The sequence below is a fragment of the Macaca mulatta genome, chromosome 5, assembly GCF_049350105.2.
Source record: "Macaca mulatta isolate MMU2019108-1 chromosome 5, T2T-MMU8v2.0, whole genome shotgun sequence".
Classification (NCBI taxonomy): domain Eukaryota; kingdom Metazoa; phylum Chordata; class Mammalia; order Primates; family Cercopithecidae; genus Macaca; species Macaca mulatta.
In genome coordinates, this window is record NC_133410.1 from 185,688,338 (window position 1) to 185,749,285 (window position 60,948).

The 60,948-nt window shown below is 37.7% G+C and overlaps 1 long non-coding RNA gene across 2 annotated transcripts; it reads right to left on the bottom strand.

The window, feature by feature from the left end:
* Positions 1-31,401: 31,401 nt before the first annotated feature.
* On the bottom strand, positions 31,402-57,661 carry LOC114678442 (uncharacterized). 2 transcript variants are annotated; one of them, XR_013417591.1, is made up of 4 exons: positions 57,303-57,661; positions 42,129-42,571; positions 40,501-40,639; positions 31,402-34,676 (listed from the first exon to the last, which is right to left on the bottom strand). It is a non-coding gene; the product is annotated as an uncharacterized LOC114678442 (long non-coding RNA). The 2 variants fall into 2 exon arrangements; XR_013417592.1 differs by lacking the exon at positions 42,129-42,571 and having other exon boundaries at positions 57,303-57,651.
* Positions 57,662-60,948: the final 3,287 nt, after the last annotated feature.

A 60,948-nucleotide genomic window follows, 5' to 3' on the forward strand; every position in this document is an offset into this window, starting at 1 on the left:
TTATTTCAACAGACGCAAACCTTCAGAGAGGAAGTGAAAAATCCCTGTTTTCCTACACTTGCTCAAAAATGTTGTACTGTTAAGAATGAGGAATCAAAAAACTGGAAATATCAGTCCTAAATCAACATGTCCTGTGTTCTGTGATAGTGGTTCCTGTCTGAGAGTTTTAAGGGGATGTGAACAGGAGAGGTTTGAAAACGGAAGCTACTTACCAAGCTTTATTACCCTTATCTTCACAAATTAGCAGAAACTTGTTTTTGTGGGCTGCTTGTAATTGTCAATTTATTATCAAGTCAATGTGGGATGCTTTGTGATGTAATTTAGAGCAGAGAAAAGTAAGAACTAACAATTGCATAGAATGGGGACCTCAGCCACTTTTTATCATTCAACCTCTCCATCTATGTGATCAGACAAACTCCTTGACAAGGGAATTAACAGACACTGAGAAAGATTTTTTTGTGCCTCCTGGCAGAGTAAAAATCCAACTTGGAGTAGTAAAAAAGCCTGTATACTCCATGCCTGAAGTTATGAAGATCTGGAAACTGCAGATGGGTCTGAGGGGACAATGAAATAAAGATTCTTTCACAGGAGCACTGGAGAAGCAAAGATCCTAGGAAGATAGCTATGCTAACTTGTCTAGAGAGGATAAAGAGCAACTGTATACTTCTGCCTCCCACCCCAGCCTTAAGAGACTTAGAGGATTCAGGAACAAGACAACTAAAAAGGGGGCATGTCACCTGATTTTCCGACACCCTCTTTAAACTAAAAATAAAATCCCAAGCCCCCAATTCACTGAACAGACCCCCTCTTGGCCAAGGAGACCCAAGAGAAATCTGAAAAACTGAGTTCTTGGCCATCACGGGAAGATTGAACACGCCTTGTTACATGCCATCCCTGTTAGAGTTTAGACAAAATTGAATAGCATTAGTGTTAAAACAGAGATCATAAGGCTGACAAAACAGACTCTTTGTGAAAGTAAGATGCCAGCTTATAAACAAGAGCCAGGGCCATGCAAGGCAAGGGTTAAGTCATGCCTATAGGTCACTGATTTTACTACATGACATCCTAACCTTAAATTAAAACCTTCTGGCTGGGAGCGGTGGCTCACGCCTATAATCCCAGCACTTTGGGAGGCCGAGGCAGGTGTATCATGAGGTCAAGAGATTGAGACCATCCTGACCAACATGATGAAACCCTGTCTCTACCAAAAATATAAAAAATTAGCTGGGTGTGGTGGGGCACTTGTAATCTCAGCTACTCGGGAGGCTGAGGCAACAGAATTGCTTGAACCCAGGAGGTGGAGGTTGCAGTGAGCCAAGATTGTGCCACTGCACTCAAGCCTGGGCGACAGAGTGAGACTCCCTCTCAAAAAAAAAAAAAAAAAAAAAAAAAACAACCTTCCTTTCTGCTGATTATAAGTTTTAAACAGAGGTTTACTTCTTTAACCAATTGCAAATAAGAGAATCTCTGAATCCACTTATCACCTGTAAGCCCCTCATTTCAAGATATCTTGCCTTCTCAGGTCAAACCAACATATACTTTCCATGTGTTGATTTATGTCTTTGCCTATAATAACTCTTCTCCCTTTAAAATTCATAGAACCAAACTAGAATCCAACTGCCTAAGGCACACTTTCTCAGGACCTCTTGAGACCATTTTCCCTGGGCATGGTCACTCATGTTGGGTCAGAATAAACCTCTTTAAAACATTTTACAGAGTTTGATGGGTTTTTTTTGTTGTTGTTAATCCCCCACTCCCTCTTTTTCCCTTGCAAACTTCAAATGCTTTCTGACTTAGGAAAATTAACAAGACTCTTGAAACAAATATTTAATCTTTGTGTGGCTGAGGCAAACAAAGTGATATCCAAGACAGAGAGAGGAAGGTAATGGCTTTTCCCTCTGATAATAGGAAGTGTGAGGAAAGGCATTAATGAGAAAAAGCAGATCCAGCAGAGAAACCATGGGCTCTATCACCCTGACCACTCTCCCAACTGAAGAGCTTGATTTATATCCTCAGGGACTGGGGAAAAGGAAGAAGAAGAAGAAGAAGAAGAAGAAGAAGAAGAAGAAGAAGAAGAAGAAGAAGAAGAAGAAGAAGAAGGAGGAGGAGGAGGAGGCGGCGGAGGAGGAGGAGGGAGGAGGAGGAGGAGAAGAGGAAGAAGAGAAGAAGAAGAAGAAGAAGAAGAAGAAGAGGAAGAAGAAAGAAGAGGAGGAAGAGGAGGTAGAAGATGCCACCTATTATTCAAGTTATATAATAATGACCCAGTGACATGAAATTAAATTGTTACCAAATGCCAGGGGTTTGGTCTAGATCCCATTGCTCACCACACAGAATGCCAATCCCTGAGACAAGAAGTATTGACAGGAAAGAAGACTTCATTTGTGGGCTGCAGTCAAGAAGAACAGGAGATAAGTCTCAAATCCATTTCCTTGACCCACTAAAATTTGGGGTTTACATAGCAGGGAAGGGATGTCACTACATGCAGGAATACCTGAATGAGGGAGGGGTAAGGGAGCAATCATGATGGATGAGAGATTCTGGGATCTCATGGCCTAGATATGGTAATCTGGTGAGTTTCAGTCCCTTGCCTGAGGGTCAGTTTCCTGAGGAAACCACTCAGATGAGAAACATTTACGTTTCAAGTTTTAAGAGTGGGAGGGTTAATTTCTACCTTTATTCAAAAATGCATAAATATTTCAAAGGGACAACTGGGCCTTTCAAAAAGACTGGAGCAATTTAATCAATTCGCTCAACAATTCTAATCTACCCCAGCAGCAACAGTCTAGAATAGGAATGAGCAAACTGTAGCCCACAGAGAGTTTGGGTGGGCAAACTGCATCAAACACAAAATCTTTATTTCAGTACTAAAGATCAGATTCCTGTTGCTTCATAAAAGTGCAAAAATATTAACCATTAATTTTTAATTAAAGCCATGTGAATGTTCTCACCAACACTGTTCTAGTCAATCACATAGGCTGTACATGTTTTAAAAATATGTATTCTCTTATGGGACCGCATAAAATTATTTTTATTTTGAGAGTAGAAATTTTGTTTCATAATTTTTTTTATTTGTCCTGAATTAGCATTTATTAAAAAGAGAGAAAAAGTTGCTCAGCTTCTACGTACCACCCTCAAATAAAAGGAATCAGGGCTCCTTGGATAAGTGGCAGATTCCATTGTTGGACGGGGGAAATACAAGTTGAGTCTGAGTCATCTTCTGGTGTCAGAAATAAGGAAGTGCTCAAAAAAGTATAGAAGCTGTCCAAGGAAGAGGAGCTAACCAGAAAGAACTCCAATGGCCAAGGTAGGAACAACCTGAGAAACAAATAGATGATATTATTGAGTTAGTACTTGTAGAATATAATAAATATCCATGGGTCCATATTGATATAAATGCATAATTGAGTGAAAAATAAGTGAGGAGAAGGGATAACTCTTCCTCATAGAAAAAAAATCAACTAACAAGTGTAGAAGTGGGGAAGTACTAAATCACTATTGGGCAAACATGACAGTAATAATTGTTGGAGACAAGAGCCACTAACAAATGCTGCAAAATGGTAGGCAAAGATTTGAGGAGAAACAGGGTATTACAATAGTCTCATAAATCTTCCCCCAAATTGTGATCAATTATGAAGATAAAATAGCAATTTTATAGTGGATAAGCCCAGCACATACTATCCTATTTATGTGATTATAGTTGGCATTACCAGTAATAAGATATCAAGGTCATGTACCCCCTGAGAAGGACCCAGTGTCACTTCCTTGTCATTTTTGGTAAAAATATAACAAAAATCTAGTCATGAGAAAACATCAGATAAACATGAGAGATATTTTACAAAATAACTCAAACTCACTCTCTCTCACTAAAAGGGTCAAGGTCACAAGACAAAGATACAATGACAAACTGTCACAGATTAGAGGAAACTAAGGCGATATCATAACTAAGTGCAATGGAGGAACATGGATTAAATTCAGAAGAAAAAGAACATTAGGGGAAATACTGGTAAAATTCTGATAAGATCTATTGTTCAAAAATGGGTATCAATCTTAATGTCTTGGTTTTTCATCATTGTACAATGACTATGTCAGTTGCTCACATTCGGGAAATATGAGAACTCTGCACAATTTGCACTTTTTCTGTACGTCTAAAATTATTTCAAAATAAAAAGGGATTTGTTTTTGTTTTGTTTTGTTTTTGTTTTAATGGTGCTCATCACTTGTTTAGCATTGATAGCCAATCTATATGAAGGGAATTTACAGTGATGAAAATTTCTTCTATTAAGTACTGTGGAGAGAACAGATAAATGAAAAGCACTTCAAAAAGTGATTTAGCAAAACAATGAATAATGCAAATTGTATGTATGGGTCGACAGCTGAAGTGCTTCAAGAATGATCTTAACAGAAGAATAAATGTTGATCATTTTACTGGAACAGTAGACACAAAACCATCCATGTGCATATAACGATAAAATAATTAATAAAGGTAGCTAATGTTTATTGAATCTTACTTGCGAGGCACATAAAATCTCCCGACAAGCTGATGAGTTAAATATATTTTTTGGCCTCTTCACACGTCAAATAGCTTCCCCAAGGTTACACAGATAATAAGAGGCTGAGCTGTGATTTTAACTCAGGCTGATGAAGCTCCAATCCAATGCACTTGACCACTAGGCTACATGATATACTTTTGATCTCTGAGCTTTAAGTTTATTCTGTGGCAGAAATGCTAGGTTTGCATTTTACCACTTTCTATTGCTACTAATGAAAAGCAGTAGGCATCCATGACTAGAGAAAGAGCTCCTGTTAGTGATTGTAAAACAGTTTTTTCTCTTTGAAAAGCAGAAGATGATCACAACCTTGAATTCACAGTTAGCACTCTCTAACCCTTTCAGCTACATTGATCAGATAACTCTAATGTCACAGATGTGCTGTGACAGCAGCTTCATCCAACTGAGCAATAGGCCCTCTCCACAAGTGAAGCTCAGTCTAATATTAGAGGGTGCCATGCTTGACCAATCAATACAAGCAGAGGAATAAGTCCTAGCCAATTTAGTGGCCATTCAGCTGACTGTAGTTTGCCTTTTGTAATTTTGTTATTTTGGGCTTTGTTTTATGTATATAAAAACTTTAAAATGGCCCTAATTTTCCAGTCCCTGGAATTTCAAAAAGAGCATGTGAAGGTTTCCAAAAATGCAGCCTATAATTGCAGTCGTAGTGTTGTGCTTTAACATACAAGCACATTCATTAATGAGAAATTTGAAGGAAATAAATGTCTGGTCCTCATCTCTACAGAAACAGCACACAAAAGTTATAATAAATGCAATATTTAATATAAAATAATTATATCTTGTTCTACTGCTATTATCAACATTAGTCTTCTCCATAGGTAAATTTGCAAAATATGCCATTAATCTGTTGAATAATAATATCTTTTTAAATCTAAACATCTGAATTTTTCCCAAATTCATAAAATGAAAAATCAGAGGGGTTTTCCAGTCTGTAAAATGTGGGAGAAAGAAGAAATTAACACGAGTGCTTAGCCACAAGCCCTCTGAACATTCCTAACCCACTGGACTAGAAAATCTTGAGAGGGCTGACTTCTAAGATATGCAGTACCTAGTGGTGAGGGCCAACCCGGAGAAGTCATAAGAATGCTAAGCCAAGTGTTAATTCCCTAATCAACCCACTATTTCAAGCTCTGGTAGAGGGAATAGAGAAGGGTCATTTCTGACCATTGAGGGACTTTTTTCTAGTAGTTTCTGCCAAAGCTCGAAATAGCAGTCACATGATTTCTGGTCAAAATGATGAACTTGTGTGAACCTCAAAAACATTGCAAGTTCATCTCAGTTTGGTGATCTAACTGTAAATAGTTATTAAATAAGAAAATAATTTTAAGTCCATGGAAAAACACAACTCATTCATGTTTCATTTCTCTTTCATAAAAAATGTGATATACGAAAAACTGAGGGTCTGCTTTAATTTGACAAGAATATATTTTCTTTAGCTTTGATTTGATCTGTTCTAAAGATCTGTATACCTAGGACTCAAGAATCTCTGATTCAATGCTAATTAGCTGAATGCTACAGGCAAGGCGTTTAACATCTTTGGCCTTTGGTCAGTGTCTGCAAAATGAGAGTGTGTAAATAAATTCTAATGCACAGTTTAGTCACCAAAAAAGTTCTAAATTTAAATTTTGTATTTGCAGAAAATAGACATCGACATTTTAGTGTTGATGGGGATGAGTTCTTTTAAAATTTTATAAGTTATGAACTACAGCTTTGTTTTTGTTTTTTCTTAAGTGGTTAGAAAAAGAATTTTACAGGTGACTTAAAGTGGTGTCAGTTAGTTCATCCACATCAATAACTGCTGAAAGAAAAGCAGCTTTCAATATTAAGTTGAAAATTGGAAGCTGTAGGTCATATTGACTGCTTTACTTTTCTCTAATGATTCTGTTTTGTACTATGTTGTATGTATAAAAAGACCTTTTTCTAAAAGTCTCTCTTGAGTACTAAACACACGGTTGTTGAAGCTTTATCATGAGGCTCTCAAGAAAAAGAGGGTAGAGGAAGTATTTTATTTATAATTGAATCACAAAAGGTTATGCACATTTGTAAGGGATGCCTTCTAAAAATCTGTTTTGCTCTTAATGTTTATTAAACTCATCCACACATAAAACTCCTTGCTCTTCTATCTTATCTGTCTCTATTTCTTCCTATAATTCCCTATCCTAATGGCTATGAAAATACGGGCACATGACTGGAAATAAATCTTTAAATAAAGAAAGAAAAGTCATTCAAAGGAGAATGGAGATTAATAGACAGCATAGTTGGTTTCCTGCTTGTAACAGCCTCAGCAAATTTCTTTTTCCTCCTATTCTCTCCTGAAAAATGGAACCACAGAAGACCACTGAGGCTCAGTGAACATTCTTTATGTTTTTTCATGTAAAATAAGTAAGAAACTTTTTGATGCCCATTAGCTTTAATAGAGGGCAGAACTTTACTTCTACCGATCATAATTCTTTTACTTTTAAGTGAGAATTCGGACTGACTATACCATATGTGAACACTGACACAGATACTGCCAGATGGCAACCACATCAAGGTTCACTGTAGTCATTGTGGTTCTGAAAAGTCCGTTGGAGTGATGGCCATGCCCACTTTGATATCTAAATGTACTTCCAAATTCAATCAATGTAGGCCGGGCGTGGTGACTCACACCTGTAATCCTAGCACTTTGGGAGGCTGAGGTGGGTAGATTACTTGATGTCAGGAGTTCAAGACCAGCCTAGCCAACATGGTGAAACCCCATCTCTACTAAATATACAAAAATATTAGCCGGGTGTGGTGGTGCACATGTGTGGTCCCAGCTACTTGGGAGGCTGAGGCAGGAGAATTGCTTGAACCCAGGAGGTGGAGGTTGTCGTAAGCCGAGATCGCACCACTGTACTCCAGCCTGGGCAATAGAGTGAGACTCCATCTCAAAACACACACACACATACACACAAACACTAAATCAATCTATAACTAGATGTATGCTTTTCCCTACAAAATAGCTCATGTCTTTTGACTCCCCCAATAATGTTGATTCCACTACTACTCTTCAAATCAACCAGGTGGTTAAACATTGAGTCATCTTTGATTTCTGCCTTTCCCCAACATCTCAAAGCACTGCTCATCAAGCCCTGTGTCTTTCCTCATGATATCTTTATCTCTTCACCATATTTCTTCTTCTCCAGCCACTGTGTGAATTCAAAACCAAATCACCACTGAGTTCCTGGCACACTGATTTATTTACCTATTCATGTAGGAATGCCAGTAAAAAGTAAGCAGTCAGAGCAAAATAAGAAAAAATGTAAAGACTACGTTATTTGCAGAGATATAAAGAGAGGTAGGGGGAGGGACCGAGATTTTTAAATGATGGACGTAGAGATTAAATAGAGGTAGGGATGGGTTAGGGACACAGATACGGTGCAGATACAGATTTCGGTGGAGAGATTTTCAACAACTTGGTACCTACAAAATCGTAGCAGTATACTTGATAACAGACATCTTTATTTTTTCAAAGGAAACATGAATAAGTAAGCTTGAAGATTCCTGGAAAAGGGATATTCAGATTTAAATAAGATCCCAAGGTCTTCTGGAAGGGAAAAGATCAAAACTCAACATCTCCCAAAAGTTTTTATGCAAATTGGGATGGACAGAGAAGGCCCAACCAGGACCCAGTGGCGAAGAAGCAATAAAGAAAGCAAAGGGCAACAAATTCCTAAGATAAAATCCCTGTGAGAATCGGAGTCAGGTAACAGTGGTGGTCCCTGAACCTGGATGTGGCTATTATGAGAAGCTATCTGTCTGAGTCTATGGCACATCCACTCTGGCCCCAACTCAGACCTGTGAGCTGCAGATTTTAACCACAGAAAGTTGGTAGTCATGGGGCCAGAAAATGTACCCCAAAGTGAAGGCCTCAGAAGCAAAGTTTCTCTTTGACTCTCTTCTGCCCTCCTGTGTCACTCTCATTCTGCTCTGAGGCAAGGCACAGAAAATAGAAGTTCTCTTCCCCAGGGTAGATCATACAAAACAGAACCCTTTTTCCCCAAAGGCAGCCATAAAGTGAAAAATAGTACTCTAATTTTCCTCACCTTTCTGTGTCACAGCTGGCGATAATGAAATTCTCAGCCTGGGCAACATATCAAGAACCCACCTCAACAAAAAATAGAAAATAAAAATAAATTAGGCAGGTGTGGTGGTGCGTGCCTGTAGTCCTGGCTATTCACGAGGCAGAGGCAGGAGGATGGCTTAAGCCCAGGAGTTCAAGGCTGCAGTGAGCAATGATTATTCCATTGCTCTCTCATCTGGGTGACAGAGCAAGACCCTTTCTCTAAAAAACAAACAAAAAAAAGCCTATAATCCCAGCACTTTGGGAGACCAAGCTGGACAGATCACCTGAGGTAAGGAGTTCAAGACCAACCTGGCCAACATGGTGAAACCTCATCTCTACTAAAAATACAAAAATTAGCTGGGTGTGGTGGTGAACATCTGTAATCCCAGTTGCTTGGAAGGCTGAGGCAAGAGAGTCATTTGAACCTGGGAGGCGGAGGTTGCAGTGAGCCGAGATTGTGCCTCTACACTCCAGCCTGGGTGATAGAACAAGATGCCGTCTCAAAAAAAAAAAAAAAGAAGAAAGAAAGAAAGAAAGAAAGAAAGAAAGAAAGAAAGAAAGAAAGAAAGAAAGAAAGAAAGAAAGAAAGAAAGAAAGAAAGAAAGAAAGAAAGAAAGAAAGAAAGAAAGAAAGAAAGAAAGAAAGAAAGAAAGAAAGAAAGAAAGAAAAGAAAGAAAAGAAAGAAAAGAAAGAAAAGTTATTTGACCTACTTTGTCGATTATGAGTCATAAAACCCCATTCCAGAAGAGTCAAGCCCCAAAAGTCCAGGAAGAATCCAAACCGATGGGCCTTGCTGGGTTTCCCCCTCATTCCACTGCTGTAAGATTAGACCCTTTTTGGCTGGACACAGTGATTCACGCCTGCAATCCCAGCACTTTTGGAGTCTGAGGAGGGAGGATCACCTGAGGTCAGGAGTTTGAGACCAGCCTGGCCAACATGGTGAGACTCCACCTCTACAAACAAAAAACAAAAAAACCAATAAAAACAAAAATTAGGTGGGTGTAGTGGCACGCACCTGTAGTCCCAGCTACTCAGGAGGCTGAGGCAGGAGAATTGCTTGAACCTGAAAGGCAGAGGTTGCAGTGAGCACTCTAGCCTGGGCAAGAGAGCGAGACTCCATCTCAAAAAAAAAAAAAAGATTAGACTCTTTTTGTTCAATTGTATTTCTGCAAAGTTGTCTCTGCTTCATAGAATCTAAGCATCAAATCACATCAGATAGCTTCTAGTATCTTTTGAGTCTTCAATCTGAAAGCTCCCCTGTCACATAAAACTATGATGAAATAAATGTGTTATGCTTTTCTCTTAATTGTCTTTTTTTATAGGGATGTCAGCACCACCTTTGTGATGAGGAGGAAAGGGATCACCCTTATCTGCTTCTACATTCTCCTCATGAGCAACTCAAATTACAGTTTGATTAAAAACTAAACGTTGGGAACTCATCTATCTGGCACGGAGGGACAATACCTGCAAATGAACACCAGGAAAGAAGCATTCTTCTTCCCCTCTGAGAATTCACAGCCGGGGCTGAAGTAGAAGGATGTTCCAGTAGATGCCAGAATGTTCATTTCAGTGGCTACACAGGCCTCATTTGCCGCAGGGTCCACATCAGACCTGCGAGTGCTGGCAGCACAGGAAAAGTGGCAGCTGCATTGAAAGTAAGCCCCACTTCGCGAACAAAGGTTTCCTTCCCGTGCCCTTTCCTTTTCCCTTTTCCTTTCCTTATCTCTCCTTTCCTTTTCTCTCATTCATAACACAATAGTAATCAAGACTGCTTGCAGACCGAGTAAGTCTTGGGGTAAGAAATCGACAGATTTCCTGTTAATGGAAGGAAAAGGAGATCAGGGAGAGAGAATGCTAACTTTGTATTTGAGAAGTCTACCTGAGTCAACTTTCACACCCAAAACGTTAAAAATGGGCCATTTGACATAAAGAAAATGTAAAAACCCTCCTGGGAAAATGGTGGCAATTTGCACATTGCAAATAATGCAACTTTTAATGCTGAAGTAACGAAGATGTTCTATCGAGTCTGAAGACTTGATTCTATTCTTACACATGACAAACTCTAACGGATGACCTGAAAGCTTTGATATTTAACCTATGGTTCTCATTTAAAACAGAAAAAAGTCATTACTGGATAATCAGTCAGACTGTTTTTTTATATGCCTTGATCAAGAAAAGTTAGATGTTGTCAGTGCCTTTGAAAGTTCTGCTAGAAAGCAAGATGTTCCCAGCAGTTTTACTTGAGCAAATGGCTTCTGTTTAGCCTAACGGTTTCTTAGGTTTCACTTTTAAATCCTCTGTTAAACAAAGCAAGTCACTGTCATTCAAACTTTCCCCAAGTTGTGTGGGGCTCTACTGCTGTTGTTTAACGAAATTCAGAGGCTACTGTATTTAGATCGCAGGGAAGGTAGGTCAGGCAGAGCAGTTAACTTGGCTGACAAAGTTGATGGGTCAAAAATGTTTTATGTTTTAAATGTTTCTTCTTTCTCACTAAAAAAACTCGGTGTAAAAATGTTTTGCTTATAGTGCTCTTCTACTCATTTTGCATAAACATTTGTATATTTTAATTCTGTTCTAAAATTCTAATTTCTTCTATAAATTAATCAAATATGAAATCTAAGCCAGCAAAGTATGTTAGAGGAACAGTGAGTCAAGTTTTATAAAAGTTAGGCAGATATGAAAGAGAGCTTTAATAATGTATGATATTTGGAGGGAATGGAGTAGGAAACAGTAACAGCAACCACTTCTCTTAAGGGTATTTATTAATCGTTATTATTATTAAATAAACACATTATTGTATGTTCTGTGTGCAGTTCTTTCTTGATGGGAATACTGACAATACCTATATTATTATGAAATTAATATATTAATTTATTAATATTAATAAATTCACACACCGTGACCCTGAAGTATGAAAGATCACAAGATATGTGACAAAAAATGCATTCAGCAAGGACTGGTAAAATGCTGGAAACCCCAAGGGACGTGAGTTGTATTTCATGGAACTGAGTCTAGGATTTGGAAATTATTTTGCAATTATTTATTGTTGGTCTCAGGAGTGTATGTTTCATGTATTTCTTCCTTTTTACCCAGAATGTAATTTTGCTTGGTGGTGACCATGTGAGAAAAATAGCACTGTGGGAAGCGTTCTTGTGCAGTTTTCATTGTAATCTGATCAATACAATAAACAGTTTGAAAGCTATTCATCATACAAAAATAAACAACTATTAGGTAGCTGTTGGTCCAATGATCATAAATGTGAACAATTTACACAGGAAAGAAAGTACACTAACAGAGGAAAAAAAAAAAAAAAGCCATAGACTAATAACAAATAATCTCCTAAGAAAATGTTTTATTTGAGATCCCTCCCCCAACACACCTCTGTTACTCCTAGAAAATTCTAGGAGTACCTGTAGCAGTACCTCTGTTACTCCTAGAAAATTCTTTCTCGTTGTGTAAGTCTCAGCTCTCCTGTCAGCAACCCCAGGAGCCTTTGCTCATCAAACTGCTCATCACTCACAAGCTGAATTCAATCTCTCTCCTCCATACTCACATCCTACAGTATGTACATTTCTGTCATTAAAGCATCAGGAAAAATGGCAATGAACCAATCTTCATGAATGACTTACAAACAAATTAAAACCTGGATTAATCATGGGGAAAAATCAGGTAAAAATTAAAGCAGGATTATACTTGGGTTTTCACTGGCAGGGTGTTCTAGGATGGAATTATGTGTCGGTCACCAATAAGTAGCTCTGGCATGTTCACCCCGTGCCTGTCACCTGAATGTTGTTCGCCCCAGACTCACATTTATCATTTTCATGCTTTGATATCAGAAACTGGGAAGTCATATTTGACTCTTATTTTTTTCTTGCTCTATCTCATTCAAGCATCACTTCTAATTTGACTTCTCTACTATTTCTTACAAGTGTTTCTGCTTTTCTCTATCTCCTGCCACTTGACTGGCTCACGCTCCGTTATATTTTACTTCAATGGCCTCCTCTGATTCTATCTAGCACCTTATCTTCCCTAATTCATTTTGAAACACTCAAACATCTCCCCAATGTAATACAAATGTACAGCCGGGAGCGGTGGCTCACGCCTGTAATCCCAACACTTTGGGAGGCCGAGGCGGGTGGATCACGAGGTCCGGAGATCGAGACCATCCTGGCTAACACGGTGAAACCCCGTCTCTACTAAAAATATAAAAAATTAGCCGGCCGTGGTGGCGGCGACTGTAGTCCCAGCTACTCGGGAGGCTGAGGCAGGAGAATGGCGTGAACGCAGGAGGCGGAGCTTGGAGTGAGCTGAGATCGCGCCACTGCACTCCAGCCTGGGCGACAGAGCGAGACTCCGCCTCAAAATAATAATAATAAATAAAAACTTAAAAAAATACAAATGGGCAAACGTCAGCATACCCTTGTTTAAGACACCGAAACGACACATATATAACACTTCCGTGATCTGGCCCATGTCGTTGTCTCTTGCTACTCTGTCTCAGACGTTAATTTATCAACTTAATAAGTTAAAAAATTTTAAAAAGTTAATTTATCAACTCAAAAATACAAGTTAAAAAAAAAAATATGTGCCAGGCATTGGGCCATACATTAGAGCATCTTCAGAATTTAACATAGTGTTTTCAACATAAGAAGAACTCAATACATATTCTACCCCCTAAATATTTCTTGAAGGGGCTGTTTCCATTCCATGCACACTGATGCCAGGCAGCCCAAGTCAGGGTCTTACTGGGATACTCAACAACTTCCTAGTTCTAACAGCTGACTCTGATCTAATCTCTACCTCCTATGGCCAGAGGGATCTTTTAAAATTAAAATTCTGCTCATGTCATTTCCAAACCTAAAATTTTGCAAAGGGTCCCCAATGCATCTATGACAAATTATAAAATCCTAACCTGATTCATAAGTCTTTACATGTACCTTCCTTCAGGCTTACTCTCAGTTTCTCTTTCTCCCTCTCTACATCCCTGCTATCCTGGAATAACGGATATTCCATTGCTTCTCTTTCTTCTTTTCTTTATTAAATCCTACTTATCCATCAGGTCTCAATTTAAACACCAATTTCTTTGTGTGACAGTCCCTGGCCCTCTTGACTAGGTTAAATTATTTCTCCCTGCATTACCACAGCATCGCTTCGTAGAGCTCATCACACTTGTAATTACTTGCTTAATGTCTGTAACTTCCTCAGAGATGCTTTCCCTAATCCCCTTGATAAGGGGAAGTGTAGGTAATAAGCACTCTCAGAGGTCACTGTATTTCTCCCTAGCATACATCACAGCTCAATAATTGTTTTGTTGAGTTGAATTTCAGATATATCTCCAGTCCTCAAGGAACTTTGAGGCTTGGCTGTAGCAGTACCTCTGTTACTCCTAGAAAATTCTTTCTCGTTGTGTAAGTCTCAGCTCTCCTGTCAGCAACCCTAGGAGCCTTTGCTCATCAAACTGCTCAGTACTCCCAAGCTGAATCCAGTCTCTCTCCTCCATAGTCACATCCTGCAGTATGTACATTTCTGTCATTGCACTTGCCAGAATCTACTATAGTTATCTGTTTATGGGTCTGTCTTCTTGGAAAGCAGTCTCCTTGAGATAAGGGATGATATCTTATGTTTTACATTCCATACACAATAAATATTTATTGAATGAATGCATGAGTGAGTACATGTAAAATAGGAATTAGATGACCTCTTGCTGCCAAGTAATATGCACCTTCTAATAGGAATGAGGACCATCCCCACGGCAGTGCTGTGTGGAATGATGGACAGGGCCTTCATGGACCCACCCTAGCTTTGACATTGTGTGGATATAACCCTGACTAGACTGAAATTGTTTTTGAGTCCCTTATAAAATGAGTTACCAAAAGAGCATTTAAACTGAATTATAAAATATAAATAAAATTATACTAATCATAAATCTGTACAATGAGAATTATATTCCCCAGAGATATACATAAATACATACCAATATGGATATGGAAACAGATATACATATAGGTATAGGTATAGTGGTGGTAGAATCATAACCCCCAAAGATGGGGGTTCACATCCTAGTCTCTTGTGCTTTATATGGCAAAAGGGACCTGCAGACATGATTGTAGTGACGATTGTTTTGCAGATATGGTTATGGTAAGGATCATGAGATGGGTAGGCTATCCTGGGTTTTCTAGGTGGGCCCAATATAATCACAAGGGGCCCTATGAACAAGAGGCAAGAATGTCAGGGTCGGGGAGAGATCTGAGGATTCTACACTGCTAGCTTTAAAGGTGGAGGAAGGGGCCAGGAGCAAAGGAAGGCAAGTGGCTTCTATAAACGTCAAAACACAATGGAATAGATTTTCCCTGATAACCTCCAGAAAGAACACAACCTTGTGAATACCTTCATTTTGGCCCAGTGAGACTTCTGACCTATAGAACTGTAAGATGATAAAGTTGTGTTGTTTTAAGCTGGTAAGTTTGTAGTAATTTGTTACAGCAGCAACAGGAAGCACATACATACATGTATATGTCAATGCATGTGTATTTGTATATGTGTATATAGTGCATATTTGCTAGTACTCCAGTACCATTGCCTTTACTTTGTTTAAGAATCTGGAGGCACCAGGCACAGTGGCTCATACCTGTAATCCCAGTAGTTTAGGAAGCAGAGGCAGAAGGATCGCTTGAGCCAAGGAGTTCAAGACCAACCTAGGCAATAGAGTGTGAGACTCCATCTCTACAAAAAATAAAAAATTAACCAGGTGTAGTGGTGTGTACCTTTAGTCCCAGCTACTCAGGAGGCTGAGGGGGGAGGATCACTTGAACCCAGGATGTCAAGCCTGCAGTTAGCTATGGTTGTGTCACTGCACTCTAGTTTGGGTGACGGAGTGAGACCCTGTCTCAAAAAAATAATAAGATCTAGAGAAAGAGACAGATAACAACAGTACATGTGTCATCACATACTTAGACATGTGGTAGGTGCTAAGAAAAACCACAGTGACCAATGTGAATATTGAACATCCACCATGCTTTCCTTGTCAAGAGAATTAGGAATTACATTTGCATGTACACACACTTTTCCCACTAGTCCAAAGTTATAGATGCAGAGCTGGTCATGAGGTTGATTTTGTATCATTTATACACATTCAGTAAATAATTGTTTGAAGAGAAGTGAGAGCACAGGAATTTTTGAATATGCTACTTTACTTGCAAATATATTTTACTTACGTTCACATTGCCAAGGCAGAACTAGAGAGTCTTCAATCATGTTTCTAAAAGAAACTACTGCTGGGGGCAGTGGCTCATGCCTGTAATATCAGCACTTTGAGAGGCCAAGATGGGCGAATCACATGAGGCCAGGAGTTCGAGACCTGCCTGGCCAACACAGTGAAACCCTGCTCCTACTAAAAATACAAAAATATTGGCCGGGCATGGTGGCATGTGCCTGTAGTCCCAACTACTTGGGAGGCTGAGGCACAAGAACTGCTTGAACCCAGGAGGTGGAGGTTGCAATGAGCCAAGATCACACCACTGTATTCCAGCCTGAGAGACACAGGGAGAATCTGACTCAAAAAATAAATAAATAAATAAATAAATAATAAAGAAAAGAAAAGAAACTCATGGAGATTATAAAAATAAACGTTTGAGCCTAGTAGAATCTTAAGAGAGTTTATCAATTTGGAATATTTCAATATCTATTATGAGATATCCTCCAAGTCTCCATATATTGCTCTATGTCCGAATATTATGCTAATGAGCACAATTAATCTCCTTTCCATCTAAGAAATTTTATTTTTAACTCGTTAAAATATTTGTGGTTATTCCTCATAGAAGAATTAAACATAAACTCCTTTATATATTTTAAGGTAACATTGTTTCAAAAACAGTAATAGTTACATAGGTAAGTATTTCTTCATTATATCTAAAATATCATGACTGCTTTTGTTGTGAGAAATAAAACCATCCCCCTTGCTGACAACGAGTCACATTTCTTCCAGGGAAAAACTACCCACAACCCTGCAGAATTGCACAGTGTGTGTTAAATATAACACAGATCATTAACTCAGAGTACTGACAGTCATTTGTTGGCATTCTCAAATAAAAACTGTAGCATATTGACGAGTTAATGGGTGCAGCACACCAACATGGCACATGTATGCATATGTAACAAACCTGCACGTTGCACACATGTACCCTAGAACTTAAAGCATAATTAAAAAAAAAAAAAAACTGTAGCATAACTCTCACAATCCCAACCATCTGCACTATTTTATAATGTGTTGCGAGTTCTTGTTGTTTTTATTGGCATAATTAATTACTTGTTGTATAACAGGAAATGTGCAGGAAACACACATGGACCATTCCTCAGAACTTGCATCACACATTACTTTTTAATACACTCATTCAGGAGATATGTAGTGAAGACCACAGAAGACAGATACTAGAAGAGGTTGTTTTTTGTTTTTTGTTTTTTTCCACAGTTTGCTCAAAAAAGAAACTATGAGCAATTGAAATGATGGTCTTTTAATATATGTTAACATTGTGGGTCAGAAAGTCTGAGGCTAATCTTTTATGCCCTGCAAGGGTTTTGTGATTAAAGGAGAAATAACTACTTGATATTTTTTCTGGTCTTGTAAGATTGGATTTATATTCCCAAATAATATCTAGGAAGAAACAGCCTTTAAAGGATTTAATCTAGAGAAATAAATCAAAGAACTGAAGTTCAACTTAAATAGTTGATTGAATTTGAGATATCTAAGTCTAATCTTAATTCTGGTGTAGATCTCTTAAGGAAAAGACCAAATCAGTAATTCTTAAATGTTACACAATATCTATGTTTAATGACTATGTTCACTAGAATATTCACCCAAATTTTCTAAAACGATCTGAGAGTTACGTTCTTACATCTTACCAGGAATTCCAGGTACAGAGAATACTTGTTGGAATTGAGTTATGGATTTAAACTGAAATTAACTTCAGTTATTTATGAACCTACAGAGCATTCATTCATCCTATGTGGGACTGACTCCTGATTTTTGGAAGCGTCCTTCTGTTTTAATTACCTCTTATTTAGAAAACAGTAGTTGATTTGATCAATTCATAGTCAATCCACACATCTCTATACATAACTTAAATAAATATCATCAAATCTTTTAAAACACCCTCAGCTCAATACTATGAAATGAGAAATGATTTTTTAAACTCTGAGCAGGCAGGTGGCACTTTTTGTTCATAAAGAAGAAGCCCGTGTGGTAAAGTGAAGGGCAAATAAAATGTGATGACTGTTGCTCAACAGATAACTTGGAAGCACAAGTAAATCAAATGTTAGAACTTGTATTTCCAACTTTGAATGTTTTCTTAAGTAAAACATTAGCAGAATTATCAACAACATCTACACACTCTTGGGTATTTCCACCCAGATAAATCCTGCAACTCACAGCCACTCAGCAGTGACTTGAAGCAGCAGAGCTACTCTTAACATTTACACTTGCTTGACTAGAAGATGTTGAAATACTCACAAGATATTCTCATAATATTTAAAACAAATTTTTAAAAATATAACTTTCTATAGCAGCAGAATATATTATTCAAAGATGTTATATTCTATTAAATTATTTCCTAAATATTAATAGATGATATGCAAAAATGCATTCTGTGTCAAATATGCCTGGGAAAATCTTCATATAAAATACTGATTTTTTTTTTTTACTGCAGGACTTATTAGAGTCTTGAAATGTTAATGAGTATAGTGAATTTCCAAGAAAAGAAAAGATATAACATGCAGTGCTTCATCAGCTAGGACAGTCAGCCCTAGTTCTCTTGACTCTATAATCCTGCCTTCTGCATCAGATAAAGGGCTCCACGTTGAAATCATATTGCTTCCAAGTACAGCCAAATATTCTAAAACGATCTGAGGGTTACATTCTTACATCTTACCAGGAATTTTAGGTACAGAGAATACTTGTTGGAATTGAGTTATGGATTTAAACTGAAATTAACTTCAGTTATTTATGGACCTACAGAGCATTCATTCATCCTATGTGGGACTGAATCCTGATTTTTGGAAGCGTCCTTCTGTTTTAATTACCTCTTATGCGCCCCATCGGGGAGGGAGGGGTTCCTGTGCTATGGTTATGGGGAGGGCCAAACACACAACAGCTAACACTAGTTGGACAAACTCAACAATTGTGCATGGGTCCTCTGAGCTCACAGCCTGTGAAGCAGGGCACTCCCTTCCATGCAGGACCACATGGGGGTGGAGCTTGAGAGCAGAGGGAACAGCAAGGGACTGGCGGAGGCAGATTTTGCAGTATCAAGATGAGGTGCCCCTTGGTTTCCACAGGAGAATGCGATTGGCTTGTTTGAATAATTTTGCAGGCTGGCAAAGAACTGAAACCCACTACTCAAGGATAAGCAGGAGCTGTGTCTGGGCCCTTTGGTAAGAAGGGTTGCTTGGCTAAGACCTTATCTGCAGAGCAGAGTCAGAAAGGAAACTTGCAGTTAGGCTCTTCAAGGCCCACCTGGCAACACACGTCAAGGCAACACCTGGGCCTTCCACCACACCCCCTTTCATCCACACCTGGTGCAGGTGGTTCGGTAAGGCTTATCCAACCCCTAGAACCAGACAGGGGTGGGTGGCCTTCGTGTAAATGCATCACAGCTGCCACCCACAGAGATTAGTTCAGGAATAAATTTGTCAGCAAATTCATGCCAATGAAAGTCAAACTGAGAATTTTGTAAGGGGATTTTGTAAGAATAGGAAGGAGATGTGCTATTTTCTGATGAAGCAACTGCTCTCGGTGAGAGTGATGTGAGCCTGGTGTTCTGAAAGACCTGATGCAGAGCCTGAGAACGAAGCCACCACGTGAAAAGCAGCGCCTAGAAATGGACATGGAAATAGAACAAGGTCAGCTGACCTTGCTAAATCTGTATCCAGTCATCCCTGAAACCTTTACATCTGGACTTTCCAGGCATGTAAAACATTCCTTTTCCATTTCTGATTAAGCTGATTTGAGTGGAATTTTGTCACTTACCATTTTAGTAGTCCTTACTGATATATGAACTAAACTGAGTTAATGCCTGTACACCTATAATGAATGGTTTTGCATGAGGACCACTTCGCCATGTTCCCTCTGGAAATATTTTAGAGAAACTCTTCAATTTCCTCACTCATAATCTGAACTAAATTATGGTTCCCTTTCCAGGTCACCTCATTAGCTATCTCTTTGAGTAATATTATTGTTATAAAAGCTAAAGCAGCATTACCACTACTACAAAATAAACAATCTCTGATGGCCACATGCACAAAAAAATAAGAACATGATGAGAAAGAAATGAAGGATAACTACCCTAACGTGAGTCCCTTTTAGAAGATAGTAGTTGATTTGATCAATTCATAATCAATCCACTAATCTCTCTATATAACTTAAATAAATATCATCAAATCTTTTAAAACACCCTCAGCTCAATACTATGAAATGAGAAATGATTTTTTAAACTCTGAGCAGGCAGGTGGCACTTTTTGTTCATAAAGAAGAAGCCCGTGTGGTAAAGTGAAGGACAAATAAAATGTGATGACTGTTGCTCAACAGATAACTTGGAAGCACAAGTAAATCAAATGTTAGAACTTGTATTTCCAACTTTGAATGTTTTCTTAAGTAAAACATTAGCAGAATTATCAACAACATCTACACACTCTTGGGTATTTCCACCCAGATAAATCCTGCAACTCACAGCCACTCAGCAGTGACTCGAAGCAGCAGAGCTACTCTTAACATTTACACTTGCTTGATGAGAAGATGTTGAAATACTCACAAGTTACACTTACTAAATCAAAGAAATGGCAGTGCTCACTGGCTACCTCCAAATGTTGACAAGGGACACAGAGGTAAATGTGGCAGATGCTTTCAAAATGCTAAGCTGTACATGAAAAGAAAATGAAGCCAGGTTTCTAGTGTTTCTTTATGCATCTTGATCTACATTGGCTTATCTATCAGAAATACAGTTTATAAATATAAAAGAAAAAATATGCTGTCAAAAAGCAATTAATTGAGATTAATCTGAATTTAGAAAGTAACAGTATCAGATGACAAGGAGCCTTAAGGCCTGACTTAGTCATTCCTTAATATTTTACTCTGGTGATTATGAGCACTGAGTCAGTAACTTATGAAATATATTGATCTGCTAATTTTATCATTTCCTTGATGAATGTGAGAGAATTTCAAAGGAAGGTTATAAAGGCACTCACATATACTTTGTCAGTGTACCAGAAGGTTTGCAATAAATGCAGTGTATAGCCAGGTGCAGTGGCTCATGCCTGTAATCCCAGCACTTTGGGAGGCCAAGGCAGGAGGATCGCTTGAGCTCAGGAGTTTGAGACCAACCTGAGCAACATAGCAAGACCTCATCTCTACTAAAATGTTTTTAAAACAATGTTTAAGGTAGCCAGGCACTGTGGTATGAACCTGTAGTCCTAGCTACTCACAGGCTAAGGTGCGACGATCATTTGTACCTGGAGGTCAAGGCTGCAGTGAGCTGTGATGGTGCCACTGCAGTCTAGTCTGGGTAAAAGAGCAAGGCCCTGCCTCAAAAAATAAAAATAAAATAAAAATTAAAAATATATACATATATATATACACACACACACAGCAAATATAACATATAACTTTTAAAATACATTTTAAGTATTAGAAGCCTAATTTATTAATAGCACTATAGAGAAAGGAGTGAAATTTTTTAAGTACTGTTTATAGGTGCAAACTATGTTATTAATGTAATCTGAAAGCTATAAAATGGGAGAATGAATGGGAAATATTCAAAATGTACCTTCAAAATACATTCAAAATACATTCAAAATGTATCTTCATTTCTCTCCCTTCATTCATCTGAGTTCACAGAGGCTGGAGCCTATACAGGCTTGGAGTGAAGAACTGTGATGAGGAAATCCCTGTTGATTCCCTTTAACATTCATTTACAACCAAAAGTCTCTGAACAGTTATTTTCTTTTTCTTCACAGAATGAGAGTTTCATAATATATAAAGCCCTTTTTTCTTTCTCTCTCTCTTTCTTTCTTTCTTTCTTTTTTTCTTTCTTTCTTTCTTTTCTTTCTGTCTTTCTTTTTTTTTAATGGAGTAAAAGTGCTAGCCCATGATGTTAGCCAGTAATTCAGTCGGTATGTTTGAAAAAAATCCTCTGACTTCACAAACTTTTAAACCAATACTTATAAGGTAATATGTAAAGTGAAAATGCGCCTGTTGCATGAAAGCTAACTGCATTGTCTCCAGTATAGAGCTGATTGGAAGGTACTGTTTATTGGCTGAATTGTTACATTATATTAAAACCTATACTGCAAAAGAATCACCATTTAATAGTAACACTACATTCTTTCAATTGCTCTAGAAACAATTCAACTTTATATTTTTGTTACAGATAAGATGTTTGCAGTCAATTTTTATATCATTATTGCTGCTGGATTAACTCTTATATTTTTCTCAAGTAAGGCTATGGTAAACCGGGGATCAGATCCAGCAGTCTTTCTGTGTTTAAATCTAGAACAGTATTACTGGGATACAAATGAACGCCTTCCACCTAGCTTAATTATGTTTGAGCTGCAAAGGAATGCATATGCTGTATCTATGAATTTGCAAATACAAAGCAGGGGCTCCCTCTGCATAGCCATCTCTGCACTGCTTTTGTCTCTTGGATTTTTTGATATAGATAATAAAGCCTGATCCTCTTTAAAATCAAGAGAAGATAATTGGAACGTGAGGCTAACCACATGTAATGCAATGATATTATTTCCTAACTACTCATAACTTTGAAATAATAGTAATAGCAGTAATAAATGTGTTTTTATGAAACAATCTATTAGGCTACAATTTAAAAGTTATAAAAATATAAAATATTATAATTGCAAGTGAAAATTATAGCAAAGTTCCTAAACTGAGGACACATTGAAAATATCACCAACTAAGCAATCTTTTTTTCCTGACTTTTTTGTTGTTGTTGTTGTTGGAAACAACGTGCTGCTCAACCTCATGGACTCAAGCAATCCTACCTCAGCCTCACAAGTAGCTGGGATTAAAGGCACAAGCCACTGCCCCTGGCTAATTTGTGTGTGTGTGTGTGATTTTTTTGTAGAGACAGAGTCTTGCTACGTTGCCTAGACTGGTCTCAAACTTCTGGCATCAAGCAAAACTCCCTCCTCGGCCTCCTGAAGTACTGGAATGACAGGTTTGGGCCACCATGCCTGGCCAGTTATGAAATCTCCTTGTTACATTTGGGCCATTGAAGAGATAAAATGCAGAAAGAATTCTGAATGTGTGTCCTAAGAATGAGAAGACTATGTATTAATTACATCAGATCCTACTGTCAGCACCAAACAGCTGACTTCTGCACATGAATCAACCAATAGCCTAGCTCTGCCCGTGGTCATCCTCAACTCCAGTGACAGGTATTTTGTCTTAATTTCTACAACCCATCCCAGGATTCTGCCTCCAAGCTGCTGCATCAAATCTCTCCTGAGTTTCTAGCCCACCTCCCTGCCCTGTGGACGTCAACCTCAAGACTGCAGTATCAGTTCTCAACCCAGTTTCCAGCCTGCTGGTCCACCGTACAAATTTCAAACTTGTAATACTCCACAATCACAGAAGCCAGGTCCTTAAGGGGTGTGTGTGTGTGTGTGTGTGTGTGTGTGTGTGAGATGTGTGTTAATCTCCTCAGGCTGCCAATAAAAATACCATAGATTGGGTGGCTTAAATAATCAAAATTTATTTTCACATAACTTTGGAGACTGGGAGGTCCAATATCAAAGCTCTGGAAGAGGTCAGTTCTTGGTAGGGTTCTCTTCCTGGCTTGCACGTGGCACCTTCTCACTGTCTCATCACAAGGAGGGGAGAGAGCAACCTCTCTGGTGTTCCGTCTTGGAAGAGCACTTAATCCCATCAAGAGGGCTCCACCTTCATGACCTCATCTCAACCTAATAACCTACAAAGGACCCATCTACAAATACCACCACACAGAAGGTTAGGGCGTCAATATCCGAATCGAGGGAAGTGGGCACAGTCTAGTCCATAGCACACCGTCTCTCTCTCCACCTCTCTGTCTGGATGAAAGGTAGGTAGACAGATACACCAATATGCTATGGTTTTTGTTTCTCTGGAGAACCCTGACCCCTACATCTCGCACACTTTATCCTCTCTGAAATCCAAACTCCATAATAGCATCCTCTGACCAAATCAGTGCTTCAAAGTCATTCACCTTTTTTTTTTTTTTTTTTTTTTTTTTGAGACGGAGTCTTGCCCTGTAGCCCAGGTTGGAGTGCAGTGGCACCATCTCAGCTCACTGCAACCTTCACCTCCCGGGTTCAAGCAGGTCTCCTGACTCAACCTCCCAAGAAACTGAGATTACAGTCGTGTGCCACCATACCCGGCTGATTTTTTGTATTTTTAGTAGAGATGGGGTTTCACCTTGTTAGCAAAGATGGTCTCAGTCTCCTGACCTCGTGATCCACCCGCCTCAGCCTCCCAAAGTTTTGGGATTCCAGGCGTGAGCCACCGCGCCCGGCCTCATTCACGTTCTTACTGCCATTCCAGCTGCTCTTCATCTTCAGCGAGACCTCCAATCCTTAGGCCACTTTACTTTTTGCAAAATGATCAAATGCCATCCAGCTTCAGTCCACCTTCAGCTGGGTACTCAATGCTGACATTGTCACTTTCTCAGAAGTTACTCCAGATTTTCACCTCAGTCTGCAAATCACTAAAGTCATCAATGGCTTTCATTTTGCCCAACTGATCACTACTTTCCTCTTCTCATTTTAAGATTTTTGTGCCTTTTTACTCTATTGATTACCCTGTGTCCCTTCACATTACATTTGCAATAAATATATTTTAAACAATATGTGAAGATTACTTTTACTACAATATATGTGCTACAAGAATGCCATGGCACTCCATGGCCACTTATCTTACTTGGCACTCCAGCGACTACCACAGTTTCTGGTCAGTTGCAGATGGTTAATAAAATCTTGTTGAACGAATAAGCCCTCTCATGAGGAAACATTCTACATAGACTGACAATGACAGTCAAATGACAGGGTGAGAGAAAGGGGTTTTTATTAATTTATTAATGTAGAAAGTGGAGGAAATGCTGAGGCCAAAGTATTTACTTAAGGGTAATTCTGCCTCCTTTTATCTTCAATGAGTGGCAGCAAAGAGTTCATTCAGCCTTTACAAATGATGAAGTAGAGATGCCAAACCTCCGTTCCATCCTACAAATTGAGGGAAGGATCCATAAACTTTTATGTAGAATGAATCTTGTAGTAAAAGTAACCATCTCGTGTTTTTGAAAATCCATTCTCAGCATACAAGGTGTCTAGAGACACAGCCCACTTAGGGGGAAGACTTGACAGGAAACAGCAGATTTCAATTGTAGTTCTGATTCTGGCTAATTTGTTGTGCTTTCTAAGAGAAGTTCATTAACTTTCTTAGAATTCAGTTTCATTACTTGTGAAAAGATTGGATTTGATTATTTCCAAGGTCTCTTTGAGCTCTAAATTTCTATGCTAGTCTGATGAGATTTAAATTTTTAAAACTCTTACTTGTTACTCATTCTTTAAAAATGTAAAAATTATCATACAGCACTTTTTCTTGCCAAAAAAAGTTTCTTTGTCAGCATTTCAAGATGCTTGCTTATACATAAACCTTTATACATCCTAATGCAAAACACTGCTAATTTTTCAGTTACTTAAATCTTTCTAGTCTTCATAAAGACTAGGCTGTATTATTTATTATTTTAGTGGGACTAGTGATGAATAATGTAAACTAAGTCTTTAGAGTTGGGATGAATTTTACCTAAGTTTTTCTTCTTAAATTGGATGTTACAGGGATTTATGCTAGATTATTATATGAAACTAAAACAATGCAAATACAGGTATATAACATCTATTAGCACCTTGTATTTATAAAAAACATATTGGCTGGGCACAGTGGCTCACGCCTGTAATCCCAGCACTTTGGGAGGCCAAGGCGGGTGGATCACAAGGTCAGGAGATCAAGACCATCCTGGCTAAGACAGTGAAACTCCATCTCTACTAAAAATACAAAAAATTAGCTGGGCGTGGTGGCGGGCACCTGTAGTCCCAGCTACTCAGGAGGCTGAGGCAGGAGAATCGCTTGAACCCGGGAGGCAGAGGTTGCAGTGAGCCAAGATCATGCCACTGCACTTCAGCCTGGGTGACAGAGCAAGACTCCGTCTCAAAAAACAAAAAACAAAACTGAAAACAACAAACAAACAAAAAAAACCTTATTTTTAGAGTAATGTCCATTCACTCTACTATTTTAATCTTCTAAATTGAGGATTAACATTACCACCAACATTAATACATGGTGCATTTCAGCACTGCGTTTCCTTTCAGATCTAAAAGTTGCACACTATAAAAAACAATCCCAATACAAAAAAGGAATTCTAAACCTTCGTAGACAGACAGTTATTATAAGCAATATTTAATAGAGTCATATTATACAAGTATGTTGAAATTAAATTTTTAAAAGTCAGAACAAAATATGGAATGTCACATAAATTAATTTCATAATCTTGATTCAACTCTCTTAGTCTCTTTTCCCCCATTTGTCAAATAAAAGGGCTTAGATTCATTGATTTGAGAAAAAAATATTTTGCAACTCCATGAGGAGAGGAGAGTAATGAATAAATGACCTGGAATTTAAGCTAGACCTGAAATGCATAGGGTCATCACAGGAGAAGACAGAGAAACAGGACTCCCAGGCAGAAAGTCCAGCTCAGATGTGTCTTGAATAGTTTCTTCACTACCCAACCCACAGAGCATTGACCAGGCCTTCAGCAAGGTAGCTTGACAAGTCCCTGTGTTCATATTTTGCAGAGAGCATTGCCTAAAAAGAGCCACATATTTTGGTAGTGGTGTCTCCATCAACCCACAGGGATGCCCCAGGGACAAGTCAGGGAAATAAATACGCCAATTTCAGTCATGGGCACAGACAGGGTGGAGAAGGGGAGAAAAGAGACCTGGGGGGACAACAGGAGACAGCATCACAGAACAGGGTGAAAATGCAAAATTAGCCATGTTTGTTTAGGATGTGCAAAAAAATAAACAAAAAGCATTGCTTGAAAAGTAAAAGCAGGCTGGGCGCGGTGGCTCACGCCTGTAATCCCAGCACTTTGGGAGGCAGAGGCAGGTGGATCACGAGGTCAGGAGATCGAGACCATCCTGGCTAACACGGTGAAATCCCGTCTCTACTAAAAATACAAAAAATTATCCGGGCATGGTGGCGGGCGCCTGTAGTTCCAGCTACTCGGGAGGCTGAGGCAGGAGAATGGCGTGAACCCGGGAGGCCAAGCTTGCAGTGAGCTGAGATAACGCCACTGCATTCCAGCCTGGGCGACAGAGTGAGACTCCATCTCAAAGAAAAAAAAGTAAAAGCAATAGTCATTCATCAACAACTGGCAGCATCTTGGTGTACAACTCCCCACTGCTAAATCTGTATGGCAAAAAAAAAGCCCAAAAAACAAAAACTGGTAGAACCAAAATAAACTCTATAGAAATGAAAAGTGGAAAATTAAAGAAAATTGAAAACTGGCATAATTGAAATAAGAATAGGTAAAAATCCTGAAAATAAAAAATATAATCAATGAAAAGTTTAAATCTGAATAGCCTAGACAAACTATTATATTTTTTATAAGTTGAAAGAAAGTAATAAGAAATTCACAGAGATTGATTCACAGAGAGAAAAACCGATTATGATCATGTGAGAAGAGTTAAGAGGCCCAAAAGATGGATTATAAAGAAATGGCATGTATCTAATTACATATGCTGAAGAAGAGAGTAAAGAGAATGGTTAAGACCTAACTTTTCAAGAGGTAAAATAACTCAGGATGTTACAGAATCTACAGAAAAAAACAGGAGTCCTCAGATTCAAAGTACAGTGTGAACAATGTTCACACTCAATAATCAGTTATAGTTCCATGAAACAGGAACAATTAGAAAATGGAATTTGTAAAAATAGCCTTTAAAGTGGTATTAAAAAGTCAAGTGTGTGGAAATAAATCTAATGAATGTATAAGGACTGCATGAGAAAATCTATAATGCATTACTACTGAGAGAAATCAAAGAGGACCTAAATAAAAGGAAGAGCATGGCATTGTATCATTTCTATTGCCACAATAATGTTGCATCAGAAACCGCCAAAAGCTTTGTGGCTTCAAAGGGCATGCGTTCATTTAGCTAAGTTCCCACACTGGTTATTTAGTCAGATGAGATCTTCTGGGCCAGACGGAAGTCACCTGCATATCTGAGGTTGACTGGCTGTAAACTAGGGTAGGGATTCACATACTTGGCGGTCAGGAGGCTGCCTGTTGGGATGACTTAGTTCTGCTCTGGGAGTTTTTTGTATCTCTTCACTGAACTAGCTTGAGCATGTTCTAATCATAAAGGGAAAGGAACAACAAGGAAAACAGAAATGCAGAAGTGCTTTTCAATCTTCGGCAGCAAGTTTGCTAATATCGCAGTAAATGAAGCTATTTACCACTCTAACTCTTGAAAGGATGGCAAAGAGTGTGACTGCAGGGGGAAGCAAGGAGTTGGTGCCATTAATGTCATCAACCTACCACAACCATGATCGTGGACAAGAGGACTCAAATTATAAAGGATGTCAGTTCCCCCAATGCCACGGTGTTCTAGGATCATCTTTTATTTCCCCTGCCACAGTCCCAGACCAGCCACTTCAACAACGAACCCTGAGAATGGATTTGTAAAATTATTTTGCAGTATCCATTGCATGCCTACTTTACGAAGAGTGGAATATGTAAGTGTACACGTAATGTTTGACCTCACCAAAAAAGCCTCAACAAATTTCAAAGAATCAGTGTCAAAGAAAACATGTTGACTAACAAAAATCAATACAGTATTGTGCTTTTGAAAAGTAAAATTTTTTTCCAGCGATACTTAATAAGGAGAAATAGACCAAGTTATTATTATCAATAAAAGGAAATATAACTACAGATACAGTAAGATTTTTTTAATGTAAGTGAATGCTACGAACACCTTTATGGAAATGTATTTGAGAACCTAAAAACAGTTATAATTTTCCAGAAAATATATAAATGACTGGGTTTTTTTTTTCTGTATGAAATTGAAAAGGTGAATGTACAATAGTCATTAACAACACTGAAAATAATCAAAACTTTTGCCTTGTTCCCCCCTAAAATCATAAATAATTTATAATCTATACCAACTGTTCTAGGGAATCAAAAAAGATGAAAGATCCTTCACAAATACTATTTGGCCAATATTAACTTGATATGCAAATTACACAAAGATAACACAAAAACAGCAAATATTTTAGACAAACTGCTTTGTGACCATAAATGGAGAAATTCTAAATAAAATATTAGTAAACTAAATTCAATACAGTATATTTTTATTTTTAAAAAATCCATGATTACTAATAGGCTATACACAATCAGATTTGACAATAAGATAAAAGATTAACATATGACTCAGTAACATCCTAATAACAAACTAATAGAAACATAATTTGAAAAATAAGATTATATTAACCATAACAGTCAATACATCAGAGTATCTAATAGAGGAACACCAAATACATATTTTGGCGAAAGGCCAAGGGCCCAAGTGTTAAAATCAATACGTGACCACAGTTGAGATAAAGCCAAATATGATTACCATGATGAACTTCTAGAATGCAATCTGAATAAATCCAAAACCTCACAAAAAATATAAATTTCATTATAACTTTATTATTTAAAATGTTTTTATCCAGGTAATAACACGGATGAAAAAACTGTAAAAAATAATTTGTAAAATATTTGTTGTCAAATTTATTTTTTATTTCATACTCTAAGAAAAATTATTTCTTCACACTTTCAGCTGCTCTGTTAGGTTGCTTGTACAATTGTAGTTTAAGGGGAAACATTCAGGTCCTAAAGGTGGTTAAGTATCTAAAAATTAGAGTTCCTAGGTTCATTCCTTCAATTTTTTAAATACTATGCACTAAACAATTGCACAAAGATTAAAATTATTATTTAATCTCTAGCATTCTGTCTTATAGTATTTAAATTGTGTGAACATTTGTTTGTTCAAAAGTATTGATATTAATTATTTAATAGCTAACATGCTTTCTGTTAATATTCTAACTTTATTTTCAAATTCTAATTTAATTTTCAAATATATTTTTCTACGTATCTATTTGAAAGTTTATAATAGCTTATTCATGACACTAACATTTTACAGTCATTATTAATTGCTATAGCATTGTACTCTTGCAATAATTTAAAAACATTTTACTTCAAAATAACACAGCATTTTACCACAAAAAGAACATGAGAATTTTTACTCTGAGTAACATCTAGAATGTTTACATATACTTGAAAATGAATATTCAGATATTCACAATAAATACATAACATGTCTTCTTTGTACTACTGATGTGTAACTTTATATATGAAAGAAACCTTTGAGATCACAGAATTATTGATCGTACTCAAGTTCAAGTATGGAAGAAATTATATCGAAGGTGGCTTTAAGGTATTTTGTCTTCTAAAAACCAAGGTTGAAGCCACCCTGAATAGCTGGTTTGGCCAAATATCAAAGCCAAACAAAATATCCAAGCAACTCTAATAACTAGAAATAAATTTAACAGGAATTGTCATCATAACTTGTTGAGTTATGAGGTAATTAAGGATATGAATAGATAGAAATAAATCTTGCTCATGGATGAAAAGTTATAATATTATGAAAATATAATTCTTTCCAAATTAATTCATAATTTCAATCCGATTTCAAGCAAAATTCTAATGAAGGTTTTCATAGAACTTGACAATCTTATCCCAAAATTTACATGGGAGAGCAAGAGGGAAAAATAAGGTTAAAAAAACATAAGAAAGACCACAATGGGAGGCCATCTTGAGGAAAGAAAATCTTTTTCTCATTTGGAACGATGGTACCACATGAGTTTGCCATCATTCTATGGGTTTTGTCCTAACAGATATCAAGCCTTAGTAGACAAAGATAAATTAGACCAATGAAATGGAATGCAGGAGGAAACTTGATGTAGGACAGAGGAGGCATGAAAAATAAGTGAAGACTAGGTTTTCCAATAAATGTTATCAGGAGAATATAGTAAAAGTATGTAATGAAAATAAAATTAAGGTTTTGTACATGATAAAATATAAATAGAAACTACAAATAGAATGGATCTACAATCAATTCTAAGTGAATTCAACACCTAATCTACAAAGCCTTGAAAAGAAAATATAGTGGAATATCTTTATGACTGCAAGGTTGAGAAAGATTTCTTAAATAGGATCCAAAAAGCTCAAAACATTGAAGAGAAGGTTGATGAATTTAAATACATGAAATTTTTAACTCTTCAAGTTGATACCATTCACAAGTAAAAAGACTAGCCACCAATTGGAGAAGTTATTGGCAATTCATGTAACTAACAAAAGAATTAGATACAATAATATATAAAGAATTCCTACTAATTAATAAGAAAATAGGCAGAAAAAATTTTAAAAGGATATAAATAATTCAGTGATGAAACCAAGTGTTCAATAAGTGTATGAAAAGATAGTCAATTTCATTTCTAAGTAGGGAAATGAAAAAGAAAGCAATAGTGAAAAACATATCCATCAGATTAATAAAACTTAAAAATATTTTATAATATCATTGACAAGGTTGTGGAAAAATAGAAAACTTACACACATTGATGAAAAGATAAATTTATTTAAAATACCCTGGAGGGCAATAGGGCAATGTCCCATTGAAGCTGTAGATACGCACAACATTTAAATTTCCAGGTGCATACTCTTCTAGAGAAACGGAGCACACATGAGTAAGCAGACAGATGGAGGGATATTAACATATCATGTTTATAATAGTGAAACATTGGACACAGGCCTAACAGCTCATCAAAAATAAAAAAGAATGGAAAATGAACTGTGGTATATTCCATCAATAGCATAGTATACAGCACTTAAAAGGAATGAATCAGAGATCTACGCATTAACATGGTGAAAACCCAAACATAGAATACTGAACAAATAAACATAAATTAAATAATATGCATACTCTCATTTTATTTTTATAAACACTGAAAATAGACAAAAATGTTACATTATATTTTTGGATCAATTATAGAGTAACAGTATAAATGCATATGTGAAATTAATAAACACTCTAATGATATAAATATATCAGGATATGAATGGAGGGAAGGGAGGTAACCAGGGAAGAGTAGCCAAGGTACTACAATTCTTTCTGTAATATTTTATAGCTTTAGGCTAAGCACAGTGGCTCATACCTGTAATACCAGCACTTTGGGAGGCTGAGGCAGGTGGCTCACTTTGAGCCCAGGAGTTTGAGACCAGCCCGGGAAACAGAGTGAAACCCCGTCTTTATAAAAAATACGAAACATTAGCCTGGCATGGTGGTGTGCACCTGTAGTCCCAGCTAGTTGGGAGGCTGAAGTGGAAGGATCACTTGAGCCTGGGACATCAAAGCTGTAGTGAGCAGTGGTCACAGCACTGCATTCCAGCAGGGTGACAGAGTGAACACTGTCTCAAAAAAAAAAAAAAAAGAGTTGTTACAGTAAACACTACATGGTTTCCCTCCTACATGTCTGTAAAACGCCGCCTTTGATTAATAAGCAAGGATACATAGGAGTAACACTTAGCTCATTTAAACCAATCAGTAAACTAAGAGATGAAGTCATTTCTATTTTGTTGCGTTCAGAAAATAATTTTCCTACCAAAAATAAGACTTGTCTAAAACAATAATAACCTGGACAAAATGTGACTGATGGCTTAATGAATCTAATAGCAACGATTAGAGATTCCTTTGAAATTGATAAATTATCAAATTCATGTATAATGCTTCTAAATTTATGTTTAGGTAAAAATTATAAGACTTGTTTTAGAGAAAACCGAGGGTTAAAATTGAGTTATTCTATTAAAACATGTTATTTAAAAAAATAACTTGTAATCATTTAAATAGTTGAAACACAATGATTTTAATTTACAAAATTATTTATCTTGTAAGTAACTATGATTATTTTCCCTAGACTTCCAGCTGCACTTTCAACTACGAGTTCAGATATTAGCTAGTGCCAACATTTCATATTTATAAAATCGCATGCACCCTGTTGCCATTTAGCGTAGTGAATACCCATTTGTAAACAAAGTGGTGATACATTATGATAGCCAAAGGGCAAAGCTTTACCTGAACAGAGATTCATCATTTTTTAATGCAGCACAGCTTGATACTTGCGATATCATCAAGCACTCTGAAAGGTTCTTGTCAGAGATTGATGACCTAAACAATTACTGAAACTTAATAACAGCGTTAACAACTGCAGGTCGATCTCACACACCACAAAATAGTGCTTGTGTTTTTCTCCATGCTTCTTTTTAGCCAAGTTATATTAATATTTTGACCAGAGAAAATGTTGGACAAAGTTACAGTTTTTTATTATTCCATATTAATAATCATAGAGGGCATAGAGATTGCTGTATTAGCAGCACCACAGCAAAAATAATTCACTTGCAAAGCAACTATAAAACATTATGCAACAATTCGTTAATGGGTTTATCAAGATAGCTTTACATTGACTCTCTGACACATGGAAAGCACTAAATGGAAATCTAGAGAGAAAATAATATGATGCTGGCCAGTATGTTTTAATGTTAATTATGTCCAAAAAGTTTATGTAGTATTTTATTCATGCCACTGGTAACATATGCCTATGAGATAACTGTATCAAAAAAGATGATTTTCTGGTTGTCTTTTCTTTTTCTTTTTCCAGAAAATGCTTTGTTTCCTATTATGAATTTGATAGTTTGATGAAAGCATATTTTGTTGGAAGGTACTTCTACTTGAACTAAAAAAAAAGTCCATGATTTCAATAATGTCACTGAGAAGTATTAGAAGTAACGGTGTGACTCCTATGAACCAAGCATTATTAGCTAAAGACACAACTTCTGCAATACTCCAAAAGCAACTGAACTGTAACCACCATGGTTGATTCACACTCAGTTCATAACTTATTGTTTTTATCCTTTTTCAGAGCTCTGTGCATGTACATAAAATTTAAGAGCACAATGGAATAAAATACAAATCACTGAGTGACTATTTAAAATTTAAATTTTGTTGTGAGCATTATCAACAAAGGCGGGCCATTAAAAAGATTATTTCTTTACTGGTGAATTAATGATTGAAGGACAACCAGTGGAAACTATTCTGCAGACAGGCCAATAATGAAAATATAGCTAAAGCAGTAAAGCTTGCCAACTACTGATGAGACTCAGGAGAAATTTCTTAACAGATGTTTCCCTGAGCAAATATATACTTTGCCTACTCTGATTATGGTGGCCTTGAGAATTCGTGATTTGATTCAACACTCAGCTACTCTTCAGCAGCCTCATAAAAATATGACTCGTACAAAGGATATATTCTATATTTTCCTTTCCTAAGAACCAATATCTAACATATTTACAGTTTTCAGTCCCATATGGTGAAGCAGTGGTCCAACAGCACTGTTTACAACACTATAATTAAGCTGTGTCAGCATTTTATTATGAAAGGAAGGAGGCAAAGCCTTTTTGGATTTTTTTGTGTGTTTTCATTTTATAAGCTTCCCTTAGTTGAGTGCCCACTGACTGCAAGCCTGCTTTGACCTTTCATTTGCTTCCTGCTAAGATTTTTTTTTTTTTTTTTTTTTTTGAGATGGAGTCTCACTCTGTCTCTCAGGCTGGAGAGTGGTGGTGCGATCCCGGCTCACTGCAAACTCTGCCTCCTGGTTCAAGCGATTCTCCCACCTCAGCCTCCTGAGTAGCTGGGTCTACAGGCGCCCACCACCATGCCCAGCTAAATTTTGTACTTTTAGTAGAGATGGGGTTTCACCACGTTGGTCAGCCTGGTCTCGAACTCCTGACCTCAGGTGATTCACCCAAAGTGCTGGGATTACAGGCGTGAGCCACTTGTACCTGGCCGAAAGAGGGGGAAAAAAAAGCAAAACAAAACAAACAGGAAATTGTTACTGATAGATACTTTAATCTTGCAGATTCATGTCTAATCATTATTATATTCTGAAGACTTCTTTCTTTTTTTTTCTTTTTGAGACGAAGTCTTACTCTGTTTCCCAGGCTAGAGTGCAGTGGCGCAATCTTGGCTCCATGCAACCTCCGCCTCCCAAGTTCAAGCAATCCTCCTGCCTCAGCCTCCCAAGTAGCTGGGATTACAGGTGTGCACCACCATGCCCGGCTAATTTTTTGTATTTTTAATAGAGACGGCATCTCACCATGTTGGCCAGCCTGGTCTCTAACGCTGGACCTCAGGTGATCCACCTGCCTCAGCCTCCCAAAGTACTGGGATTACAGGCATGAGCCACTGAGCCCGGCCAAGACTTCTTTCTAGAAGGAACGTGAGCAGGAAAATATTGGAGAGGTTTGTGATAGCAATAAATGTATACAGAGAAGAGTGAGGGAGTCACCATTGCTGAGTCTCATTATAATGCCTGTCTTGGGCATCTCTGCATTTTTACTAATATCTATTTGTATGTATTAAAGCCCTAGTAGTTTTAATCCTTTGTTTCTAAAAATCTTTCTCATTGCATACAAAATTGTCTAATTTTGTATGCAATGAGAAATATTAAAATATGCACTTACTAGTTGTGGGACTTTGGGCAATTTGTTTATTTGTGCCTCCACCTCAAATTCCCTGAGTATTGAATGTAGATAGGAAGAATATCTACTTCATCAGACTGCATGGAAATTAATCCTGCACGTGTTCATGCTCAGTGCCTGGCATATGATTTTCACCCATATCCTCTCCATCCTTACCTACTACGACTCCATTGTAGTTACCAGCAAGGTCTCCCCATTCTGCAGTTTTCTGGCTTAAAGTGCAGGTATTGAACTCTATCCAAAGCCAATCCTTGATAAACATTCTAAACTGTTCTTTTTTCTTTGTGTTCTAACACAAACTACAAATTAACCAAAGCAATGGTTAATTCGATTAATACATTATCCTCTAAGATTAATCATTAATAGGCCGGGCGCGGTGGCTCAAGCCTGTAATCCCAGCACTTTGGGAGGCCGAGACGGGCGGATCACGAGGTCAGGAGATCGAGACCATCCTGGCTAACACAGTGAAACCCCGTCTCTACTAAAAAAAAAAAAAAAATACAAAAAACTAGCCGGGCGAGGTGGCGGGCGCCTGTAGTCGCAGCTACTCGGGAGGCTGAGACAGGAGAATGGCGTAGACCCGGGAGGCGGAGCTTGCAGTGAGCTGAGATCCGGCCACTGCACTCCAGCCTGGGCGACAGAGCGAGACTCCGTCTCCAAAAAAAAAAAAAAAAAAAAAAAAAAAAAAAAAAAAAAGATTAATCATTAATAAATTATCCTCTAGGCTCTGCGAAGGGAAAAGACCATGTCTATTTTACTGACATAGCGCCTCATGCCTGGCATAGAGGTATGTGTTTCATAAAATATTAGTCTTTAGAGCTATCGAATAGATTTTTTTCATTTGTATCCTCAAATTTAACAGGCAACAGATTCAATAACATAACGTTTAGAAAACTAGCATTAGTGCATTCTAATCTCAGAATCTAACTATTTCAGTGTGTCCTGATAAGCAAGAACATTCAGATCTTTCAAGTCAAGGATTTGCCTCTTACTAAGAGATAATTCACAGGTGCCATCCTCCCTTGCCAATTGTAACATTCTCAGCCGTGGAAAGCTGCCAGAGTCATTAACCGGCTCTGCATTATGCTATTTCTCTTGCTGTCTACCCTGTCACCTCCATGCTTTCTTCCGTCTTTCCTCGCCTTCAGACCCCCCTCACACATATGCTATCAGTAACCGGTGCCTCGTCTTCCTCCCGCAGCCTAACAGGCTGCTATTCTGCTATTGCCCTCCTGGGAGCGCTGCTGGACCGTGAGCCCGCTCTGGATGTTTCCAGCCGAGTTCCTGCCAATCTCCAACCAGCCCAGGAAGAGAAATAACGCACTCTGTTAGAGCAACGGTGTCTGCTTTTAGCCGGTGCTATAGGCCATGGATTTGACTTCTGATTCCAAACGACAGCTTGTTTATGTGAGATACAAATGTTGGGCACCCTAAAAGTAGCTAAGTTCTTTTTTCTAGGTGGTAGTTTTGCAAAGCACATGCATTATCAATGCAAACCTATTAGTCTTAGCTCTTCATTATACAGGACGACGTAAGCCTCATTTTTGACTAAATTTTATTAAAACACTGGTGCTTTTTTTGCCTTTTAATTCATAATATTTTAAATACAGATGAAATAGTAACCAGTTTGTTAATTCTATCATAGAATTATGTATTAACAACAGTTTGCCTCTGCATTTCACTGCATTAGTAGTCCTCATAGTAAATATTGTCCTAAATATCTAAATATGTGTCTTTTAACATTTACATAGCCAATGAGCGTTGTGTAGCTCTAGAAAGGTTCCTTTTGGTAACTTCAATCAACGACACTGTGCAGCACTTAGTATCCCTGTCACATGTCTTTGCCTTTTCTTCCTAGTAACACAGTGTCTAAATTTGCTCCTTTTACATATTATATTTATTTACAGTAAACCATATTTTAATTTTAAATACTTTTAAATGTAAATATGGTTTCTGTTGTCCACATGGTATCTGTGGTACAAATGAGTTAGTTGAATTAATCAAGACAACATTTTTTAAAAGGAATAAATATTCTTTCATAAGTGAGCTATGTATTATCATGACTATTGCTATGGAAGTGCAAAAAGCAGACTAACATTTCCAAAACATAAATAGGGTAATGCCACATCCTTGCTAAAATCTTACAGTGACTTCCCACTGAAATTAAAACAGTGTGTAAAATTTTGCATGGTTTACACTATGGATGTGATGTACGCCGCCCCACCTCACTCTCCAGCGTCTTCTTGCTGTGTCCTGCGTTCCTTTTTCCTGCCCTACACCCAACTCCTAAGCTCACACTGCGATGCTCTTCTTCCAGTTCCTTCCAAAGTACGAGGCCGCACCTGCTCTGCCTCAGCCCTTGCACAGTTTCCTGTATCTAGAATGCCTTCCCCGCCCTCTCCTGGCCAACCACTCACCTCCTTTCAGGTCTCAGCTTAAATGTCATTTCATCAGAGTCCCATTCTGACTTCCCCTCCACCGCCGTCCCTCATAACACCCTCTGCTGCTCTGTCACAGCACCTGTCATATTTGTGGGGTTTGGTAGGCAATGGTGTGAGTAGATGCCTCTCACTTCCACTAAAGTTGAAGTGGGGACCATAGCTTACTGTGAAAACTTGGCTTGTAAACAATGGCTAATTAGGCTCATAATGGCCCTCTGCTAACTTTGTGGCCCTATTTTTCTCATATGTAAAGTGTGATGATGGTTCAATGAGTATATATACATATTGTTTATATATATACATTTTTATAGATGACATATATACACATCGTGTATAGCTTTGGAAAAAATACCTTTAGTAACTTTTATCAATGATACTGTGAAGCACGTCATGGTGCCTATCACATATGTTTTCACATACTGTGTATATATAATATGTATATGAGAATATAAATAAATATACACGCATCACTTATAAAAGGTCCATAGTAATTATTACGCAAGTGCTTACTTATATGGTATTTTGTTCATTACCAAATGTCCAATGGCTACCACATAGTAGCCTTCGAAAAGTGTCGTTAACTGAATTCAAGAATGAAAATATTTTCCCTGTCCTTATAGGAAACTAGATACCAAACATTTCTAATCCACTGGGACAAGAATCTTAATTTTCTTGAGAGTTGTGGAGTAAGAATAGCAGTGAGAACAAGTGGGATGGGGAATGCAGAGGACAGACCTTTGAAATCCGTTTCCATTCCCCCTTGCCATTCTCTTCTAAACTTCAGGGTTCAGAGCAAATCTGGTATATAATCAGGTTATGATCTGTGATGGCTATTTAATGCAGTTGTTCATCTAATATCTTTTGAGCACCCACTGTGTTCTAGGCATGATTCTAACTGTCACAGCCATAACATAGAATGAAACCAACAAAAATTCCTACGTTTGCAGAACACGCCCTCAGTAACAGTGGGAATTAAATGAGAAATCTTTAGCCTATTCCCATCTCTTTGTGGATTTCTAAAGTAAATGTGATGGAATATCTTAAAACTCCTCCCTGGAAAATTTCAGACCTGTTTACTCAAGGCTCCTAAAGGACTCTGGAACTTCGGAACTGAGGTCTGGAAGTACAGTCATGGAGAATCTAACTAAATTAATGAAGCGTTTCCCAAAGTGTACACTGTAGTAATGGGTGTTACTCAAAATGCAGTGTCTATGGACAAGTATGAAAACAACGGTTTAAACAAGAAGCTTTTTGATAATTATTATTACAGCTTTTCTTCCTTTGTTGTGATTCACTTTATGTTAACTCTGGGACTTTTCTCACTAATGTATCTATTGAAATACCAGTTCCGCTTTTTCCTACTGTGTGCACTTGGGCAAATTACTAAACCTTCCTGTGTTTCAGTTTCCACATCTATAAAATGGGAATTATAACAGTTTTTGCCTCATAACTTTATTCAGGATTATATGAGTCAATACATGTACATTGTTTCGTACAGAACTTGGCACAAGGTAAGTACCTAATAAATGTTATTTTTATTATTATTTGTTTATTATTTATTTATTTATTGGAGACAGGATCTCTTGCTCTGTAGCCTAGGCTGGAGTGCAGTGGTGCAATTGTAGCTCACTGCAGTCTTAAACCCTGAGCTCAAGCAATCCTCCCACCTCAGCCTCCTGAGTATCTGGGACTACGGGTGCATGCTGCCGTATGCAGCTAATTTTTAAATTTTTTGCAGAGACAAGGTCTCACTCTGCTATCCATGCTTAAGCTCCTGGCCTCAAGTGATCCTCCTGTCATGGCCTCCCAAAGTTCTGGGATTACAGGTGTAAGCCACAGTCCCTGGCCAACATTTGTTATATGTGTCCTGATTACACTGATGAAGTCTTTCTTACAGAAGTTGATTTCTATAGAATATCCTTGAGAGATATTGAACTTCATCAGGACATAAAACATGCTGAAAAAGCCAATGAAGTTCATTCTGGCAACTTCAAAAAGGAAGCCTAGGACAAGAGATTCAGTCAAATCAGCCTTTGTAAGGAAGGCAAGCGGGGGGGAATCAGTCACCCACACTACAGCCAAGTGTGAGGGCCACTATCGTAACAGGAAAATCCTGTTCTAATCCAGACAAACACAATGACATTATAGTAAAATGTATTTGCACATATTATGTGGCAAATGTCTGCACAGGCTGTCTACATTTAAGTCTAAGAGATCTAATATTACCCTAAGATCTTTCATGCTTTCTCCAAAAGTTGTGAATATGAACATATAAATGCAAATAGAATCTTTACAGTGACTGTCACTAACCCTTAACCTGGTTTCTATATATAATTAATGAATTTAAAGTGAATACTCCACATCTATAGGACATTTAAAGCAATTATTCTCTTGTCTCCTTCCCAAGGAACTCGTTTAAATTCCTTACTCCCAGATCTCCATCCTATGAACTTTAACTTCCAAACAAGCCACCAAATATAACATAAACATCTTGCAGGTTGCTATGGTTTCAATGTTTGTCCTCTCCAAAACTCATGTTAAAATTCAATTGCTATTCCAAGAGTTTTAAGAAGCACGACCTTCAAGAAGTGATTAGGCCATGAGGCATCCACTCTCACAGGTGGAATCGGTGCCTTTATAAAAGAAAGAATATGGCCCCCTCTTGCTTTCTTGCCCTCTCTTACCTTTCTGCCATCTGCCATGACATGACACAGCAAGAAGGTCCTTGCCAGAAGCCAGTCCCTCAGTCTTGGACTTCCAGTCTCCAGAATCATGAGCCAAATTACCCAATCTCAGGTATTTTGTTATAGCAGCACAAATGGACTAAAACACAGACAGAAAAGATGTAGATAAAGTTTTATATCTTTCATTTTCTTATTTTCTGTACCAAATCATTATAATAGCCAGGGTGGTTGAGAAAAAAAGAGTCAAAGGTGTAAATGAGTTTGAGAATAGAAGTCAGATAAGGAATCCGGAATCCAGAAGCACAAACATTAGGAATCAAAACAAGAGAAGTAAGAATACAGAAGCAACAGAGATGAAGGCTTGGTTATGTGTTTATATAGGGTTTGGAAAAGAGCACAGATTGATAGCTTATGCCTGCTTTAACTTGTCATACACCCTGGCTTCCCCTATGTGGTCTGGGGTATATAAGTCCCCCTGTAAACCTGTGCTTGGGCTCTGCCAACACTAAGATACCTCAGACCAATCTTAGTGATTGATAATCAAAGATGAACTACATCCTATCTGAATGAGGAAGAACATTACAGGGCTGTCGCTGGAAATATTGGAACCTCTCTATGATCAGTTATTGCCAGTGATTTCTTTCTCCTGCTCTTCTATACTCTTTACACATATTAGAAGCTTATGAGTAGATCTTTGGGATATTTGTGAGTCTTATTAAATCATTGCACTAACTTTGCTGAAGCATTTTTCTCCATTACTAATATCAAAAGCAAACTATGATGTTTAGCTCTTTTGGTTCTCAAGCTCTTTTGTCCCAGAAATGCAAATTATAGTTATGTACTCCTTAGATCTAAATTCTACTGCAACAAAAACCAGATACCTCTTCTGGTTCATTGTAACAATATTTTTTATCTGTCATATTCTGTTATGTAGTTGGGGTCAGATGGTTGTTAGTTCTGTGATATCATTGGAAGTACCCATTTTCAATAAATCAGACAATATGTGAAATAACGTGTAAAACGTTGCTCCATATTCTATTAAGGTTATCATATCACTTCTGAAGATTAATGTATATTGTTCAGAGAGATTTGGGAAAGGAGCGAATCTTCTAGATACTCATCAGATGTGAAGATGTATTTTCCCTGTGAAGCCATTGATATTCATGACCCCACATACGCTTACAAAAGCAGTTAGAGGGCTTCACCTTGAAAAGGTGTTTTTAAGTGCCAACTAATTCTTACACAAAAGGCCAGACAATAGTTGAAAACTCGACTCTAATATGTAGCCACTTTATTTTCCTTATTACCTAGATGGAAGAGATTCTTCTCTCATTAATGCTTGAGGAATAAATATTTTTAGACAAGAATTAAAGGGACTAATGTATCAAATAATAAAAAACTTGCAAGCATAAGTTAAAATGTAAAATTTAACAAAATAATTTACCACACAATGAAAACCTCTAAATAAGATATCAGAAAGGTGTTTTTTAAAAACAGCTTCTTCTCTTATCTAAGCCTTTTCCCCTTTTATTGACTTCTTTTTCAAGTAATGAGTAAGTCCTTGCTTGGAAGAGATAAACAAGCATAAATAAAACAAACACAATGAAAGTTAGTTTATGTATATATACCTTTGAATCAGATAGCATTGCCAGCCAATTGAGCTTTCTCCTGTGGTTTCTGTAGGGTCGATATTTTTCATGCTGTGTATGTGCATTTATCTTCCAGTTGATCTTCCATAATAAAATGAATCCCCCAAAGCTTCAAAGCCAATTAGCTTACAGTGATATTTTTCATTTTTTTCCTTATGAACTTCTACTTCAGTAAAAATACAGTTACTGATAAAAACAACAAAATACAAAAAAAGGGAAGGAGCTATGCTTCCACCAGAATCTATATTAACACATCTGTCCAATCAGCCATGCTGTTGCTTAGCAGGCATCAGTAGATCATGTGACCAGCATCCTCCATTTGGCCCAGTTTTCTCAAAGAGAAGAAATGATGCTTTCTTACTCGGGGTGAACTGGATCTTCCACACCATACTGTTAAAAAAATCAGCTAGGTCTTGCTATATCTAAAATACAAATATATTAATGAGTCATATACAATTATTGATTAATTGATGATAATATAATAAGGCTTTATTAGAACAGAAAAATGCATGACCATAATGTGTACAACTCAATCTCAAAATCACTTTGGACATGAACCAGCTGCCATTTATTTTCATGATTTAAGAATATTAAAAAAGGGGACAGTAAGTATCATAAACTTCATTCTGGGGGAATCAGAATCATCCACTTGATGAGTTTTATGAGGTATGATTTATAAATACACACTATGAGAATTAAGCCAAATATTTACTGCTTATAACTCTCATTAACAACAGATCTGTCCATGGGTTTGCTTGTTCCTGATCTAAATGTGGCAGTTCTCACTGTTGGGCTCTGTTAAATATTGTCGACTAGTTTGTTCAACCTCGATTCCACCCTATCTCTAACTGAGATCTGGGGAAACTAAACAATGTTTATCTATTGCACTAGGGTCCTTGATACAAATCAGAGTCCTCAGATTAAATGCATTTGAGTGAGGTCTGGAAGGTGAAAGCGACGCCAAAACCATTTTCTTGTCTTTTTTTGATGTTTTTCTACAAAGAACATGGAAATTTGAAGATTTTCGGCTTCAATCACTGAATGTCTTTTTCTTTGCTTCTTTTGTTTTTACAGGAAGTTCTGTCAGAGGCAGCAGTGGCATCAGCCTTGAAATCCTCATCCTGCGTCATAGGCACTATCAAGCCCAGCAGCTGTCTAGTAGAGCAGGTACCCTGTGGATCTTGATTGAAGAAGTCATTTCTGGTGGCGCAACCACAATCTATCCTTCCAGTATTCCTTAATGGAAGCCTACAATTTTCTGTGTTTTTTGTCTTTTATGTTTTCTCTTTTTTAAATACTCTTTTTTTATACTTTTTTTTTTTTTTTTTTTTTTTTTTTTGAGATGGAGCCTCACTCTGTTGCCCAGGCTGGAGTGCAATGGCACAATCTCAGCTCACTGCAACCTCCATCTCCCAGGTTCAAGCAATTCTCCTACCTCAGCACCCCCAGTAGCTGGGATTACAGGCACGTGCCACCATGCCCAGCTAATTTTTGTATATTTAGTAGAGACAGGGTTTCACCATGTTGGCCAGGCCAGTCTCGAACTCCTGACCTCAGATGATCCACCCGCCTCAGCCTCTCAAAGTGCTGGAATTACAGGCATGAGCCACTGCACCCTGCCTTTTTATACTTCTATTTAAGTTCAGGGGTACATGTACAGGTTTGTTACATAGGTAAATGTGTGTCATGGGGGTTTTTTGAACAGATTATTTCATTATCCAGGTTTATTTTATTTATTTATTTATTTATTTATTTATGTATTTATAGATGGAGTCATACTCTGTCACCCAGGCTGGAGTGCAGTGGCGTGATCTGGGCTCACTGCAACCTCCACCTCCCGGGTTCAAGTAATTCTCCTGTCTCAGCCTCACGAGTAACTGGGATTACAGGCACCCACCACCATGCCCAGCTAATTTTTGTATTTTTAGTAGAGACAGGGTTTCACCATGTTGGCCGGGCTGGTCACGAACATCACTCAGGTATTAAGTGTAATACTCATTAGTTATTCTTCCTGATCCTCTCCCTCTTCCCACCCTCCACCTTCTGAAAGGCCCCGGTTTGTGTTGTTCCCCTCTAAGTGTCCATGTGTTCTCATAAATTAGTTCCCACTTACAAGTGAGAACATGCAATGTTTGGTTTTGTGCTCCTGCATTAGTTTGCTAAGATTAATGGCCTCCAGCTCCATCCATGTCCCTGCAAAGTACATGATCTTGTTCTTTTTATGGCTGCATAGTATTCCATGGTGTATATGTACCACATTTATCCAGTCTACCACTGATGGACATTTAGGTTGATTCTGTCTTTGCTATTATGAATAGTGCTGCAGTGAACATATCCATGCATGTGTCTTGGTAACAGAACGATTTATATTCCTTTAGATATCTACCCAGTAATGGGATTGCTGGGTCAAATGGTATTTCTGTCTTTGGTCTTTGAGGAATCACCACACTGTCTTCCACAATGGTTGAACTAATTTACACACCCACCAACAGTGTATAAACATTCCTTTTTCTCCACAACCTTGGCAGCATCTGTTACTTTTTGACTTTTTAATAACAGCCATTCTGACTGGTGTGAGATAATATCTCATTGTGGTTTTGATTTGTGTTTCTCTAATGATCAGTGATGCTAAGCTTTTTCTCATATGATTGTTGGACACATGTATGTCTTCTTTTGAGAAGTGTCTTTTCATGTCCTTTGCCCACTTTTTAATGGGATTTTTTTTTTCTTGTAAATTCATTTAAGTTCCTTATAGAGCTGAACATCAGATCTTTGTTGGATGCATAGCTGGCAAAATTTTCTCCCATTCTGTAGGTTGTCTGTCTATTCTGTTGACAGTTTCTTTTGCTGTGCAGAAGCTCTTTAGTTTAATTAGATACCATTGGTCAATTTTTGCTTTTATTGCAATTGATTTTGATATCTTTGTCATGAAATCTTTGCCCATGCCTCTCTCCTGAATGGTATTGCTTAGGTTGTCTTTTAAGGTTTTTATACTTTGGGGTTTTACACTTACTTCTTTAATCCATCATTAGTTAATTTTTGTTTATGGCATAAGGAAGGGGTCCAGTTTCAATCTTCTACATATGGCTAGCCAGTTATCGTACCACCATTTACGAATAGGGAATCCATTCCCCTTTGCTTGTTTTTGTCAGGTTTCTCAAAGAACAGCTAGCTGTAGGTGTGTGGCCTTATTTCTGCATTCTCTATTCTGTTTTACTGGTCTATGTGTCTGTTCTTGTACCAGTACCATGCTGTTTTGATTACTGTGACCCTGTAGTATAGTTTGAAGTTAAATAGCGTAATGCCTCCAGCTTTGTTCTTTTTGCTCAAGATTGCCTTGGCTATTTTGACTCTTTTTTGATTCCATATGAATTTTGAAATAGTTTTTTCTAGTTCTGTGAAGAATGTCAGTGGCAATTTAATGTGAATAGCATTGAATCTATAAATTGCTGTGGGTAGTATGGCCACTTTAATGATATTGATTTTTCCTGTCTATGAGCATGGAATGTTTCTCCATTTGTTTGTATCATCTCTGATTACTTTGAGCAGTCATTTGTACTTCCCCTTTTAGAGATCTTTCATCTCCCTAGTTAGCTGTATTCCTAGGTATTTTATTCTTTTCATGGCAATTGTGAATGAGTTGGTTCCTGAGTTGGTTCTTGGCTTGACTGTTGTTGGTGTATAGGAGTGCTAGCAATTTTTACACATTGACTTTACATCCTGAGACTTTGCTGAAGTTGCTTATTAGCTTAAGAAGCTTTTGGTCTGAGACAGTGGGGTTTTCTAGACATAGGATCATGTCATCTACAAACAGGGAAAGTTTGACATCCTCTCTTCCTATTTGAATGTCCTTTATTTCTTTCAATTGCCTGATTGTCCATAACTTCCATTACTAGGTTGAATCGAGTGGTGACAGAGGGCACCCTTGTCCTGTGCCAGATTTCAAGGGGAATGCTTCCAGTTTTTGCCCATTCAGTATATATTGGTTGTGGGTTTGTCGTATATGACTCTTATCATTTTACGGTATGTTCCTTCAATGCCTAGTTTATTGAGAGTTTTTAACGTGAAGGGATGTTAAATTTTATCACAGGCCTTTTCTTCATAATCTTCTTGTTTTTGTCTTTAGTTCTGTTTATGTAATGAATCACATCTATTGATTTGTTTGTTTGTTGATTGATTTGTATGTTGAACCAACCTTGCATCCCAGGGATGAAGCCTACTTGATTGTGGTGGATAAGCTTTTTGATGTGTTGCTAGATTCATTTTGCCAGTATTTTGTTGAGGATTTTTGTATCAATATTCATCAAGGGTATTGGCCTGAAGTTTTGTTTTCTTTTCTTTTTTTGTATCTCTGTCAGATTTTGGGTTTGACAGTAGACCCTGTTTTTACATTGAGTTCTGACTCATACAGTAGGACTAGAAGTAGTTGTACTTGAGAGATGGGAATTTGGGAGTGACTGGAAGACTAGTTTTGTGAAACAAGGATGATCCCAATGTCATTCAAAAATGGAAAATGTGTAGCACATGACACAGAGCCACTCATAGGATCCCCTTCAGTCACTTGAAATAAAGTGCCTACTGAAGGGAAGGTTTTGAAATGAAATGACCATTGTGATAGAGCATCCCGGAGAGTAAAAAGAATATAGAACTCTGGCTGTTTCTCATTATATTGGACAATTTTTAAATTAAACAAAATAAAAGACAAGCTCTGGGTTTTCAATTGTTAGTCCAACACATGGTTAGAAGGTTGGGAAACATCTATCATGATCTCTGGCCGTCACGTAACCAACATAGCCAGAAATCAGACATGGAGTTTGATGTCCATAATTTGCTATATCACAACAAAAACTGAATGCAAAGCCTTTCCACGTCTCTTACATCAAAGCTGGAGTGTTTTGCAACAGAAAGTGGAATCCGGATGGGGAACATTTTGATGGATTCTGTTGAACCTGACCACTCTGCATCCCTAAAGACCAGTGAATATCTCTTCACCCACAGAAACGGTTCTTTCTCCCCTCTGTGATGGAACAAGCCCTGGTTTGTTCGGAGACCCTGGCCACAACTGCACCTCACAGACACTACCCCTATGACAAGAGTTAGATCCCAGGTTGTCCTAGGGAAGCAAACAGAATCTGACATGGAAAGAGTTATGTTTCCATATCAAATAGATCCATGATTTTGCTAATATACATATATATATATATATATATATATATATATATATATATAAGCTGGAAGCTGAAGGATATATGTAAGAATGGGTTCTAATAAGGATAGACGAAGGAAAAAGAAACATAGATCAGACAAACTGTATCAATATAGGTATACCAACCAGAGATTATAGACTCAATGTGCCAGCTGAATCTTCTCACTGTGGTATAAAATGTTGACTTGGTTAGTGGACTAAATGGTGTTCTGCACTAAATGAAGGTGACATGCCTACCCTTATTTAGTATAATACAGAAAAAGGGATTTTAAGACTTAGAATGATAAGAATGGAATGAGTTTATTTTATGTACTAAATTACTCAATCTATAGAAATTTATCCTGAGGCCCCTCAGAGGACCCTCCATTTACCTAGGCAATTTAAAAATAAATTGGTAAACAAAAATAATTAAAGACAGAAATATGGGCCAGGCATAGTGGCTCATGCCTGTAATCCCAACAATTGAAGAGGCCAAGCAGGAGGATCATTTGAGACAAGGAGTTCAAGACCAGTCTGGGCAACACAGTGAGACCCTGTCTCTACAAAAAATAAAATATTAGGTGTGCATAGGGGTTTGCATTTGTAGTCCTAGCTATTTGGGAGGTTGAGCTGGAAGGATCGCTTGACCTAGGTTTTTGAGGATGCAGTAAGCTGAGATTGCACCACTGCACTGCAGCCTGGGTGACAGAGACAATTTGTATCAAAAAAAGAAAAAATAATAAAATAAAAGACAGAAATATGTTATAAGCCACTAGAGAAAAAAATGAAAAACTGTGAGTTTATACCAAAATATGTATCTCTATTATACTCATATTTAAAACATATACACTTATGAATACAAAATACATAAATAAATAAAGTAAATAAATAAGAAGATAGGGGCTCTTGTTTTATAAGAACACCAACTGCTGACTGATAAACCCCAGAGGGATTGCTGGAGTTGGAAAAAGGTCATCATTTTTGTCATCATTACAGTAAAGATTGAGATAGGCAGAAATCATCAACTGATGCTATAACTAGGGGGATAAATTTTTTAAAGAGGCAAAATATTTGTGTGATCTTAAATTGTTTTCCTATAGATTATTCATTACAATGTAAAAAAATAGTAACTCTATAGTATACAAATCAAATGCCTTGACCAGATGATAAGGATGTAAACGGATATTGTGTGACTCTCGATTTGATACCCTGAGAAGGCCATCAAGTCACAATATCCCTTATGTAGTATCCCAGTTGGGAAAACATAACCCAAATCTAAACATGAGTAAACATCAAAGTCAAAATGAAGAACATGCTGTTTTATTTTTTGAAAATGTGGGAGAGGACTGCACTCTGCATATAAAGGAGGCAAAGAAAGGCTTTAGACATCTTTCAAATTAAATGAATCTAAAAAGACATAATTAAGTGCAGTACCTACCCCTAGACTACATTTTATACTGGAAGACAAATTCAATGAAGGACGTTACTGGGTTGCTTGGTAAAATAGAATGTAGATGACAGATTAACATATGAGTTAGTATTACATTTACTGAAGGTGATAACCACACAGTTGCTACACAAGGATACATTTTTTCCTTAAGAAATGAGTACTTAGTGGGAAAGGACCAAGAGGTATGCAACTTATTCTCAGATGCTGAGGCCGAGACAGAGTCGCTATGATAAAACAAATGGAGCAACATGTTAAGAAGCGAATCTGGGTAAAGGCTGTACCATTGTTCTTTGTATATGCCTATTTTGGCAACTTTGCTATAAGTTTGAAATTATTTTCAAATAAATTTAAAAATATATGTTAATAAAGATATACATACAACACCATGAAAGGTACTATACTGGGTATCCTGAGTAGGTCAGCAAGGAAGGTGGAAAAGGCTGCCCTTGACACAGGCTTACTGACTTCAGTGAAGACAATTGGGTCCCAGAGTGGAGAAGACTAAATGGCAGCGTTTAACTGCTAGAAACAAGATGCTCACGATTACAGAAATAGGCAGCAGAGACAGAAAGATCATTAGAATAATTTTTCCCATAGGAATCTTTGGTAGTTACTAATTAACCATGGTGTCTCTTGGACGGAAATAGGCAGACTACTAGAGTCCTATTAGATCTGAATTTAAAGACTCTAGTGTTGTAAGCAGAAGTCTGATTTTCCCATCATAAAAGAGTAAAAGACCCTCTCCTCTAATTCTTAGACATAAACTACTTCTCAAGACCAAAAGTCCCTCAAATACAGAGTAAAACAGATTCCTAAGGAAAGACTTTTTGATATTGCCAAATCTTTTCTCTGGTCTCCCTGCAAAGGACACAGAGCCCCTTACCATGGGCCTGAAAAAGGAAATGCCCAGGCCTTTCAGGGATTACTGAGCTTGGACTAATGCGTGGGGTCGTAAGGACCCCAGTATATTACACATCTGTCTTCTCTGCCCAAGTTTAGAGTCACTGGAGATGTAGACAAAAGACATTAAAGAACATTTTTGATATCAATTAATACAATTGGAGATTTTTTGTCGGATATGGTCAAGTAGGTTAGGGAACTTATCATTCCAGGTTCCCAACCCCAGAAATACCCGGACCCCAGCATAACCTCCCCTCAAGCTCATATGTTATTACATGACAGTGGTCTAATTAACAGCCCAATTGGAGGCTATTACTTCAGCTGTCTAAAGGTTTTGCGACAGCCAGGTGGGAAGGGTTCCCTCGCAACACTCCATCTGGCCTGAGCACCGCGGTGAAGCCACAGAAGTTCATGCCATTTGCAGTGGAAAGGAGCGTGGCCCCTTCTCTTCCCTCATAGAACCCGGGATTCAAGCTGCAAGGTGGGAAGCTCACCAGCAGCGACTCTGGCTTTGCGGAAGGTCTTTGTTTTCGCTTTTTTCCCTTTTCACCTAACAAAACCCTTCCTTACTCCCCCTTCAAATTGTCTGCAAACCTAAATTTCCATGACCGTGTGGCAAGGTCCCTGTCTTTAGCTGAACTAAGGAAAAGTCCTGCAACACTTGGAGACTAAATTCAAGTGACTATTTTATGACCCGCTTGGCCACTTGGCCTTTTAATATGAATTGCTGATTAAATAAATTGACCAGACGTGGCATGATAGCCATTTGAATGGTTCACTGACTTTTTTTAAAAAGAGCTACAGAATTGATATTAAAGCAACAAATGGGCACTGTTTACCTGTGGAAGGCTGCAAATTCTGTTTCATTTTCAGGCCAGGGAATACGTGAGGAGCTATGAATCATGTTAAAGATATAAAGGGATTACTGATAAGGCATACATTTTTTTCAACCTAGCAGCTGTACAGAAAAATTTTCTTAATAATGCTTGCATTTAATTACATAAAGAGTGGTAAAGTCTCTTTCACTTTATCTCAGTAATGAAGGCTTGATTCTGAAGATAATCCAGACTCTTTCCCTGTCAAGGCCAGCATGTGGGTAACAGTGAATTCAATTCCCAGGCTTCACTATCCTTAGACGATAAAACAAGAATAATTTTTCACATGCATTATAAAGATGAAAAATAGTACCGTAGGGCATATTTTCTTTAATATACTCTAAAAATATAGAGATAGCATAATAGACAGATGTACAAAGGAAAAAAAATTAGCCTCTGAGCCATTTCTAGAGTTCACTGTAACACCATTCAACAAAAATTAAAAAACATGAAAGAGTCCGTTCCTTAAAAAAAAAAAATTAGTGTGTTAAATTTTCTAGTACTGAGGCTTATTTGTGTGGGATTTAGCCACAGCCTCTGATGGCTTGCAAGATTACTAGTTTTATGGAAATAATTAGGAAGCCCAGCTCTGCCTTGTAAACTAGAGTCTTGAGGTTAATTAAAGTAAAATGAATGCTGCGTAGAGGAGAACCACCAATAAAGCTTGACGGTCAGGTGTGTAGAATTCTGTCATCTGCTGAGAATACAGGCAAAGAAAGCCAGCATCATAAATTAACTGGGTATATGTTTAGACTTTTTATAATAATCTTCAATCAACCTTGACATTAGATACATTATGTCGATGGTATATAGTTGTATGCTACACTGATTTTATTCACAGTGTTTAGACATTTCCAAAATATTTCTATGGAGTCGTAATATATGGTGAATATTTTTCTCTATTTTTTTAAAAGAGAAACTGATGTAAAGCTTTTTGCACAGGCTCACTGATTTCAGTGAAGATGTCAAAGGTTAGCTAATTTAGTTGGCCACCTCTAACAAAAATTATATTTCAAAAATGGTTTATTTCCAAAAATCATTCAAAAAGATGGTAGCACTACCCCCAAAATAGTGCAAATGTCCTACCCCCAAAACAGTGCAAATGTCCTACCTCTGGGAAAGACTGAGAGTCAGGAGACTTGGGTTTAGAGCCAGAATCTGCCTATTCAAAGGAGAGTGAACTGAGCAAGTCTCCTAAACTTTCTGAGCCCCTGTTTTTAAAATACGAAATAGATACAAAAAGCAGTATCTTGTTGACTTCCTGAAGTTTTTATGAAGATAAAATAAGAAATATGAGTGCACTTTCTACTGTAAAGCACTATGTACATGTTAGAAATTTAGTAAAGAAAACATATTCCCTTTTTTCTTTTAAATAAGTAAGTTTTCTATTAATTTGTTATATGGAAGCAGCTTTGTGGGAGGCAAGGAGTTATCTGTTGTCTCTTTACAAATGCAGTAAGTTATAGCCCTCTGCCAGACAGTTGAAAGTTCACAATAATAGACAGAATAACACGAGATTTCATAAACTAACCTACAGTAGAAAGTAATGTAAGTCAGAAATGGATGAGTGTATGAAATGCCCATTGAAAGTACTATTTGTGAGATGTAGACACAACTAAAAAAATAATCATCTCAATCGTAGTTATTTAAAAGATTTCAGAAAATATGTAATCAAACTAAATGAATGTTAGTTTGCGGCAGAGTTTTAATAGTTAACACAGCTAACCTAGAGTCAATAGAAGTCTAAAGAGTATTAACTCTGTACTTAAGAGCCCTGGGAAGTTTCCTATATGGCAGTGAAAATGCAATATACCATTCTGGGATGCCAAAATGCAGAAATAAGGTAAAATAATATTACACTAGCATTGTATTTCTATCCATTCTGAAATAAGCATTGAGGGAGGAATGTGAGGGTTTAAGAGTATGAACTTTACAGTACGGATTTGTAACATCACTATTGACAGATCACAAGCATTATTTTCCTTAATTCCTAGTCTAGTATATTCTAACCAATATCTAAGTGAAGCACATGCATTCTATGTTTACACTGTGAAAACACATACAATTTAAAAGCTGTTGGAACCCTCAAAACTCTTTAAGCCTTGAGAGAAATGTGACTGTGATCTGAATCACATAGAATGTAGTTACAGCTTCTGCTCCTTAGATTATAGAATAACTCTCTTTCTCATTGCTTTTGTGTTGTAAATGACTAGGAGAGACCAGAGACTACGCCTCTTCCTCTTCTAATCACTGACTTTTGTTACAGATTAACTGCCTCCTTTACTGTCTGCACCTAATTCAGACCAGATCATGCAAAAAACCCCATGACTCTCACATGTTCAGTGTGGAAATCAAATATGCCTTTCCTGAAAGAAAAAGACCACCTCAACCAATCAGATCATTGTAACCATGCATTAAGCCTTATAGTCAAAGATGTTGAAATTCTGTTAAGCTTGCCTAAGTGTTATCTACATAGATGACCCCCAAAATTCCACATTTTGGAAAGCTGATTTCCATTTTTTGGAATCTTTGCTTCCCAGATGGCCATCCTCAAGCTTAGTGCTTGAATAAACTCTACAATTAATAATATTTTCTGAATCTCATTACAGTTGTCAATACTGAACACACAAATGCATAAGCACACCCACACACACTTCTTAATCAGATAAGAAATTAAATTGATTTTTCATGGTTGAATTCACTCTGCTCTCCAAGTGGTTACCTTTCTCATATAAATTCGAACCAAAATGGCTATGTCCAAGATTGTGCAGTACCAGGTTACACTAATCCCTGTCTGGATAATACTATAACCAATTAGGACTCCAAGTAATTTGAGAGTTTCTCATTTAAAAAAAAAAAAAACTTCAATAATTTCATTGAACTCATTATAATAGATCTAAAAACTGAATGAATCAGTATATTTTAGCAGAAAGTATCAGCATACAGAATTAACAATAGCCTGAAGCATAAAGACATGATTTTTTTTTATCTTATCACAAGTGTAATGGCCCAGTGGGTTCACCTTGCCCACTGCCTAGACAGAGCCAATTTATCAAGACAGGGGAATTGCAATAGAGAAAGAATAATTCATGCAGAGCCAGCTGTGCAGGAAACTGGAGTCTTATTATTACTAAAATCAGTCTCCCTATGGGTTCGGGGGATCAGGGTTTTTAAGGACAAGTTGGTGGGTGGGGGGAAGCCAATGAGACAGGCGTGCTGATTGGTCAAGTAAGAGATGCTTCTTGTACTTAGTTCCTAGGTGGGAGCCACAAGATCAGATGAGCCAGTTTATCGATCTTGGTGGTGCCAGCTGATCCATCAGTTGCAGGGTCTGCAAAATATCTCAAGCACTGATCTTACAAGCAGGTTAAGGAGGGTCAGAATCTTGTAGCCTCCAGCTACATGACACTTAAACCGTAATTTCTAATCTTGTGGCTAATATGTTCAACCTACAGTGGCAGTCAAGTCCCCAGGCAAGAAGGGGATTTCCCTTGGTAAAGGCCTGTTATCATCTTTGTTTTAAACTATAAACTAAGTTCCTCCAGAAGTTAGTTCAGCCTATGCCCAGGAAAGAACAAGGATAGCTTGGAGATCAGAAGCAAGATGTAGTTGGTTAGGTCAAATCTCTTTCACTGTCTTAGTTACAATTTTGCAATGGTGGTTTCATAAGCAGGCTAGAGATAGGTAGTTATGATATAGAAGGGCTGGGATCCCAGCTAAACCCCACCCTTAAGCCTGGAACCGCAGCCCTAAGTGAAAATAGCCCAACCCCATTTTTCTGCCAAAATGTCGTTGTTTTTCTTTTTGGTCTGCCCTACCCCTATCCTGTGCCCATAAAAAGACTTCAGCTGGCAGAGCAACACAAGCAGCTGAGGATGAGGGAAACAAGTGGCTGAGTGTCAAGCTGAGAAGCATGCAGAGAAGCAAATGAGATTCAGAGACTACAGATAGATGCAGCTAACTTCAGATGGCGAAGCTTCAGGGAAAGATGACCTTCCCACACCATCCCCTTTCCAACTTTCCATTCTGCTGAGAGCCACTTCCATCACCCAGTAAAATCCTCTGCATACACTACCCTTCAATCCATTCATGTAACCTGATTCTTCCTGGATACTGGACAACAACCTGGGTGCTGAGAGGGCAGGGGCTGCGACACTGCTGTGGGGCCTGCACAGAGCCTGCTCCTGCCAGAGAGGACCAACTGGCCGGTTCCAGCGTTCATTTGCTTTGGTCCCACACTCACTTGCTTGCATGCTCCCTCTTGCAAGGAGTGGACAGCAGCGGACTGAGTGAAATGAGTCATCCAGTTCCCACCCGTGAAGAGGGTCAAGGTCAAGGAAACAATCTCATCTCAGTTGTAGGGTCAATTCAACACCACAACAGTGACAGAATGTTAGCTCAACATCACTTTGAATCATTTTGGCTTTCTTTCTTGGTCAAAAGAGGACTGCCAAAGAGGCAAAACACAACCTCACATAACTAAATCCCAAGCAAGAAAGAATTGTTGAAAGAAAAAACCTTTAGACAAATAAAATTTAACAGAGTTGAATTGAGCAAAGAACAAGTCATGAACTGGGCATCCTCCTGAGCCAGAGTAGACCCAGAGACTCCAGCACAAGCATGTGGTGACACAAGACTTATGGACAGAAGGAAAGTGACCTACAGAAAATGGAAGCGAGGTACAGAAACAGCCAGGTGGGTTACAGCTCAGCATTCGCCTTATTTAAAAATGGTTTAAACACTTGCCCCCCTATGATTAGCCAGAACTCAGTGACTGGCACAAGAGTAGATTTGAGTCCATTTACACCTCTATTTAGGTTATAGTTCACTATGTACAGAGAAAGCCTTAGGCTCAATTTAAAATATGTAAAGAGGCAACTTTAGACTAAATTTCATTTAACAGAATGGAGTGGAAGCAAACACATATATTCCTTTATGTATGTTTGCCTTTAAAAGAGGAGTGAAATCCTTCTCAGAAATCTATCTGGTCATTTCCCCTTAGGTTTCATCTTCCAGAGCTGAGTCACATGCTGACTCTAGACAAATCACTAGGAAAGACAAATGAAATTGCCAAAACTGGCTTTGACCTGCCATGTTTCATCCATAGCAGTTCTGTTGTCAATCAAACGCAATAGGGATTCTGTTAACAAGAGAGAAAGGGAGTGAATTTGAATAGCCAATTAGTAGAGTCCACCTCCATGGATAGCCTCACTCCAAGACTGGTCTGAGCTCTGACTGAAGTGTATGTAAAAACAAGAGTATATTTAAGAATAAAGATAGGTCTGAAAACATTGTTCTGTAAAGGGCCAGATAGCAAATATTTTAGGTTTTGCAGGCTATGTAATCTCTGTTACATATTCTTTGTTATTTTTACAGCACATTAAAAAAATGTGCAAAACACTCTTAGCTTTCCTGGCATATAAAAACTGGTCATGGACCAGATTTGACCTTACTGTGCCAGCACCTAGACAGACACATGATATAATCATTGCCTTTCATGCAGTTAGTTAACAAAAATTTATGGAGTGTCTAATACGGTCAGTCGCCAAACTAAGTGTTGGGGATACAGATCTGAGCAACATAGAGTGTATTCCCTGAAAAACCTCATAATGTAGTGGTATCTCCTCCCTCCCCACCCAGGAAAAGTCAAAATGTAAGCCTACCTTTCATTTTTACACAGTAAATATCCCAAACAGTTTTTTCTGCAAGTGTGGTGCATAATTTTACAGATAAATATTTTTAAAATAGTACAAAGTTAGTTACAAAGTTATTAAGCTGAGAAAATCACAAGTTTCTAAAAAAATTACACATATTTAAGGCATGTATGTCCTACCTACAAGGAATATATATGAAGGATACAAAGTAGCCAAAACAGCATAAAAATATCCTATGATACTGATGTAATTTCTAGCCCTGGTACTATTTCCTGTGTCAAAAAAACACACAACATATATATATATATTATATATATCAAAAACATATTATATATACATATTATGTATGTTATACATACATAACATGTATAAATATATTATATTTATACATACATAACATGTATAAATATATTATATATTATATATACATTATATATATATTTTTGTCAACTGCATCAAAGGCAATGATTATATCATGTGTCTGTCTAGGTGCTGGCACAGTAGGGTCAAATCTGGTCCATGACCAGTTTTTATATGCCAGGAAAGCTAAGAGTGTTTTGCACACGTTTTTAATGTGCTGTAAAAATAACAAAGAAGAATATGTAACAGAGATTACATAGCCTGCAAAGCCTAATATATTATATATTATATATACATATTATGTATAAATAATATATTATATATACATATTATGTACAAATATAATATATTATATGTCTATGTTATCATACATATATGTATATGTAATATATTATGATATATAATATATATTGTATCTTATAAAATATGTATCCTGAAACCTAATATCATGAGTTTTAAAACAGCAGTTGTCAAAAGAAAAAAATCTGTATACTAAACGTAATAGAACCCAAGATTGTCTGCTATAAGTAAATTTCATCCAATTCTTAATGTAAGAGATTAACATTTTATTATGGGAATTTCAGCACCTTTAGAGGGATTTTGCAAAATCAGTATGGAAAACAGACAATCTTTAGGGGGAAAAAAAAAGCATTTAATCTGAATCCATCTGACTGTGTCAGTGTTTGAGGAGTATTTGAGCCCGATTTAAAAAGTCTTTACCAGTCTTACCTAGAATACCTCCTTGTACTTAAGAGATATTCTCAATCCACTGCCTTGAGGCCATCAGAGGATCCTTCAGTTACTTGTTCTTTTCTTCTTTTTCATGTTGACTAAAGAGGCACACTAAGCAGTCCTTCTAAGCAAAACGAAACAAAACAACAAAAAATAATCACCAAGGCATTTCTGAAAAAGAATCAAACTGTCCTTTGGAAAACTGAAATTGCACTTGGGAACTGCGTGTTTCTGTCTTTAAATGTAGTCAACAAAATTGTTGCTCGCTTAGAAATGATTTGTTTGTGATAAGTGAGCTTTCTTTCCGTAGATGAAGTCCCCAGAGTGAGTTTCTGTCACCAACATTTCCCTTCCTTGGACTTGAGAAATTACAGTCTGCAGATAACATACTTGCCTAAGCAGCACAAAAATGTTCCTGACTGCGAGGAACTTCTGAACAGCTTTGGGAAATAGGATTCCACGAAACTCCCTGGGGAATGCCCCGGAATGTTTATGGGGACCCTAATCCTCTGCAGATGCACATTAAAATTTGCAGCAGGTTTCTCAATGGGCCTTTCTGGTGTTTTTGTGCTGAGGAAGTTTAAGTCTGTCTTATGGTTCTAAATATCATAAAAGTGCTAAAGTATGAAGTGTTTATCATAAAATCTTCTGAACAAACATGATTTGATAGATCAGCTCTAAAAACATGTACAACTTTAATAGAAGCAGCAGGCTGGAGTCACTGAAAAGATTAGGGCTCTCCAGTCAGAAGATCTGGTTTAAATCTTGGTGCTGTTGCTTATCATCTCTGTGACCTTGTGCAATAATCCTTTAATGAATCTTTCTTTCCTCATCTGTCTAATAGGAATAATGTGAGCATCAAATATGAGCGTGCTTTCATTCATTTTGTCATGAAGTGAGTATTTGTTGAATCAGGCATTATGTGTGTGTGTCAGGCTCTAAACTGAAAAGGAGCAGAGACCCCCCTCTTAGGGGCCTGCACCTCTCCACACCCAAGCATGGAAATAAAGGGAAATCTTGAGCTCCTTCAAGGGAAATTCAAGTGCCTAGCTAGTCCTAAGAAATAAATAATCAACTTGAAAAGCAAGAAAGTAATAGTAGCCTAAAACAACAGCCAAGAAAGCTTCAATCATGGGATGTTTGGTTCTCCTACAGAAACTGAAGATAACAACATATGTCTCTGAGTTGTTTTCCAGAAACCCAGACCCCCACCAAATGAACCTGCTGGCATGTAGACCTCAGATAAGAAGGAACTGAAGTCTGAACTCGGACCACTGTTCTTTGTTTTACATTTCATTCTGAGGGGCCAAGAGGGAGTCACATCCGGGAGCCAGAGCTAACGTTCCAATCTGCTGACCCCACATTTTTAAACAAGGTTTTTCTTACTTATCTAATTGCAAATTAGAAAATCTTTGAATCTATTTATGATACGTAAGCCCTCTCTCCCTTAAAGCTATCCATCTTTTTAAGGCCAAAACCAATGCAAATATATTGACATACCATGTTGCCTATAACTTCTGCTTTCCTGAAATTTACCCCGCCTTTAAAAACTCTTACCTGCAATCCATCAACGAGGCTGAGACTTAAGCGTGAACTGTCTAGTCCTCATTGCTTGCCGCCCTACAAATAAACACCTTCCTTTCTACTGATGCAAACTGTGGTGTGGCTATCTGGTCTTACTGTGCTGGACAAGAGGACCCCAGTTTGGTTCTGTAACAAGACTAGCTGCTGGGATACACAATAGGAAGACAGCCATAGTCTAGTCTTTTGAAAATAAAAGTGCCTGGGAAACTGTAATCTACACATGCTGGTTACCATGATAAGAAAAACGATGTAATGGGCTAGGCGCGCTGGCTCATGCCGATAACCCCAGCACTTTGGGAGACCGAGGTGGGTGGATCACAAGGTCAGGAGTTCGGGACCAGCCTGGCCAACATAGTGAAATCCTGTCTCTACTAAAAATACACAAATTAGCCAGGTGTGGTGGCACATGCCTGTAGTCCCAACTTCTTGGGAGGCTGAGGCAGGAGAATTGCTTGAATCCGGGAGGAGATTGCGGTGAGCCAAATCACACCACTGCACTCCAGCCTGGAGACAGAGCAAGACTCCATCTCAAAAAAAAAAAAAAAAGAAGAAGAAGAAAAATGATGTAGTGTATTTGAGGTGCATAGCAATAACCAATTCCTTTTCCAGTAATAAATAACAAATAAAAGTCACAACTTGACATTGAAGTGATTTTTATAAATGCATATCCACACCAGTTTAGAGTTTTGCGTTAATATATGAGGTCCCTCAAATAAAGCAAAATTCCAAGAGGTAATAAAGAAATCAACTTGGCTTCTTCTGCCAGACTGATCATTCCTTCCTGGTTTTGGTTACTGATTACATCACTGAAAAGTCAGTTAAGACACTGCTCTTACTAGCAGTGAAATTTGGATACGGCTTAAAAAATTGCAATTCAATAAAGCATTAAATTAGATTGCTGATGAGGTATATTCAAGGAGACAATTTACCAATGTTTATTAATCATATCTCAAAATAAAAAAATATGTTTCTACCAAAAAACTTAAGGACATCTTTTATCTACTAAAGAAAGAGTGAAGATATTTTTAAACACTAATTTTAATGTATAGATTATTTTTCAAAAATCATAGGTAAATACTACAGAATCCATTATCAAAACTAAACTTCATACTTTAAAAACTATCATAGAATTTCAGAATTGAATTTGACCTTAAAGGTCACTTTTTAGAAAGGGTAATAGAATTGAATTTGCCTTTAAAAACCACTTTTTAGAAATAGGAAATAAAGGAAAGGGCGTAGTGACTCACGTCTGTAATCCCAGCACTTTGGGTGGCTGAGGTGGGTGGATCACGAGATCAGGAGATCGAGACCAGCCTGGCCAACATGGTGAAACCCCGTCTCTACTAAAAATACAAAAATTAGCCAGGCACGATGGTGCGCGCCTGTAATCCCAGCTAATCAAGAGGCTGAGGCAGGAGAGTCACTTGAATCCTGTAGGCAGAGGTTGCAGTGAGCCAAGATTGTACCACTGCACTCCAGCCTAGGCAATAGAGTGAGACTCAATCTCAAAAAAAAAAAGAAAGAAAGAAAGAAAAAAGAAAAGGAAAGAAAAAAAAATAAAGGGAAATATAAGAAGAAAAAAGTAAAATTTTCGCATAAATACACATAGCTTTTTAGCTTTCTTTTCTTTTTTTTTTTTTTCTGTCATCCAGGCTAGAGTGTAAATGGTCTGATCATGGTTCACTGCAGCCTCAACCTCCTGGGCTCAATCAATTCTCCCACCTCAGACTCCTGAAAAGCTGGGACTACAGGTACACACCACTATGCCTGAATAATTTTAAAATATTTTGTAGAGACGGGTCCCACTATGCTGTCAAGGCAGATTTTGAACTCCTGACCTCAAGTGATCCTCCTGCCTCAGCTTCCCAAAGTGCTGAGATTACAGGCATGAGTCACTGTGCCTGGCCACACACAGCTGTTTAATGGCAAACTAGGGGGTCTGAACATGATCACATGTTAATTCAAGTTATTTTTTTCTATAAATGATTTATTTTGGTTTATAAATAAATAACATAATATAAAAAAGAATGTGAAAAACATGACTGCAATGAAATAGCCT